The sequence below is a fragment of the Choloepus didactylus genome, chromosome 15 (assembly GCF_015220235.1).
Source record: "Choloepus didactylus isolate mChoDid1 chromosome 15, mChoDid1.pri, whole genome shotgun sequence".
NCBI lineage: Eukaryota > Metazoa > Chordata > Mammalia > Pilosa > Megalonychidae > Choloepus > Choloepus didactylus.
In genome coordinates this window covers 89,075,794-89,147,143 of record NC_051321.1, presented here as the reverse complement: position 1 = coordinate 89,147,143, position 71,350 = coordinate 89,075,794, and the positions used below count along the sequence as shown (strand labels likewise).

At 43.3% G+C, this 71,350-nt stretch overlaps 2 protein-coding genes and 3 long non-coding RNA genes across 9 annotated transcripts; 3 read left to right on the top strand and 2 right to left on the bottom strand.

Annotated features, from left to right (window-relative positions):
• Nucleotides 1-9,870: 9,870 nt before the first annotated feature.
• Nucleotides 9,871-31,393, bottom strand: LOC119510343. Its single transcript, XR_005211882.1, has 3 exons — nt 31,255-31,393; nt 30,352-30,399; nt 9,871-11,494 (listed from the first exon to the last, which is right to left on the bottom strand). It is a non-coding gene; the product is annotated as an uncharacterized LOC119510343 (long non-coding RNA).
• On the top strand, nt 13,570-17,232 carry LOC119510344. Its single transcript, XR_005211883.1, has 3 exons — nt 13,570-13,694; nt 14,250-14,358; nt 16,096-17,232. It is a non-coding gene; the product is annotated as an uncharacterized LOC119510344 (long non-coding RNA).
• A 167-nt stretch (nt 31,394-31,560) lies between the features above and the next one.
• LOC119510739 lies at nt 31,561-36,847 on the top strand. Its single transcript, XR_005212008.1, has 3 exons — nt 31,561-32,373; nt 33,601-33,772; nt 36,794-36,847. It is a non-coding gene; the product is annotated as an uncharacterized LOC119510739 (long non-coding RNA).
• An 8,080-nt stretch (nt 36,848-44,927) lies between these two features.
• Nucleotides 44,928-58,105, top strand: HNRNPF (heterogeneous nuclear ribonucleoprotein F). Of its 4 annotated transcripts, none has more exons than XM_037805007.1 (2): nt 44,928-45,058; nt 56,190-58,105. In XM_037805007.1, exon 2 carries the CDS (start codon nt 56,245-56,247, stop codon nt 57,484-57,486), a length of 1,242 nt encoding a protein of 413 aa, XP_037660935.1. In that variant the 5' UTR covers nt 44,928-45,058; nt 56,190-56,244; the 3' UTR covers nt 57,487-58,105. The 4 variants fall into 4 exon arrangements, with proteins under 4 accessions (XP_037660935.1, XP_037660938.1, XP_037660937.1 ...); XM_037805010.1 differs by lacking the exon at nt 44,928-45,058 and adding an exon at nt 45,104-45,123; XM_037805009.1 differs by lacking the exon at nt 44,928-45,058 and adding an exon at nt 45,201-45,443.
• Nucleotides 58,106-63,919: 5,814 nt separating this feature from the next.
• On the bottom strand, nt 63,920-67,064 carry FXYD4 (FXYD domain containing ion transport regulator 4). 2 transcript variants are annotated; one of them, XM_037805249.1, is made up of 8 exons: nt 67,030-67,064; nt 65,984-66,101; nt 65,360-65,392; nt 65,225-65,248; nt 64,630-64,704; nt 64,506-64,542; nt 64,240-64,277; nt 63,920-64,122 (listed from the first exon to the last, which is right to left on the bottom strand). In XM_037805249.1, exons 2-8 carry the CDS (start codon nt 66,021-66,023, stop codon nt 64,103-64,105), a joined length of 267 nt encoding a protein of 88 aa, XP_037661177.1. In that variant the 5' UTR covers nt 66,024-66,101; nt 67,030-67,064; the 3' UTR covers nt 63,920-64,102. The 2 variants fall into 2 exon arrangements, with proteins under 2 accessions (XP_037661177.1, XP_037661176.1); XM_037805248.1 differs by having other exon boundaries at nt 65,984-66,049; nt 67,030-67,038.
• Between the last annotated feature and the right edge of the window lie 4,286 nt (nt 67,065-71,350).

Below are 71,350 nucleotides of genomic sequence, written 5' to 3'. Positions count from 1 at the left end.
ATGGAAATTAAAGAAACTGTTGACCAAATTAAAAAGATTCTGGACACTCATAGTACAAGACTAGAGGAAGTTGAACAACGAATCAGTGACCTGGAAGATGACAGAATGGAAAATGAAAGCATAAAAGAAAGAATGGGGAAAAAAATTGAAAAACTCGAAATGGACCGCAGGGATATGATAGATAATATGAAACGTCCGAATATAAGACTCATTGGTGTCCCAGAAGGGGAAGAAAAGGGTAAAGGTCTAGGAAGAGTATTCAAAGAAATTGTTGGGGAAAACTTCCCAAATCTTCTAAACAACATAAATACACAAATCATAAATGCTCAGCGAACTCCAAATAGAATAAATCCAAAAAAACCCACTCCGAGACATATACTGATCACACTGTCAAACATAGAAGAGAAGGAGCAAGTTCTGAAAGCAGCAAGAGAAAAGCAATTCACCACATACAAAGGAAACAGCATAAGACTAAGTAGTGACTACTCAGCAGCCACCATGGAGGCGAGAAGGCAATGGCACGATATATTTAAAATTCTGAGTGAGAGGAATTTCCAGCCAAGAATACTTTATCCAGCAAAGCTCTCCTTCAAATTTGAGGGAGAGCTTAAATTTTTCACAGACAAAGAAATGCTGAGAGAATTTGCTAACAAGAGACCTGCCCTACTGGAGATACTAAAGGGAGCCCTACAGACAGAGAAACAAAGACAGGACAGAGAGACTTGGAGAAAGGTTCAGTACTAAAGAGATTCGGTATGGGTACAATAAAGGATATTAATAGAGAGAGGGAAAAATATGGCAAACATAATCCAAAGGATAAGATGGCCGATTCAAGAAATGCCTTCACGGTTTTAACGTTGAATGTAAATGGATTAAACTCCCCAATTAAAAGATATAGATTCGCAGAATGGATCAAAAAAAATGAACCATCAATATGTTGCATACAAGAGACTCATCTCAGACACAGGGACACAAAGAAACTGAAAGTGAAAGGATGGAAAAAAATATTTCATGCAAGCTACAGCCAAAAGAAAGCAGGTGTAGCAATATTAATCTCAGATAAAATAGACTTCAAATGCAGGGATGTTTTGAGAGACAAAGAAGGCCACTACATACTAATAAAAGGGGCAATTCAGCAAGAAGAAATAACAATCGTAAATGTCTATGCACCCAATCAAGGTGCCACAAAATACATGAGAGAAACACTGGGAAAACTAAAGGAAGCAATTGATGTTTCCACAATAATTGTGGGAGACTTCAACACATCACTCTCTCCTATAGATAGATCAACCAGACAGAAGACCAATAAGGAAATTGAAAACCTAAACAATCTGATAAATGAATTAGATTTAACAGACATATACAGGACATTACATCCCAAATCACCAGGATACACATACTTTTCTAGTGCTCACGGAACTTTCTCCAGAATAGATCATATGCTGGGACATAAAACAAGCCTCAATAAATTTAAAAAGATTGAAATTATTCAAAGCACATTCTCTGACCACAATGGAATACAATTAGAAGTCAATAACCATCAGAGACTTAGAAAATTCACAAATACCTGGAGGTTAAACAACACACTCCTAAACAATCAGTGGGTTAAAGAAGAAATAGCAAGAGAAATTGCTAAATATATAGAGACGAATGAAAATGAGAACACAACATACCAAAACCTATGGGATGCAGCAAAAGCAGTGCTAAGGGGGAAATTTATAGCACTAAACGCATATATTAAAAAGGAAGAAAGAGCCAAAATCAAAGAACTAATGGATCAACTGAAGAAGCTAGAAAATGAACAGCAAACCAATCCTAAACCAAGTACAAGAAAAGAAATAACAAGGATTAAAGCAGAAATAAATGACATAGAGAACAAAAAAACAATAGAAAGGATAAATATCACCAAAAGTTGGTTCTTTGAGAAGATCAACAAGATTGACAAGCCCCTAGCTAGACTGACAAAATCAAAAAGAGAGAAGACCCATATAAACAAAATAATGAATGAAAAAGGTGACATAACTGCAGATCCTGAAGAAATTAAAAAAATTATAAGAGGATATTATGAACAACTGTATGGCAACAAACTGGATAATGTAGAAGAAATGGACAATTTCCTGGAAACATATGAACAACCTAGACTGACCAGAGAAGAAATAGAAGACCTCAACCAACCCATCACAAGCAAAGAGATCCAATCAGTCATCAAAAATCTTCCCACAAATAAATGCCCAGGGCCAGATGGCTTCACAGGGGAATTCTACCAAACTTTCCAGAAAGAACTGACACCAATCTTACTCAAACTCTTTCAAAACATTGAAAAAAATGGAACACTACCTAACTCATTTTATGAAGCTAACATCAATCTAATACCAAAACCAGGCAAAGATGCTACAAAAAAGGAAAACTACTGGCCAATCTCCCTAATGAATATAGATGCAAAAATCCTCAACAAAATACTTGCAAATCGAATCCAAAGACACATTAAAAAAATCATACACCATGACCAAGTGGGGTTCATTCCAGGCATGCAAGGATGGTTCAACATAAGAAAAACAATCAATGTATTACAACACATTAAAAACTCGAAGGGGAAAAATCAATTGATCATCTCAATAGATGCTGAAAAAGCATTTGACAAAATCCAACATCCCTTTTTGATAAAAACACTTCAAAAGGTAGGAATTGAAGGAAACTACCTCAACATGATAAAGAGCATATATGAAAAACCCACAGCCAGCATAGTACTCAATGGTGAGAGACTGAAAGCCTTCCCTCTAAGATCAGGAACAAGACAAGGATGCCCGCTGTCACCACTGTTATTCAACATTGTGCTGGAAGTGCTAGCCAGGGCAATCCGGCAAGACAAAGAAATAAAAGGCATCCAAATTGGAAAAGAAGAAGTAAAACTGTCATTGTTTGCAGATGATATGATCTTATATCTAGAAAACCCTGAGAAATCAACGATACACCTACTAGAGCTAATAAACAAATTTAGCAAAGTAGCGGGATACAAGATTAATGCACATAAGTCAGTAATGTTTCTATATGCTAGAAATGAACAAACTGAAGAGACACTCAAGAAAAAGATACCATTTTCAATAGCAACTAAAAAAATCAAGTACCTAGGAATAAACTTAACCAAAGATGTAAAAGACCTATACAAAGAAAACTACATAACTCTACTAAAAGAAATAGAAGGGGACCTTAAAAGATGGAAAAATATTCCATGTTCATGGATAGGAAGGCTAAATGTCATCAAGATGTCAATTCTACCCAAACTCATCTACAGATTCAATGCAATCCCAATCAAAATTCCAACAACCTACTTTGCAGACTTGGAAAAGCTAGTTATCAAATTTATTTGGAAAGGGAAGATGCCTCGAATTGCTAAAGACACTCTAAAAAAGAAAAACGAAGTGGGAGGACTTACACTCCCTGACTTTGAAGCTTATTATAAAGCCACAGTTGCCAAAACAGCATGGTACTGGCACAAAGATAGACATATAGATCAATGGAATCGAATTGAGAATTCAGAGATAGACCCTCAGATCTATGGCCGACTGATCTTTGATAAGGCCCCTAAAGTCACCGAACTGAGCCATAATGGTCTTTTCAACAAATGGGGCTGGGAGAGTTGGATATCCATATCCAAAAGAATGAAAGAGGACCCCTACCTCACCCCCTACACAAAAATTAACTCAAAATGGACCAAAGATCTCAATATAAAAGAAAGTACCATAAAACTCCTAGAAGATAATGTAGGAAAACATCTTCAAGACCTTGTATTAGGAGGCCACTTCCTAGACTTTACACCCAAAGCACAAGCAACAAAAGAGAAAATAGATAAATGGGAACTCCTCAAGCTTAGAAGTTTCTGCACCTCAAAGGAATTTCTCAAAAAGGTAAAGAGGCAGCCAACTCAATGGGAAAAAATTTTTGGAAACCATGTATCTGACAAAAGACTGATATCTTGCATATACAAAGAAATCCTACAACTCAATGACAATAGTACAGACAGCCCAATTATAAAATGGGCAAAAGATATGAAAAGACAGTTCTCTGAAGAGGAAATACAAATGGCCAAGAAACACATGAAAAAATGTTCAGCTTCACTAGCTATTAGAGAGATGCAAATTAAGACCACAATGAGATACCATCTAACACCGGTTAGAATGGCTGCCATTAAACAAACAGGAAACTACAAATGCTGGAGGGGATGTGGAGAAATTGGAACTCTTATTCATTGTTGGTGGGACTGTATAATGGTTCAGCCACTCTGGAAGTCAGTCTGGCAGTTCCTTAGAAAACTAGATATAGAGCTACCATTCGATCCAGCGATTGCACTTCTCGGTATATACCCGGAAGATCGGAAAGCAGTGACACGAACAGATATCTGCACGCCAATGTTCATAGCAGCATTATTCACAATTGCCAAGAGATGGAAGCAACCCAAATGTCCTTCAACAGATGAGTGGATAAATAAAATGTGGTATATACACACGATGGAATACTACGCGGCAGTAAGAAGGAACGATCTGGTGAAACATATGACAACATGGATGAACCTTGAAGACATAATGCTGAGCGAAATAAGCCAGGCACAAAAAAAGAAATATTATATGCTACCACTAATGTGAACTTTGAAAAATGTAAAACAAATGGTTTATAATGTAGAATGTAGGGGAACTAGCAGTAGAGAGCAATTAAGGAAGGGGGAACAATAATCCAAGAAGAACAGATAAGCTATTTAACGTTCTGGGGATGCCCAGAAATGACTATGGTCTGTTAATTTCTGATGGATGTAGTAGGAACAAGTTCACTGAAATGTTGCTATATTATGTAACTTTCTTGGGGTAAAGTAGGAACATGTTGGAAGTTAAGCAGTTATCTTAGGTTAGTTGCCTTTTTCTTACTCCCTTGCTATGGTCTCTTTGAAATGTTTTTTTTATTGTATGTTTGTTTTCTTTTTAACTTTTTTTTTCATACAGTTGATTTGAAAAAAGAAGGGAAAGTTAAAAAAAAAAAAAAAAAGAAAAAAGACAAACAAGGAAAAAAAAAAAAAAAAAAAATTTTTTGCCCCCTTGAGGAGCCTGTGGAGAATGCAGGGGTATTCGCCTACCCCACCTCCATGGTTGCTAACATGACCACAGACATAGGGGACTGGTGGTTTGATGGGTTGAGCCCTCTACCATAAGTTTTACCCTTAGGAAGACGGTTGCTGCAAAGGAGAGGCTAGGCCTCCCTGTATTTGTGCCTAAGAGTCTCCTCCTGAATGCCTCTTTGTTGCTCAGATGTGGCCCTCTCTCTCTGGCTAAGCCAACTTGAAAGGTGAAATCACTGCCCTCCCCCCTACGTGGGATCAGACACCCAGGGAAGTGAATCTCCCTGGCAACGTGGAATATGACTCCCGGGGAGGAATGTAGACTCGGCATCGTGGGATGGAGAACATCTTCTTGACCAAAAGGGGGATGTGAAAGGAAATGAAATAAGCTTCAGTGGCAGAGAGATTCCAAAACGAGCCGAGAGATCACTCTGGTGGGCACTCTTACGCACACTTTAGACAACCTTTTTTAGGTTCTAAAGAATTGGGGTAGCTGGTGGTGGATACCTGAAACTATTAAACTACAACCCAGAACCCATGAATCTCGAAGACAGTTGTATAAAAATGTAGCTTATGAGGGGTGACAGTGGGATTGGGAATGCCATAAGGACCAAACTCCACTTTGTCTAGTTTATGGATGGATGTGTAGAAAAGTAGGGGAAGCAAACAAACAGACAAAGGTACCTAGTGTTCTTTTTTACTTCAATTGCTCTTTTTCACTCTAATTATTATTCTTGTTATTTTTGTGTGTGTGCTAATGAAGGTGTCAGGGATTGATTTAGGTGATGAATGTACAACTATGTAATGGTACTGTAAACAATCGAAAGTACAATTTGTTTTGTATGACTGCGTGGTATGTGAATATATCTCAATAAAATGATGATAAAAAAATAAAAAAAATAAAAAAAATAAAAAAAAAAACCCCATGAGTCTATAGTGATACACATGAAAAAAGAAAATAAAGAATACCTCTTCTTGAAAGAATACAAGCTAGTGTATGCAAAAGGAATGACAAAATGAGAAAACACCACTTTGCAACCTCCAATGTAATAATTGATTGAGGAAAGTATCATTGATAAAAGCTTAAAAAAACGAGATGAAATGTTGTTGGGGAACAAGCTATTCTCAAGGTGCCAAATATCACCCCTAATTTCAAAGGGAAAAAGAAAGTATCTTTACAATGGAAAACACCTTAAAACAATTAATCAAGCATAGTATTATTAACAGATGACCAATATTACAACAGCTATCATTTCTTCTACTCCAAGAAAAGCAAGTATATAAGATCTTATTCACAATAGCATCAAACATATACATTATTTAGCAATAAGATTAAAAAGAAAGAGATGATCTGTGAAGAAAATTATAAGTTTGACTGTGTTACATGGAAAAATAAAAGTCTTGAATGAATAGAAATACATACTTTCCTAAATGAAAAGACTCAGTTTTAATCCAATCAAATGTCAAGGGTTTTTTTGTATTTTTTTTTTTTTTTTTTTGCATCTTGCTTTTCGATTCATTTATTTTGTAGCATTGTTTTTAAATATAATTTATTTCATTGTAAGTTTATATCATTCAAATTTTAACAATGGTTGTCAGCAACCAGCAAAACTCCTGAAATTAATTTCAGGAATCAGTACAAACCAGCCAATACAAGCTAGCTCTAGCACACCAATCTATATGCTCCTCTTTTCCAAGTAGTCTAAATAATATATTTAACTTACCATTCTTAATAATTACAGAGTCACAGGAAGCTACACAGATAGTACAGTTGTTTTGTTTACCACCCTTCACCCCACTGACAACAGAGGGCTTCCTGGCCTCGGGTTATGCGGAAGGCCAAATACACAACACCTGACACTGGACAGATGACCTCAATGGCAGTTTGTTGGTCACATATATTCACAGCCTGGGCAGGAAAATTCCACATTCTATGCACTTGGAGCAGAGTGCACAGGGAGGGACTGTGGGAGGTGCCTCTGGTTCTGGCTGCATGTGTGGTTGTTTCGTTGGAGTATTTCCCAGTGCTGGCAGGGAACTGAGGCCCATCACTTGGGGATAAGCTGGCACTGTGTCTGGTCCTGTGGTAAGGAGGGGGGTTTGCCTAGGAGCTTCTCCACAAGAGCAGAGTGGGAAGGGGAGATGGAGGATAGATCCTTCCAGGCCCTCCTGGCTCCACCAGATGTCAAGGCAGCACTTAATAATGAATCTTAGTTTCAGGCCTTTCCCATTGCCGGTTTCCCCACAGTTCACAATTTACATAACAATAGTACATTATCAAAACCAGGAAACTGACTTTAGTATACAGTGTGTGTATACTTCCATATCATTCTACCACATGTGTAGACACTACCACAATCCAGATACCGAACCCTTCCATCTCCCCAAAGATCTCCCTCGTGCTACCCCTTTGTAGTCACACCCACTCTCCACCATCCCTAACTCCTGGCATCCACTAATCTGTTCTCCAGCTCTAATTTTGTCATTTTGAGAATGTTATACAAATGGAGTCACACATGATGTGACCACTTGAAATCGGCTTTTTTCCCTCAGCAGAATGCCCTTGAAATCCTTCCAAGCTGCTGCGTGTTACCAATCGTGCATTTCCTTTTATTGTTGGACAGGATTCCATGGTATGGAAGGCCAAGTCTGCTTAACCTTTCACCTACTGAGGGGCATTTCGGTTGTCTCCACTTCTGGGCCATAACAGTCAAAGCTGCTAGGGAGAATCATGTTCAGATTTCTGTGAGGACGCAAGTTTTCATTTCTCTGGGATAAATGCACAGGAATACAGTTTCTGGGTCATGTGGTGATTTCATGTTTTGTTTTTTTTAAGAAACTCGTTTTCCAAGTGGCTGTACCATTTTACATTCTCACCAGCAACCTATGAGAGTTCCAGTTTCTCCACATCCTTGCCACCATTTGGTGTTGTCACTGTTATTTTTACTGTTTATCTATTGTAATAGGTGTATAGTGATAACTCTTGCAGTCTAAATTTGCATTTCTCTAATGGCTTAAAGGATGTTGAACATCCTTTCACATGCGTATTTGATATCTTTATATTCTCTTTGGTGAGATGTCTCTGTGTCTTTTGCACATTTTCTAATCAGATTGCTTTTCCTGTTAAATTTTGAGATAAATATATTCTAGCTATGAGTCCTTTGTCAGATACATGGTTTGCAAATATATTTTCCCTTCTGTAGGTTCTCTGTTCATCTTAACAGAGTCCTTCATAGAGCAAAAGTTTTAAATTTTGACAAAGCCAAATTTATCTCGTTTTTCTTTGATGGGTCATGCTTTTGGGGTCATGTCTACCAACTGCTCACTAAACTCTAGGTCCCAGATTTTTTCCTAGATTTCCTTCCAAATTTTTCATATTTTTACAGTTTTCATTTAAATCTTTGATCCATTTTAAGGTATTTTTTTTAATAAGGCATAAGGTTTAGGTTATGGATTTCTGTATTGTTTTGGTTTTGCCTGTGGATAGCCAATTTCTCCAGCACCATTTGACAAAAGCCTATCCTTCCTCCATGCTTCTGCACTTTTGGGGGGGGATGGGGGTTATTTCTGGGTTCTCTATTCTGTTCCACTGATCAGTATCTCTCCCTTTGCCAATATCACAGTCTTGATTACTCTAGTAGCTATAAAATAAGTCTTGAAATTGAGTAGAGTGATATGTCCTACTTTATTCTTATTTTTCAAAATTTTTTGGCTATTCTAGATTATGTTTCATATAAATTTTGGAAAATCATGTTTATTGCTACAAAATCTCTTGCTAGAATTATTATAAGAAGTGTCAAATCTGAGTATCAGTTTTGGGGAAGTTGACATCTTTACTATGTTGACTCTTCCAAACCACAGAAAATTTAGATCCATTTATTTAGATCTTCTTTGGTATCTTTCATCACTGTTTTGTAGTTTTCAGCATAAAAGTCCTAGGTGTGTTTGGTTAGATTTACATTCTAGTGTTTCATCTTGTGTGATTATAAATGGTACTGAATTTTAAATTTCAGTTTCAGAATTTAATGGCACAATTTTTTAAAAGTTCAAGTAAAATTATTAAATAAATAGAACAATTCTAATCTTCATCAAAAGGAAAAAATGTAGAATAACAGTGAGAAAACTCTTGATGTGAATGTATGCTATGGTGATATGTATGTATGTATGATACTACTGTACAATTCAAAACTGTATGGTAGTGGTTCCATAGAAGAAGAGCTCCAGCACCAAGAATACTTTGGAATTTCTTACATGATATATGTGGCATTTCAAAGCTATGGAGAAAGAATGTAAATCTGCAGTAAATCTTGTTAGGACAACAAGTCATCCGGAATAAGGTTGTATCTGTAATCTCATCCATGAAAATAAAGAATTTTATATGAATTCAGTTTTTTAAACTTTTAAGTAAATCACTCACTGTTCTTAAATAATGTCAGTGAATACTTTAATGTAAAACATTTCGGTGGAGTGTGCCTAAAACTTAAGGCAAAAACCATAAAGTTATGGCTTCACAAATTGTATTATTGAAAAGTAAATACAAATGTTAAAAAAAAAGGAAAAATGCCATTTTGACTTATAATATTGGAAAAGATTTTAAAAATAATAATCCTATCTGTGGTTGGTACAGGTTTGGGCAACTACTCCTGGTCATAACCATCTAGACTTCTGGAGGCTACGTATCAAAATGTAAACACCCTTTCATCAGCCAAGTCTGTTTCTAAGATGACAACAAGCATAGTAATTGTCCAAAGATAAATAAACAAGGATGTTTCACAGTTTAATTTTTAATGCCCAAATATAGGAAGAAATCCAAATGCCCAACAAGAGTATATAGATAAAATGTCTTGTTCACAATGCTTTTAAATGCAAGATTGGCAGCTTATACATGAATATGTAAGGCATGCTCCCACTCTTGTAAAAATTACATGCATATTCTAAAGCATAAAACCAGAAATATACAACAAACAACAAAACCTGTGTTACAATATACGGCAGTGAAGTGAAGAATATGTAAGTGAAGACATGGCGAGTCTCAGCATAAATCTACAAATGTTACAAAGACATTTTGTTTCTTTAATTCTGCTTTTCATTTCCCCAGCATTTCACAGATGACTCCTCTATCAATTTAATTGCACAATACTCAAAATCAAATTTTATTAAAAATCAAAATCTATCCCAGAGTTATCAATTTTCACACACATTTTACAGCACAATCATGAACATCACTACTAAACGAATACTTGGGTGAGCTGGTTTAAAAGAAAAGATTCTGAATTATAACAACACTGAGTAGTAAACCAACACAAGTCAGCAGATCAGTCACTAAGGTTTCAAAGCCATACAAAACATGTACAGGAGAATGGCAAGCAAGGAAGTTAAGTTTTGGGTGCTATTTAAGGGGACCATGTATAATAACAACAAACACAGTCCCCCCTTTACTATTTCAGAGTTTTTTGAAATTCTGTTATTCCTGACAATTTTTAAAATACTAAGAGAACTGCCTAAAATTTTCAAATAATTATTCTTATTATTTTAAACATGCATGATTCCTGATTTAAATTGCTATAAAATGTGACAGCATTAGACTACCGAGGCAGTATAGTGCCTAAGCTTTGCCTGTTTTGTTTTGTTTTCTGCAATACTAGGAGAAGTTTATTAAATAAAGAATTGCTTTATTGATACAAAAATATATACACAAACTATAAAGCACTAAAATATTTTAATGTCTAAGTCATAGCCAACAGGTGGCAATTCAACACCCTGGGTCGAAAGAATGCTTAAAGGAGATGGCAACAGAGCACACTCCCAAGTCAGAGAGGGCATAAATAAAATAACACCAGTCTCCCAACAGCATGATTCAAATTTCAGATACTACAGTATATTAATTGTGAGTAAAATCAAATTTCAGCTACTATAGTATATTAACTGGCAATAATTGCATAAAGTACAAGCTTCCGTAATAACAGCCATTCATATTCCTTGGTTAGACTGAAAGTGTTTTCCTATTTAAAAAAAAAAAAGTGTTATCAACTTGAGCTGTCGTGACTAGCACTAACCACATCACTGTACTTCAGCCCCCACTCCATTTTCAGTACACCCGTGGGCCCCAGTTTCTCTGTCCTTTTCCAGGGCCATTTGGTATAATCTTCTGATTAGAGTTCAACAAAAGCCTCTCTACTCGGCCTGCCTTCCCTGGTGCAGACGCAATGCAAGCCTGATGCCCTGCCTTCAATTTTGCAGTCAGAGAAGAAATTCTGCACCTCATCAGTAGAGCAAGACCAAGGCAAGCCATGGAGCTTGAGCACAAATCCTTCACCTCCTTCGGGACCCAGCGTCATGGAGACTTGACAGGGCACGCGTCAGTCCAGCTTGGTGGGCAAGCTCCTGTGGCTGAAAAGAAAGCGAAAAACACCTTACAAACTTTTGCATTCAATATTTACAAGAAAAGTATGCAGTAAACATTGTTTCCTCCGTTTCACAGGTGAAGAAGGTAAGAATGAGTGACATTAAATAAAAGGCCTTCTTAAAGACATTTTGGAACTAAGGTTTAATCCCGGGTCTCTCTGATTTCAAAGCTGTACCATTCCCACCCCATTCCACCCCGAGGACCACCCAACACTTCTCATAGAATGGGCACAAGTAAACGGAAGCAAAATGGCTTCCAGAGCACACACTGCAGTGTCCTCTCTGACAAAAACTCATAGAAATGACAAAAGATAATTTAAAAATATAAATGTGTATCATTGCCAGAAAATGAGTAAGGACATGAAATTCCTCAGTGGACATGAAATTTTGAGGAATTCAAAGAAGCTGGGATGCCCGTAGGGTTGGCCCCATGGTCCACAGCCCTGCAGGAAATGACAGCTCAAGAGCTGCCAGAAGCCCCAAGGGTGGGCTGAGTTCTGGGGCTCCCTCCCCTCAGGCTGAGGGGAGTGAATGGTCAGCGCCATGCCCTACTCCTCCTGGCAGCCAGGAAGCCTCGGGAATCCCGCACTCCCCTGCACACCCCATCCTGTTATCAATAAAGAATACAGGTAAACAGGTGGAGCCCTTACAGTCAGGCCAACAGGATGCTCAAGCAGAGAAATGCACACGTGACACCCCAAGAAAACCTACACCCCAACGAGCATCATCCAACTGAAAGGACAGAAGCTAACCCTGAAAACACCAAGCCAGTATGGAGAAAAGGGTGATTTTGAAAGATGTTTACCTAACACAGAGAAATAAGGGGACAAGACTTCTGTAAAAGGAGAAATGCATTGTGAAAAAGAATAAATTAGGCGTCTGTGATGTTAAAAAGGTGTTAAAATATGAAAAAATGTTCACAGTATTAATGAAATAGCAGAATGGAGGGAAAATGAAAGCGTAAGAGAGTGAGCTGGAAGATCCGGTCAATGTTCTGGAATGCAGTGCCAATGGAAAGAGTACATGTGATTTTTGTTTTAAGGGACTGAGCTAGGATTTCTAATAGCCAACTACTGAATGTTCTAGAAGAAGAGAAAAGAGAATGAATTTGGTGGTGCAGTATCTAAGAAATAATAAAATAATTTCTCCAAACTGGAGAAAAAGATGAGTCCATAGATTATATGTACTATTATATTACCAAAGCAGGAGAATATTGAACCTGCTAGGAATATAAATTTTAGTCAGGTTAAGGTAAGGGAGCTTTCTTGTTAGATTTATAGTTATTCCATGTATTATGAAAAAAAATGATAAATTATTACAAGGAACTCCTCTAATATTCTTAATTATAATAAAACTTTTACACTTGACAATTCTTGTTTACATGTTTATGGAAGGAGGAATATTTTCACAGAATATGATTGCTGATAGAAGTTGAATTTCACCTTGATCCAACGTTCTCAATTTTTACCCATGTCTATGACGTTAATCATTATGTTATAATTAACAGATCCGTTGTGATCGGAAGCAACCCCCCGCTTTGCCCTTGTAACAGATTTTGGTGAAAGTGAAAAGTGAATGACAAACACATCAGGGCTCCTGGCCAGAATCAGGTCGGCCACAGTGTTTGCAAGAATCCGAGAGGGCAGTGATTTCCACATGCTCAGGGAACATACTTTTGAGCCTAAAATTCTCAAGTAGGGAAAAAAAAAAAAAAACCAATCAAATGGAAGGTCTAGACGCAGATTTATTTTGACCCAGGAACACTATTTTCAAGAATTATTACAGGAAGTCGTCTACCAAAAATCAAAAATTGATTCTAAGAGGAAGACGTGAGAAACAATACACAATAGTGACGCCAGAAATGTAAACAGTACATTCAGAAAAAAAAAGTTTTAAAATTCATATTGCAAACAATTGCTCGGAAGCTACCAAGGTGGGGAGAAGCCAGGAGGAAGGAGAGGCAGGAGGGACCCTGCGCGTGCGCGACCCCGCGCGTACGCAGAACCCACGGAGAGAGGTGCGCGCGCACCCTGCGCTCGATGAGCGCGCCTCTCGTTAAGTGGAATACGCAGAGAGCAACGTGGTCGAGAAAAGAACCAGAACTCAGCAGCAGAATGTGAATGGCCACTGCAGATACGTGGTCAGGAAGAATGACACGTTCACAAGCTCACACTCAGATAAAAGGGTATGGCGGGAGCCAGCGTGCGGGCGAGGCACGTGCCTGCGGCAGGCACTTGGAGCCGCTGTGCTAGGTGAACAGACAGGGCCCCAGCTCGGGCGAAAAGACGTCTTCAGCCAGGGTGTCCCCTCCGGCCGGCGGCGCGTGCTGGGTCCACGCGAACTCGCCACGGCCCGCGGGCCTGCTGCATCACAAGACAGCCCACCCAGCAGGAGGGGGCTCGGGGTAATACGTGACATACGTATCTGGGAGATCCAAGGGGACAGAAGGCCCAAGGTTTTGCTAGCCATGCTTTCCCTTTTTGCTCTGCATACACCTCAGTTGGGAAGCTGTGCGCAGTATTTATTTTCTTTGTTATCTAAGAGGCTAGGACATGCTAAACAACAGAGAAGGGAAAAGTCCATTCCGACCGTAGTGACATAAGGAGTTCAGTTCACCAATTCACAGCAGACACCTTACAGCAAGCCTCTCAGTTTAGAAACATCCTAGTACTTAGATCTTTTAATATAAGCCCCAGATCAGCTCTTTTCCTGTTTTTCATTTCTCTCTACTCTTGTTTAGTTGTTTTGTGCTTCTATCAAATGTGCTCGGGTGATGACCTGCCTGTTCTGATCTACAATAGTTTTGTTTGCTGCCCTATCTCTAGTGCCTCCAGTGTGCCTACCACATAGTAAGTACTCAATAAATATTTGATGAAGGAATGAATGGATATCTTTTCTCTTGGCAATCCAAATCCACTACCACTTAAAAAAATTCTACAATAAGATGTGCCTATTCCAGTAAATTTCTGTCAATTATCAATCTAGTCATAAATCACTTCATTTTTCCACATCCCCTTAGCAAATATTTAGTTTGCCCTGCATTAATATACTCTTATTTATGTTGATTTTCACATTTACCAACATCTTTTCTACATAAATATATAGCACATTTTCAATGAAAAGATAATTTATCACGTGAGATAGATATATATGCCACTCAACAGTGCCTTGTGCTGCAGAAAAGCAGACACTCAATAGACAGGTAGGCTTGTATTTTAAGACATTTTCTGGGTCAGTGTGGTCTGCTTTGGAAAGGAAATTTAGATACATAGGTTCTATTTTTTGAAATTTCACTCATATGTTGTGTGACACTGAGTAAACTGTTCCTTCCATTTTTATTTTAACAATTAAGAAAAGGTTTCCTAAAGAAAAACATTTTAAAATTATAGAAGCATTTGTATGTTGGTAACATTTCTCCAGAACTGTTGAAAAGTTCTGGATTGGTCCACTTGAGTCTTGTCTTGGAATTTCCACAGAAATGTCCATGTAGCAGAGATATTGAAATCATCTTGTGTACAACATACAATTATTAATGAACTATAAGAAAAATCCTAATTTCTTCTTCACAGAGAAGAAACAGATATCCTGGCTTTTCCCCATATTTAAGCTACTCCTTACTTGTCTCATGAAGGAATTAGTATAGCAGAACACATTCAAGGAACTGCTGAGGTGTGAAAATAAGACTATAAGGTGTAACAGTATTTTCTATAAGGGATTTTCAAATATTTAAATGATGTATCATTCACTCTCTGGCCTCTTCAGCCATCTACCTCTTCTGGCAGCAATGAAATTAGGCAATCTATACGCAAGAGCAATTTCTAAGGACACCAAATCAATAGCAGTTTCTAAGTTATTGCATTTCCATCCCCTCCTCGATAAAAGTGTACCCTGTCTAGCTTATTCCACAGATTTCCCCCATGCCCCAAAATGTTAGGTTGCCGAAGAAACTAATTAGGTAATATTACTATTTGCCTTCATGCAGTCATTCTAAGTACACATAAAATCAGAATTAACACAAAAATACAGGGGGAGGAAAAACATCAAATCATCAAAACTGAGTTTTCATTTTATTGAATTTGTATAGCATACATGCTTCCTGTCTATGCTTTCAGAAGTGCAACCATGCAGTGCTTCTATTAGAATTCAGTAATTTGAGAACAGTTTGAGGATTACTGTGACAATTTATCCAAAGAAAACACACTAAACACACTATCTTTATTTGTGTAAAAAAATATCTTATCTTCATTGTGTAAAAAGTTGAATATTTTTCAAACATTTACTAATACTGAAATTAGAAGGGAACTTGATACCCTTGTGTCCCTAAAATAAGCAACCAGACATGAGTCTTAATTCTGAATTTGACTAGTTAATGAAATAAGCAAATCAAGCCGAAACTCCTCAAATATATAAAGGTAATTTGGGGGGATTGAATCATGTCCCCACAAAAGGCATGTTCAGGTCCCAATCCCTGGTCCCGTGGGTGTGAACCTATTTGTAAATAGGACCTCTAAAGACATTATTAGTTAAGGTGTGCCCACAATGAATGAGGATGGGCCTTAATCTAATATGGCTGATGTCCTTTTAAGCAAAGGAAATTGAACACGAAAGGAGAAGCCATGAGGAGCAGCCAGAAGCTGGAAATTGGTAGAACCCAGAAGAGAAAGAAGACAGATCACCAGGTGATGGAAAAGCCCCCAAAATCCAAGGAGTGCTAGCAGCCAGCCCCAGAATGTCTTTGAGGATGAACATTGCTTTGCTGCCACCTCGATTTTGGACTTCTCCTAGCCTCTAAACTGTGAGCCAATAAATGCCCTTTTTTTAAGCTAACCCATGTATGGTATTTGTTTTAGCATATGAGAAACTAATACTTTTTCGAGTAATGCTTGCAAAAAAAAAAATATATATATATATATATGCATATATATATATATATGCATAATGCTCATTAGAATTGCTGCCCATGAGCTCATAAATGAATTTTTCAGAGTACTGTTCTTTTAAATGTCTGAACTTTTAAATACTTTGAGAGAAAATTTCCCCAAATGGATCACTTGTTGTGATGTCTTTTTTATGATCAACACCTCTAAAATTTTAAATATTTTTTAACGGCTTTGAGATTAATGAATCAACACTGAAGCTTGTAGGATGCTTTGGCTGTGTACCACAAAGGCCCTTGCCAGCTTTGATTTTTTAATTCTTCTGTCAACTCTCATTTTTCTGTTTATTTTCAGCTACTACTTTTTCCTTATAGCAGTATGCAAAATATCTAAAGTTCCTCCAGTATTTCCTCTTCTGACTTAAGAGTAAGTGGGTAGTGTTTAAATACCAAAAGGGTTCCTGAAAGTAATGGGCTTTGTAACTTTCACACTGGTTTTGGTGAGCATGACCCAGCAAACAGCTATATTAGAGAAAATGAAGACAAATACAGTATTACTGATTTCCATATACTTCAGCCATTCTTGGAAATATACACACACATAAAAGGACTGTTATTCTTGGGGCATGGGTGGGCTTCAGAGCCACTTAAATTGTATATAAAAATTTGAGTAAATGTGAATTCTTCTGGGATGAGGGGTTACAGTTTTCATCACAGTCTCAAAGATATCAAAGACTCAAAAAAATTTAATAAATAAGACACTGTGGTGATGAACGCGTAACTATGTTATCATACTGTGGACAGTGGATTGTATATCATGGATGATTGTATGGTGTGTGAATGTATTTCAATAAAACTGAATTTAATTAAAAAAAAAACAGATTGGGATGATGAATGCACAACTATATGATGCTACTGTGAACAATTGATTGTACACTTTGGATGATTGTACGGTATGTGAATATATCTCAATCAAATTGAATTAAAAAAAGTAAATGAACAAAGAGGGGAGGAGGGAAATGGAATGTTTTGGATGTTTTTTTTTAATTCTAATTTTTATTTTATTTTTTGGAGTAATAAAAATGTTCAAAGATTAAAAAAATAATAATAAATAAATAAGACACATTCCTATGAAGAAATGCCATGCCTAAGTCTCTGCTGAGTAACGACTTCACAATTTCTTAATGCGCACCTTTTAGAATTCATAATACTGCTATGACTATCTATGATTGTTGATGTGATAGATTTTGAAAAATGAAAAAATGAGATCATTTGAAAGCACCATTTTGACAAAGTGTCCTTCTCAAGATGTTAAAAGTTCTACAGAAAAGTCACATAAGGAAACAACAAGCAAAACAAAGTTATAGAGGTTTCTTAGCTCTCACACTTCTGGTCACTTGTGTTTTTCTAAGAGGGGGCTACATTATGCAGCATATTCCATTCTTACAGAATAGCAGGATCTGCTTTTTGCAGAGCATCCTGCAGGACATGTGATCCTTGGAACATGCCTTGAGAAACACTGGTTTAAAGCTGTCAGAAAATTGTAATTAAAAAGCCATACAGGAGGAGGCGGGGCAAGATGGCAGACTGGTGAGCTGTATGTTTTAGTTACTCCTCCAGGAAAGTAGGTAGAAAGCCAGGAACTGCGTGGACTGGACACCACAGAGCAATCTGACTTTGGGCATACTTCATACAACACTCATGAAAACGTGGAACTGCTGAGATCAGCGAAATCTGTAAGTTTTTGTGGCCAGGGGACCCGCGACCCTCCCTGCCAGGCTCAGTCCCGGGGGAGGAGGGGCTGTCAGCTCCGGGAAGGAGAAGGGAGAACTGCAGTGGCTGCCCTTATCGGAAACTCATTCTACTGATTCAAACTCCAACCATAGACAGACTGAGACCAGACACCAGAGAATCTGAGAGCAGCCAGCCCAGCAGACAGGAGACAGGCATAGAAAAAAAAACAACACGAAAAACTCCAAAATAAAAGCAGAGGATTTTTGGAGTTCTGGTGAACGTAGAAAGGGGAAGGGCCCTGAGGCGCATATGCAAATCCCGAAGAAAAGCTGATCTCTCTGCCCTGTGGACCTTTCCTTAATGGCCCTGGTTGCTTTGTCTCTTAGCATTTCAATAACCCATTAGACCTCTGAGGAGGGCCCTTTTTTTTTTCTTTTTTTTTTTTTAATCCTTTTTTCTTTTTCTAAAACAATTACTCTAAGAAGCCCAATACAGAAAGCTTCAAAGACTTGCTATTTGGGCAGGTCAAGTCAAGAGCAGAACTAGGAGAGCTCTGAGACAAACGCAATAATCCAGTGGCTGAGAAAATTCACTAAACACCACAACTTCCCAAGAAAAGGGGGGTGTCCGCTCACAGCCATCATCCTGGTGGACAGGAAACACTCCTGCCCATCGCCAGCCCCATAGCCCAGAACTGCCCCAGACAACCCAGTGTGACGGAAATGCTTCAGATAACAGGCACACACCACAAAACTGGGCGTGGACATTAGCCTTCCCTGCAACCTCAGCTGATTGTCCCAGAGTTGGGAAGGTAGAGCAGTGTGAATTAACAAAGCCCCATTCAGCCATCATTTCAGCAGACTGGGAGCCTCCCTACACAGCCCAGCAGCCCAGAACTGCCCTGGGGGGACGGCACTCACCTGTGACATAGCACAGTCATCCCTCAACAGAGGACCCGGGGTGCACGGCCTGGAAGAGGGGCCCACTTGCAAGTCTCAGGAGCCATACGCTAATACCAAAGACTTGTGGGTCAGTGGCAGAGACAAACTGTGGCAGGACTGAACTGAAGGATTAGACTATTGCAGCAGCTTTAAAACTCTAGGATCACCAGGGAGATTAGATTGTTAGAGCCACCACCCCCCTCCCTGACTGCCCAGAAACACGCCCCATATACAGGGCAGGCAACACCAACTATACACGCAAGCTTGGTACACCAATTGGACCCGACAAGACTCACTCCCCCACTCACCAAAAAGGCTAAGCAGGGGAGAACTGGCTTGTGGAGAACAGGTGGCTCGTGGACGCCACCTGCTGGTTAGTTAGAGAAAGTGTACTCCATGAAGCTGTAGATCTGATAAATTAGAGATAAGGACTTCAATTGGTCTACAAATCCTAAAAGAACCCTATCAAGTTCAGCAAATGCCACGAGGCCAAAAACAACAGAAAATTATAAAGCATATGAAAAAACCAGACGATATGGATAACCCAAGCCCAAGCACCCAAATCAAAAGACCAGAAGAGACACAGCACCTAGAGCAGCTACTCAAAGAACTAAAGATGAACAATGAGACCATAGTAAGGGAGACAAAGGAAATCAAGACCCTAGAAGAGCATAAAGAAGACATTGCAAGACTAAATAAAAAAATGGATGATCTTATGGAAATTAAAGAAACTGTTGACCAAATTAAAAAGATTCTGGACACTCATAGTACAAGACTAGAGGAAGTTCAACAACGAATCAGTGACCTCGAAGATGACAGAATGGAAAATGAAAGCATAAAAGAAAGAATGGGGAAAAAAAATTGAAAAAATCGAAATGAACCTCAGGGATATGATAGATAATATGAAACGTCCAAATATAAGACTCATTGGTGTCCCAGAAGGTGAAGAAAAGGGTAAAGGTCTAGGAAGAGTATTCATAGAAATTGTTGGGGAAAACTTCCCAAATCTTCTAAACAACATAAATACACAAATCATAAATGCTCAGCGAACTCCAAATAGAATAAATCCAAATAAACCCACTCCGAGACATATACTGATCACACTATCAAACACAGAAGAGAAGGAGCAAGTTCTGAAAGCAGCAAGAGAAAAGCAATTCACCACATACAAAGGAAACAGCATAAGACTAAGTAGTGACTACTCAGCAGCCACCATGGAGGCGAGAAGGCAGTGGCACGATATATTTAAAATTCTGAGTGAGAAAAATTTCCAGCCAAGAATACTTTATCCAGCAAAGCTCTCCTTCAAATTTGAGGGAGAGCTTAAATTTTTCACAGACAAACAAATGCTGAGAGAATTTGCTAACAAGAGACCTGCCCTACTGGAGATACTCAAGGGAGCCCTACAGACAGAGAAACAAAGAAAGGACAGAGAGACTTGGAGAAAGGTTCAGTACTAAAGAGATTCGGTATGGGTACAATAAAGGATATTAATAGACAGAGGGGAAAAATATGACAAACATAAACCAAAGGATAAGATGGCTGATTCAAGAAATGCCTTCACGGTTATAACGTTGAATGTAAATGGATTAAACTCCCCAATTAAAAGATATAGATTTGCAGAATGGATCCAAAAAAATGAACCATCTATATGTTGCATACAAGAGACTCATCTTAGACACAGGGACACAAAGAAACTGAAAGTGAAAGGATGGAAAAAAATATTTCATGCAAGCTACAGCCAAAAGAAAGCAGGTGTAGCAATATTAATCTCAGATAAAATAGACTTCAAATGCAGGGATGTTTTGAGAGACAAAGAAGGCCGCTACGTACTAATAAAAGGGGCAATTCAGCAAGAAGAAATAACAATCGTAAATGTCTATGCACCCAATCAAGGTGCCACAAAATACATGAGAGAAACACTGGCAAAACTAAAGGAAGCAATTGATGTTTCCACAATAATTGTGGGAGACTTCAACACATCACTCTCTCCTATAGATAGATCAACCAGACAGAAGACCAATAAGGAAATTGAAAACCTAAACAATCTGATAAATGAATTAGATTTAACAGACATATACAGGACACTACATCCCAAATCACCAGGATACACATACTTTTCTAGTGCTCACGGAACTTTCTCCAGAATAGATCATATGCTGGGACATAAAACAAGCCTCAATAAATTTAAAAAGATTGAAATTATTCAAAGCACATTCTCTGACCACAATGGAATACAATTAGAAGTCAATAACCATCAGAGACTTAGAAAATTCACAAATACCTGGAGGTTAAACAACACACTCCTAAACAATCAGTGGGTTAAAGAAGAAATAGCAAGAGAAATTGCTAAATATATAGAGACGAATGAAAATGAGAACACAACATACCAAAACTTATGGGATGCAGCAAAAGCAGTGCTAAGGGGGAAATTTATGGCACTAAACGCATATATTAAAAAGAAAGAAAGAGCCAAAATCAAAGAACTAATGGATCAACTGAAGAAGCTAGAAAATGAACAGCAAACCAATCCTAAACCAAGCAGAAGAAAAGAAATAACAAGGATTAAAGCAGAAATAAATGACATAGAGAACAAAAAAACAATAGAGAGGATAAATATCACCAAAAGTTGGTTCTTTGAGAAGATCAACAAGATTGACAAGCCCCTAGCTAGACTGACAAAATCAAAAAGAGAGAAGACCCATATAAACAAAATAATGAATGAAAAAGGTGACATAACTGCAGATCCTGAAGAAATTAAAAAAATTATAAGAGGATACTATGAACAACTGTATGGCAACAAACTGGATAAAGTAGAGGAAATGGACAATTTCCTGGAATCATATGAACAACCTAGACTGACCAGAGAAGAAATAGAAGACCTCAGCCAACCCATCACAAGCAAAGAGATCCAATCAGTCATCAAAACTCTTCCCACAAATAAATGCCCAGGGCCAGATGGCTTCACAGGGGAATTCTACCAAACTTTCCAGAAAGAACTGACACCAATCTTACTCAAACTCTTTCAAAACATTGAAGAAAATGGAACACTACCTAACTCATTTTATGAAGCTAACATCAATCTAATACCAAAACCAGGCAAAGATGTTACAAAAAAGGAAAACTACCGGCCAATCTCCCTAATGAATATAGATGCAAAAATCCTCAACAAAATACTTGCAAATCGAATCCAAAGACACATTAAAAAAATCATACACCATGACCAAGTGGGGTTTATTCCAGGCATGCAAGGATGGTTCAACATAAGAAAATCAATCAATGTATTACAACACATTAACAAGTCAAAAGGGAAAAATCAATTGATCATCTCAATAGATGCTGAAAAAGCATTTGACAAAATCCAACATCCCTTTTTGATAAAAACACTTCAAAAGGTAGGAATTGAAGGAAACTTCCTCAACATGATGAAGAGCATATATGAAAAACCCACAGCCAGCATAGTACTCAATGGAGAGAGACTGAAAGCCTTCCCTCTAAGATCAGGAACAAGACAAGGATGCCCGCTATCACCACTGTTATTCAGCATTGTGCTGGAAGTGCTAGCCAGGGCAATCCGGCAAGACAAAGAAATAAAAGGCATCCAAATCGGAAAAGAAGAAGTAAAACTGTCATTGTTTGCAGATGATATGATCTTATATCTAGAAAACCCTGAGAAATCGACGATACAGCTACTAGAGCTAATAAACAAATTTAGCAAAGTAGCGGGATACAAGGTTAATGCACATAAGTCAGTAATGTTTCTATATGCTAGAAATGAACAAACTGAAGAGACACTCAAGAAAAAGATACCATTTTCAATAGCAACTAAAAAAATCAAGTACCTAGGAATAAACTTAACCAAAGATGTAAAAGACCTATACAAAGAAAACTACATAACTCTACTAAAAGAAATAGAAGGGGACCTTAAAAGATGGAAAAATATTCCATGTTCATGGATAGGAAGACTAAATGTCATTAAGATGTCAATTCTACCCAAACTCATCTACAGATTCAATGCAATCCCAATCAAAATTCCAACAACCTACTTTGCAGACTTGGAAAAGCTAGTGATCAAATTTATTTGGAAAGGGAAGATGCCTCGAATTGCTAAAGACACTCTAAAAAAGAAAAACGAAGTGGGAGGACTTACACTCCCTGACTTTGAAGCTTATTATAAAGCCACAGTTACCAAAACAGCATGGTACTGGCACAAAGATAGACATATAGATCAATGGAATCGAATTGAGAATTCGGAGATAGACCCTCAGATCTATGGCCGACTGATCTTTGATAAGGCCCCCAAAGTCACTGAACTGAGTCATAATGGTCTTTTCAACAAATGGGGCTGGGAGAGTTGGATATCCATATCCAAAAGAATGAAAGAGGACCACTACCTCACCCCCTACACAAAAATTAACTCAAAATGGACCAAAGATCTCAATATAAAAGAAAGTACCATAAAACTCCTAGAAGATAATGTAGGAAAACATCTTCAAAATCTTGTATTAGGTGGCCACTTCCTAGACTTTACACCCAAAGCACAAGCAACAAAAGAGAAAATAGATAAATGGGAACTCCTCAAGCTTAGAAGTTTCTGCACCTCAAAGGAATTTCTCAAAAAGGTAAAGAGGCAGCCAACTCAATGGGAAAAAATTTTTGGAAACCATGTATCTGACAAAAGACTGATATCTTGCATATACAAAGAAATCCTACAACTCAATGACAATAGTACAGACAGCCCAATTATAAAATGGGCAAAAGATATGAAAAGACAGTTCTCTGAAGAGGAAATACAAATGGCCAAGAAACACATGAAAAAATGTTCAGCTTCACTAGCTATTAGAGAGATGCAAATTAAGACCACAATGAGATACCATCTAACACCGGTTAGAATGGCTGCCATTAAACAGACAGGAAACTACAAATGCTGGAGGGGATGTGGAGAAATTAGAACTCTTATTCATTGTTGGTGGGACTGTATAATGGTTCAGCCACTCTGGAAGTCAGTCTGGCAGTTCCTTAGAAAACTAGATATAGAGCTACCATTCGATCCAGCGATTGCACTCCTCGGTATATACCCGGAAGATCGGAAAGCAGTGACACGAACAGATATCTGCACGCCAATGTTCATAGCAGCATTATTCACAATTGCCAAGAGATGGAAACAACCCAAATGTCCTTCAACAGATGAGTGGATAAATAAAATGTGGTATATACACACGATGGAATACTACGCGGCAGTAAGAAGGAACGATCTGGTGAAACATATGACAACATGGATGAACCTTGAAGACATAATGCTGAGCGAAATAAGCCAGGCACAAAAAGAGAAATATTATATGCTACCACTAATGTGAACTTTGAAAAATGTAAAACAAATGGTTTATAATGTAGATTGTAGGGGAACTAGCAGTAGAGAGCAATTAAGGAAGGGGGAACAATAATCCAAGAAGAACAGATAAGCTATTTAACGTTCTGGGGATGCCCAGAAATGACTATGGTCTGTTAATTTCTGATGGTTGTAGTAGGAACAAGTTCACTGAAATGTTGCTATATTATGTAACTTTCTTGGGGTAAAGTAGGAACATGTTGGAAGTTAAGCAGTTATCTTAGGTTAGTTGTCTTTTTCTTACTCCCTTGCTATGGTCTCTTTGAAATGCTCTTTTATTGTATGTTTGTTTTCTTTTTAACTTTTTTTTTTCATACAGGTGATTTGAAAAAAGAAGGGAAAGTTAAAAAAAAAAAAAAAAAAAAAAGAAAAAAGACAAACAAGGAAAAAAAAAAAAAAAAAGATGTAGTGCCCCCTTGAGGAGCCTGTGGAGAATGCAGGGGTATTCGCCTACCCCACCTCCATGGTTGCTAACATGACCACAGACATAGGGGACTGGTGGTTTGATGGGTTGAGCCCTCTACCATAAGTTTTACCCTTGGGAAGACGGTTGCTGCAAAGGAGAGGCTAGGCCTCCCTGTATTTGTGCCTAAGAGTCTCCTCCTGAATGCCTCTTTGTTGCTCAGATGTGGCCCTCTCTCTCTGGCTAAGCCAACTTGAAAGGTGAAATCACTGCCCTCCCCCCTACGTGGGATCAGACACCCAGGGAAGTGAATCTCCCTGGCAACGTGGAATATGACTCCCAGGGAGGAATGTAGACCTGGCACCGTGGGACGGAGAACATCTTCTTGACCAAAAGGGGGATGTGAAAGGAAATGAAATAAGCTTCAGTGGCAGAGAGATTCCAAAAGGAGCCGAGAGGTCACTCTGGTGGGCACTCTTATGCACACTTTAGACAACCCTTTTTAGGTTCTAAAGAATTGGGGTAGCTGGTGGTGGATACCTGAAACTATCAAACTACAACCCAGAACCCATGAATCTCGAAGACAGTTGTATAAAAATGTAGCTTATGAGGGGTGACAATGGGATTGGGAAAGCCATAAGGACCAAACACCACTTTGTCTAGTTTATGGATGGATGTGTAGAAAAGTAGGGGAAGGAAACAAACAGACAAAGGTACCCAGTGTTCTTTTTTACTTCAATTGCTCTTTTTCACTCTAATTATTATTCTTGTTATTTTTGTGTGTGTGCTAATGAAGGTGTCAGGGATTGATTTAGGTGATGAATGTACAACTATGTAATGGTACTGTAAACAATCGAAAGTACAATTTGTTTTGTATGACTGCGTGGTATGTGAATATATCTCAATAAAATGATGATAAAAAAAAAAATCAATTACAATAACAAAAAAAAAAATACAGTAAAGTGGAACTTTAAAAAAAAAAAAAAAAAAAGAAAGTACCATAAAACTCCTAGAAGATAATGTAGGAAAACATCTTCAAGACCTTGTATTAGGCGGCCACTTCCTAGACTTTACACCCAAAGCACAAGCAACAAAAGAAAAAATAGATAAATGGGAACTCCTCAAGCTTAGAAGTTTCTGCACCTCAAAGGAATTTCTCAAAAAGGTAAAGAGGCAGCCAACTCAATGGGAAAAAATTTTTGGAAACCATGTATCTGACAAAAGACTGATATCTTGCATATATAAAGAAATCCTACAACTCAATGACAATAGTACAGTCGGCCCAATTATAAAATGGGCAAAAGATATGAAAAGACAGTTCTCTGAAGAGGAAATACAAATGGCCAAGAAACACATGAAAAAATGTTCAGCTGCACTAGCTATTAGAGAGATGCAAATTAAGACCACAATGAGATACCATCTAACACCGGTTAGAATGGCTGCCATTAAACAAACAGGAAACTACAAATGCTGGAGGGGATGTGGAGAAATTGGAACTCTTATTCACTGTTGGTGGGACTGTATAATGGTTCAGCCACTCTGGAAGTCAGTCTGGCAGTTCCTTAGAAAACTAGATATAGAGTTACCATTCGACCCAGCGATTGCACTTCTCGGTATATACCCGGAAGATCGGAAAGCAGTGACACGAACAGATATCTGCACGCCAATGTTCATAGCAGCATTATTCACAATTGCCAAAAGATGGAAACAACCCAAATGTCCTTCAACAGATGAGTGGATAAATAAAATGTGGTATATACCCATGATGGAATACTACGCGGCAGTAAGAAGGAACGATCTCGTGAAACATATGACAACATGGATGAACCTTGAAGACATAATGCTAAGCGAAATAAGCCAGGCACAAAAAGAGAAATATTATATGCTACCACTAATGTGAACTTTGAAAAATGTAAAACAAATGGCTTATAAAGTAGAATGTAGGGGAACTAGCAATAGAGAGCAATTAAGGAAGGGGGAACAATAATCCAAGAAGAACAGATAAGCTATTTAACGTTCTGGGGATGCCCAGGAATGACTATGGTCTGTTAATTTCTGATGGATATAGTAGGAGCAAGTTCACAGAAATGTTGCTATATTAGGTAACTCTCTTGGGGTAAAGTAGGAACATGTTGGAAGTTAAGCAGTTATCTTAGGTTAGTTGTCTTTTTCTTACTCCCTTGTTATGGTCTCTTTAAAATGTTCTTTTATTGTATGTTTGTTTTCTTTTTAACTTTTTTTCATACAGTTGATTTAAAAAAGAAGGGAAAGTTAAAAAAAAAAAAAAAAAACAAGGAAAAAAAAAAAGATGCAGTGCCCCTTTGAGGAGCCTGTGGAGAAGGCAGGGGTATTCGCCTACCCCACCTCCATGGGTTGCTAACATGACCACTGACATAGGGGACTGGTGGTTTGATGGGTTCAGCCCTCTACCACAGGTTTTACCCTTGGGAAGACGGTTGCTGCAAAGGAGAGGCTAGGCCTCCCTATGGTTGTGCCTAAGAGCCTCCTCCCGAATGTCTCTTTGTTGCTCAGATGTGGCCCTGTCTCTCTAGCTAAGCCAACTTGAAAGGTGAAATCACTGCCCTCCCCCCTACGTGGGATCAGACACCCAGGGGAGTGAATCTCCCTGGCAATGTGGAATATGACTCCCGGGGAGGAATGTAGACCTGGCATCGTGGGACGGAGAACATCTTCTTGACCAAAAGGGGGATGTGAAAGGAAATGAAATAAGCTTCAGTGGCAGAGAGAATCCAAAAGGAGCCGAGAGGTCACTCTGGTGGGCACTCTTACGCACACTTTAGACAACCCTTTTTAGGTTCTAAAGAATTGGGGTAGCTGGTGGTGGATACCTGAAACTATCAAACTACAACCCAGAACCCATGAATCTCGAAGACAGTTGTATAAAAATGTAGCTTATGAGGGGTGACAAGGGGATTGGGAAAGCCATAAGGACCACACTCCACTTTGTCTAGTTTATGGATGGATGAATAGAAAAATAGGGGAAGGAAACAAACAGACAAAGGTACCCAGTGTTCTTTTTTACTTCAATTGCTCTTTTTCACTCTAATTATTATTCTTGTTATTCTTGTGTGTGTGCTAATGAAGGTGTCAGGGATTGATTTGGGTGATGAATGTACAACTATGTAATGGTACTGTGAACAATCGAAAGTACGATTTGTTTTGTATGACTGCGAGGTATATGAATATATCTCAATAAAATGAAGATTTAAAAAAAAAAAAAAAAAAAAAAAGACATAATGCTGAGCAAAATAAGCCAGGCACAAAAAGAGAGATATTGTATGTTACCACTAATGTGAATTCTGTGAAAAATGTACAATGTTTTATACTGTAGAATGTAGGGGACCTAGAGATACCAATTAGTGGAGGGGGAATGATAATCTAATAAGAACAGATAAACTATGGAGGGTAATCTCAATGTTATGGGAATGCTCAGGAATGATTATGGTTTGTAAACTTTCTTGGATATAGTAAGATCATGTTGGAAGCAATAGAGTTATTTTAGGTTTTTTTTTCTCTTATTCCTTTGTTTTCTTAGGGGTTGTTAATTTTCTTGGGGTATAGTAGGAACATGTTGGAAGCAATATAGTTATTTTAGATTATTTGTTTTTCTTACTCCTCTGTTTGGACATGGTTTATTAATTTTCTTGGGGTATGGTAGGAACATATTGGAAGCAAAGTAGTTATTTTAGGTTATTTGTTTTCCTTAATCCATTGCTTTGTTTGAAATGTTGTGGGGTTTTTTTGGTTGTTGTTTGCCTGTTTGTTTTTAATTTTTTGATAAACAAAGTTAAAAAATTGAAAAAAAATCAGTAGAAAAATGGGAGTAAAAACTAAATGACAAATAGGGTGGGATGGGGGGATGGTTTGGGTATTCTCTTTTCACTTTTATTTTTTATTCTCATTCTGATTCTTTCTGATGTAAGGAAAATGTTCAGAAATAGATTGTGGTGATGAACGCATAACTATATGATCATACTGTGAACAGTTGATTGTATACCATGGATGACTGTATGGTTTGTGAATATATTTCAATAAAACTGAATTAAAAAAAAAAAAAAAAAGCCATACCAAAAAAAAAAAAATGCAAGTTTTTTTGTAGATATCAACAGGCTTATTCTAAAATTTATATGGAGAGGCAAAGGAACTGGAATAGCCAAAACAATTTTGATAAAGGTGAATAAGTTTAAAGAACTCATACTATCCAGTTTGAGCAATTACTAAAACATTACAGTTATGAAGACAGTAAAGTATTGGCAAAAGAATACACATATAAATCAATGGAACAGCATAGAGTCCACACAAATATAGCGATTTGATTTTTGACAATGGTGCAAAGGCAGTTCAGTGGAGACAGTAGTCTTTTCAACAAATCATGCTAGAACAATTGGTTCTCTACATGTCAAAAAAAAAAAAAAAACTCATTCTAAGCCTCACTCCTTATTTTAAAAAAAGCTCAAAATGGATCTTAGCTTTCCATGTAAAATGTAAAAGTGTAAGACTTTTAGAAGAGAATATATGACACCAAAAGCAAGTTCAATAAAAGAAAAAGTTGATAAAGTTTACTTCATCGAAATTAAAAACTTTTACTCTGTAACAGTTAAGATAAACTACAAATCTGAAAAAAAATATGCACAAATCACATACCTGGACTTGTATCCAGAAAGTATAAAGAAATATCAAAACTCACAAAGAAGAAAACAACCCAACGTTTTTAAATGGGCAAATGCTTTAACAGATACTTCTCAAAGGGATGGCAAATAAATTCGTGAAAAGATAATCAACATTGTTAGTCATTAGCAAAATGCAAAGTAAAGCCATGATGATATATAGCTATATTTAGCCATTTAGAATGGCTAAACTAAAATCTCTAAATTTAAAAAACTGACAACACCAAATGCTGGCGAAGATGTGAAGCAACTGGTGCTCTCATACATTGCTAATGGGAATGCAAAGTGTGAAACAGTACAGACACTGCAGAAGTTTGGCAGTTTCTTATAAAGTTAAACATACACTTACTACATAAGCCAGCAATCCCACCGGGATTTGGAGAGGTAAATTGGTACAGCTTCTTTTGGAGAATATCCTCCTATGATGAGAATTTCCCAGCAGTTCCCCACCCCGCCCCATGGGTTTGGAGCCTGAAGCAACTCTTGCCCATGTGCCCCAGGAGACACACTGTTTGTGAGGTCCCAAACTGGAAGCAACCTAAACATCCTTTAGCAAAACAGTGGAGAAATATGGTGTGTTCCACTAAAACAGTGAAAAATACTACAGCTTCATGCTTGAACTTGGATTAATCCCTTGAAGATAACATTAACAAAATGCATTGAAGAAAGCATACAATATTAAGCCACTTATATGTCAAGTCCAAGGACATGCAAACTCTTTAATACATTTTGTCTGGGCTATAAACAATTTTAGCTAAATTATAGAGGAAAGCAAATAATTAACAAGCATAAAGTTTAAGAAAGTGCTTACCTGGGTGGTGAAGGAGGGAACTCAGGTGATTGGGACGCCAAAAGGTTCCTAAAGATAAAGGTAGGGTTTTAGTTCTTTAAGATGTGTGGTGGATATACATCTTGGATTGAGTAGTATTCTTTATACTTTCCAGATATGGGCTCTTGAGTGTCATATCTCTTATTTTTCAAATGGGAAAAACTAAATACATACAAAAATGTTGGCCATAAAGCCCTGGACGCACTCCCACTACCTGCTAAATTCTGTTTCATCCCAAGATGAGTTGTTAAAAAGGAATCATTACAAAATGTATTCCAGGGTATGACTAGAAAAAGAAAAAAACAAATTGCTGACTACACACATTCCGAGGAAAAGTGTGGCCAGGAGGCCAAGGAAACCAGTGAGGAAATAGCTCAGTCCAAAATATTCACATTTAGAGAAGCTGACAAAGGAAGGGCGCAGGGAAGAGATGCCGCTATAAGAGGAAGAATTAATACCTCCAGAGAAAAACAGTTCCAAGGTTTGAAAATGTTTCCTCAGGGAGCAGAAAACGCGAGATGAAAGAGGACTGTTTTAAGTAACAGAGGTCTTGAGCCTTGTGAAGGCATTTCTTCGATTAGGAAAACAATACCAACAAACACAACAAAAAGAAAAGAAAAAGAAAAGAGCCTCTTTTCCCAGCCCGAGATCATGCCTTTGGCAGTGTCCCTGCAGGCGGGCTCGGCAGTCTCACACTCCCAAGGCCTGGGGTGTTCACCCGTCAAGGACCCCGGAGCTTCCCGGTCCTGGGAAGCGCTTCCTCACTTGGCCCCTTCGAGCTCCCGAGGTGGATCGGCCGCTCCCTTCCTTATAGGTCGCTCTACCACTACACCCCGCTCCCCATCCCATTCCTTCAGCCCCCGCTCGGCCCGGGCCGCCCCTCACCGCGGGCTCCGCGTCTCCACGCTCCGGCTCTCCACGTCCGCACAGAACCGAGGAGGCTGGAACGCGCGGGGCTTGGCGTTGTAGCCAAAGCAGTTGCATGCTTCCGTCTCCATGGAGACCCCCCACACACCTGGCGGCGCGCCCGGGGATGGGACCGGGATTGGTCGGCCGGGCGCGGGGCGGGGCCTAGGGGCTCTCGCCCAATGGCCGGACGACGCTCCTTGGATCCGCCCCTGCCTGCCGGGATTCCGCGCCTCCTCTGCCCGGAGCTCTGCCGCGGGGCCTCCTGGGAGCTGGGCCCGGCGCGGGGACGGCCGCGGCGGGCGGGGGGCTCCTGAGGCCTCCCGTCCTGTCCTGAGCCCCGGGGACACTGCCTCGGGACCGCGGCTAAAAGCCAACGGAGTGAGCCGGACTGGGTCTCTCCTCTGCCGCGTCCCTCCCGCGGGCAGCGCTTAGGCTTCCGGCCTGGTCCTCAGGATAAAGTGCCGGCCAGGGACGTCACCCTGGTGACCTTCGCTGCTGGGGAGACGCGGGTCCGGGTCATACCATTCGGGTTCCTGCCTCGTGCAGGCCGGCTGTGTTTTTACTTCCAAAAACAGCCCATGATGGGGAGTTATTTCCTCCGCACACCTCACAGAATTAGCAGTGTCAGGGATTGGATTCTAGAACCATAAAAGGACTTCAGTCCTTCAAAGGATTTCACCAGAAAACTGGTGAAATAAGATTAAAGTCTGTAGTTTAGTTATTAATATTGTACCAATGTGAATTTCCTAGTTTTAGCAAATGTGCCTTGGTTATGTAAGATGTTAATTATAGGAGAAACCGGGTGAAGGGAATACAGAAGCTGCCTACTATTTTGCACCTTTTCTGTAAAGCTAAAATTATTCCAAAATAAACCTTTTATTTCTGCTTTTGCTTTTGGCCCGGGTGGGGGCGATGGATAATTGCATCGTGCATAATCCTGGTGGGAGCTCCAGCCTCTGGCTCTTCTCTCCCTGCCATCTCAGGATCACCCCCATCTCAGGATCCCCCCATCTCAGGATCCCCCTGGCTCCCCCGTGCCCCTCTGCCACACCTGGGCTCCGTCTGCTCCACCATTGCACTGTCACGCAGACCCAGGTATGTCCAGGATTCCTGGCTGCTTTTAAAGTGGAAATAGCTGGTGGATAAGAACCAAGAAAAGTGTCGAGGCGGCATTGTGAAAAGAAAGAAGGAAGATGCTTCCTGCTCGGGATCTGCGTGGTCGCGCGACCCCCAGCCTTCCACCCCAGGCGCAGGGGCTAATGGACGTTGGAAGGGAGGGTAGGGGGCTCCCGAAAAACAGAAAGCAGGCACTAGACCGTCACCGTGGGCCTGGAAATAACAGCCCAGCCCCGTGCAGTGACGGTAGACATAAGTTTCCCCTAAGGGACTCCTCCTGTGGTAAAAGGAAGATGGATGTGTATGCTAAGGCAGAAGAGAGAATCATGAAGAGGGTGTATCTGGGGTTCTGAGAGAAGGAGTTTGTCTTCGGGAATCTGGTGGCTTTTATTATGTGGTGGAGGTGGATGTTACCTCCATAGCAGTGCTCTCAAACAGAAATATGTGAGCCACATTTAAATATAATTTACAGTTTTCTAGCAGTCACAGTTTTGGAATTTGGAAGAAATAGGTAAGATCAATTAAAATATTTCTTTGATTTGATATATCCAAAATATTATTTCATATGTAATCAATATATCAAGTAATTTAGATATTTTATGTTCTTTTTGGAGTGTTGTCTTCGAAATCCAGTGTATATATTACATCTCAACACAGACACTAAATTTTCCCTGGAAATACTTAACGTGTTTAGATTTCATAAAAACTAGAGTTGAAAAAGTAGATTCACATGCCCAAGTTGTTTCAAACATACTTAAAAGTTTTCCAACAACTGGAGTACCTGTTTTTAAATTGAATTTAAACAAAATAAAGTCAGGTCCTCAGTGGGACCAGATGCATTTCACGTGTTCACCAGTCCTGGTGGCTAACTGGCCCCCATATCACAAAGTGCAGCTTTAGACTAAGAGAAGGAGGCACTGAAATCCTTAATCTGTCCCTCTCGATAAGGGCTGCTCTGGGGCTCAGGCTCTGTTCTCAGCCAATAATTCTTGGCTGCACCTGGAGGCTTAGAATCTGTTTTCTGAACATGCTTGACTATGGTAATCGCACTTCAGTTTGTTTTGGGATGTTTCACTGGTATATATAAAACAAAATGCAGCCTTCCAATATTTTAGCCTTCCATTTTAACTCTGCGCGTTGCTGCTCAGAATGGACTCCTGAGTAACTATACTGGGGACTTGCTCTAATCCATTTGTCACCCCACAGAAGTTTTCCTAAATTGGATTATCGCACACCGGAGCCATTGTGACCGAACTTTGGTGCTTTGCAAGTAACTTGTTATGACAAGCACAGGAACTTGGAATCTCAAGGACAGAAGGGTGAAGGCACCTTAGAGGTGGCATGAAGGATTGATCTGGAGTTTCCCCGTAGGGCTTAAGTATGTTTGACTTTTCTTTACAGTTTTTAGAATGGTATAGCATTCCTAACAGGTGCTCAATATGCATTTATTTTAGAGGATGGATTGGAGTTGTGTTATTTATATATTAATCTTTATGACTATGTGATTTAATCAAGCTTTTTGGGTCTCAAATAAAGTCCCCCCACAAACACACACACTTACATGTAGCTCCTGAGATTTTTTTTCTTTTCTGAAAATGCATAATGTGTGATCTGTTCTTCAGGTGGCATCTCTAAAAGCAAGGACAGAAAAATGACTTCTCTTTCTCTCCATATCATCAAGCACAGGGCTCAGTAAGTTCCAGTAAACATTTGCTGATTGCTAGAAATGTCTTTTCTGTAGGTATTCATGGATATTTTAAATAACAGTATCCAGTTTTATTTAACAAGAGTCGGTTTCTCTGTTGCTTACCTGTAATCAGGGACAGGGATCAAGTTTAGCTTGTTTTTGCTGTATCCAGACCAGCTGTTCCCCTGCCTGAAGGAAGTGCTCAAACAGTGTTGAATTACTAAACAAAATAAATGAATAAGTGAATAAATCAATATTCATGATAAATAAATGAAACTTAACTTTTTAAATTAAATTGTTTTAAAAGGAATAGATAGTTGCACTTATCAATCTTATATAGTAGTCTAAATTTTAAAATAGAGCAATACTCAATATCATTAGCCATTAGGGAAATGCAAATCAAAAACACAATGAGATATCATTTCACACCCACTAGAATGGCTATTAAAAAAGGGGGGGGGCAAATTCTGGCAACAATGCAGAGAAATAGGAACACCCCTATATTGCTGCTGGGAATGTAAAATGGTGCAGTTTGTCTTAGAAAATAGTTGGGATGATTCTTCAAAGAGTTAAACTTAAAATTACCATATGACCCGACAATTCACCTTCTAACTGTATACCCAAAAGAACTGAAAGCAAGTTCTTGAAAAGATATTTGTACACCAATGTTTATAGCAGCATTGTTCCCAATAGCCAAAAAATGGAAGGAACCCAAGTGTCCATCGATGGGTGCATGGGTGGACCAAATGTGGGCCATACATACAATAGAAAACTCTTCAGCCATGAAAAGGAACGAAGGTCTGCTATATGCAACAACATGGATGAACCCCGAAGACATCATGTTGAGTGAAATAAGCCAAAGACAGAAGGTCGAGTGGTGTATGATTTTGTTTACACGAAATAACAAGAATATGCAAATTCATAGACAGACAGTGGAGTATAGTTTACCCAGGACTGAAGGAGGGAAAATGGGGAGTTATTGCTTAATAGAGCAAAAGTGCATTTTCAACACCCTCTCAGATTGCACACAGAGAGTAGCATTTCAGGGACATAACTGGCCCCAGTGCATTTCAGCACCAGGAAGAGGCAGGCCCACAGGAGCTCAGTGTGGATCCAGGGCCTCTAACAGCTGTGGTCAGGAGGAACAAAAATCAACTTTATGATGCTAAGTCTGCCAACGTTCCCATAGGAAATGTGTTTATAGTTCACGTTTTCAGAAAATAGCAAACTGCTTTTTATTGCATTTAAGATTACAATAGATGTATTTATAGATTCAATATTCCTGAGTGCATTGCAGATAGAATTAAGGGGACTTCTTATTTAAAGGACCAAAGGAAGGCCTGACCCGTAGTAACTTGTAGGTTGTCAACTGAAGTCAGAGACTGAGAGGACAGAAGAGTCAGTTCAGACCCCTATTCCACTGTCGACGAGAGGCAGTGCAGGAAAGTTAAGTAACTTTTCCAAAGTTATCCAAACAGCACTACACCAAAATCATGTCCCTGGATCACGTTCTAAGGCTCTTCCTCTTAAGCCAGACTGATTTTTTATCAGTCTGTTCGTGTACGCATGCATGTGTTTGTTTTTTTCATTTTTCTTTAAGATTTATTCACACACCATACAATCATCCAAAATATACAATCATTTGTTCACATTACCATCATATAGTTGTTCATTCATCACCCCGATCTATTTTTTTAACATTTTCCTTGTACCAGAAAAAGTGATAATAAAAAAATAATACTGAAAAAGAAACACCCAAATCGCCCTCCCACCCTATTTTTCCTTTAGTATTTTTTTGCCCCCATTTTTCTTCTCATCGATCCATACACTGGATAAAGGGAGTGCGGTCCACAAGGATTTCAAAATCACACACATTTTTTTTTAGTAGAGACAGTCCTTGCTTTGCCAAGTAGTGTGTGACTGTAAAAATGACCATGCAATATATAGTAAGATCATGTTGGAAGCAATAGAGTTATTTTAGGTTTTTTTTTCTCTTATTCCTTTGTTTTCTTAGGGGTTGTTAATTTTCTTGGGGTATGGAAGGAACATGTTGGAAGCAATGTAGTTATTTTAGATTATTTGTTTTTCTTACTCCTCTGTTTGGACATGGTTTATTAATTTTCTTGGGGTATGGTAGGAACATATTGGAAGCAAAGTAGTTATTTTAGGTTATTTGTTTTCCTTAATCCATTGCTTTGTTTGAAATGTTGTGGGGTTTTTTTGGTTGTTGTTTGCCTGTTTGTTTTTAATTTTTTGATAAACAAAGTTAAAAAATTGAAAAAAAATCAGTAGAAAAATGGGAGTAAAAACTAAATGACAAATAGGGTGGGATGGGGGGATGGTTTGGGTATTCTCTTTTCACTTTTATTTTTTATTCTTATTCTGATTCTTTCTGATGTAAGGAAAATGTTCAGAAATAGATTGTGGTGATGAACGCATAACTATATGATCATACTGTGAACAGTTGATTGTATACCATGGATGACTGTATGGTTTGTGAATATATTTCAATAAAACTGAATTTAAAAAAAAAAAAAAAAAAAATGACCATGCAACAAACATTGGGACTGGTGGTTTGATGTGCCGAGCCCTTAAGAAGCTCATTACTGCAAAGGAGAGGCTAAACTTACATATAATTGTGCCTAACAGTCTCCCCCTGATTACCTCTTTGTTGCTCAGATATGGCCCTTTCTCTCTCTCTCACCTTGGCAGGAGAACTCACTGCCCTCCCCGCTACGTGGGATCAGACTCCCAGGGGTGTAAATCTCCCTGGCAACGCAGGATATGACTCCTGAATGAATCTGGACCCGGCATCGTGGGATTGAGAATATCTCCTTGACCAAAAGGGGAATGCAAAATGAGACGAAATAGTTTCAGTGGCTGAGAGATTTCAAATGGAGTCGAGAGGTCACTCTGGTGGACATTCTTATGCACTGTATAGATAACACCTCTTAGGTTTTAATGTATTGGAATAGCTAGAAGTAAATACCTGAAACTACCAAACTCCAACCCAGCAGTCTGGACTCCTGAAGACAATTATATAATAATGTAGATTATAAGGGGTGACAGTGTGATTGTGAAAACCTTGTGGCTCACACTCCCTTTATCTAGTGTACGGATGGATGAGTAGAAAAATGGGGATAAAAACGAAATGACAAATAGGGTGGGATGGGGGGATGGTATGGGTGTTCTTTTTTTTACTTTTATTTTTTATTCTTATCCTGATTCTTTCTGATATAAGGAAAATGTTCAGAAATAGATTGTGGTGATGAATGCATAACTATATGATCATACTGTGAACAGTTTATTGTATACCATGGATGATTGTATGGTATGTGAATATGTTTCAATAAAACTGAATTTAAAAGAAAAAAAAAAATGACCATGCAAGCTGAAACTGTGCAAAGGGGTCTTAATGATAGATGGGAAAAATTATGATTGTTTTGGGACCTTTAAAATGTTTTTTCAGAACATCTTAGTGTTCATTATAAACATATGGAGAACTGAAAAAATAGCACAACTAATATTTATTTAGAACCTTGTAACTTAAAACATTAGAAACATTGAGAATGAAAGTGTTTATCTGTTATACATAAAAAAATTATCAGAGTACTTTGAACAACGCTTGTGTTTTCTCTGTGTCCTGTAACAAGCGGAGGGGGTTGAGCATTTTTCTATGCCTTGGCAAATTGTCATATTTCTTTCCAACATTCTATCTTTTCTGTTTTCAATGTCATGAAATATCTCCAAGAGTCTTCTACTGAGTTTTTTTGCCAGTGTCACTTCCTCTGGTACATCTTCATCCTTGTTGTCACAACCACTTTCCTCATTTCTGTTAAGTTTCCCTCCAACCAGTTCCTGTGGTTATAGATGAAGAGTGGTGCAGTGTCACCACCACCCTGCTTGTTTCAATAACTCCATTTACGTTTGAATTCAATTTGCACTCCCAGAAATAATGCTTTTCCTTTTTTTTCTGCTGCAATTCCGTCTTTGTTGGTCAATGCTTTGTCTTTTAACTATCTATTTTTTTTAAATGTCACATAAATTGATCGTTGGGAGACAAGTAACACAACAGCATGCTTTTCTGTCCGTGCATGTACGGCATAATAGATGCGCAGAGACCAATAACCTGTGTAGATTTACAAAGAAATGACGTGACTGGTGTCTGGTCAGGATATGCATGTTAATTGCATAGTGACGTGTGGCCTGAAGAGCCAGCGACCAAGTGTGTAACTTGCGCAATACAGTTGATGTACTGCAGTAACTGAAATCTGAACTGAGTTGGTGGGGCATGGGTGTTATTTAACTCAACCATGGTAAGTGAAATGCGTGCATATCGGAACCCTGCAAAGCGAGGGCTGGCTGGGTCCTGGTGCAGCATAGTAGAGAATTTAAGAGGACACATACTTAGGGTTGGACAGACTTTAATATGATGCAGGATCTGCCACTTCCTACCTAGATGCCCCCCACCTCCGCCCTTCGTAAAACTGAGATAAAACGACCAACCCCTCAGGGTTACCTTGAGCAGTTGTGACCAAGGAAATTTCTTGCTCCACACAACAGAAGGCTGCCAGGCATGGGAATAGGAGTGTGAGTGCTTTTGGCAGCAGAAGTACAGGCTAAATTTTCTGCAGAAAACACCAAAATTGCTTTTAGATTCTCATTGATGTAACTAGACAAAGGGAGATAAAAATACTTTATAGAAACATGTCTATTCACTTTGTTGACATCTGAAACCTCTTCAGTCTACTTCAGGTGTCTAGTGTTAAGGGGTTGGGAAGAAAAGTTAGAATGTTTGAAGCAAATATGGAAGACAATTGAGAGTCGAGTTTGCAGACTACAGCATTTTGTTCAGGACACCAAAGCTTTGCTGCAGCAGAGGAGGCCAGAATGGAAGTAGCTGCAGGGTTCTAGGAACGGGAAATGATTTTACAGATACAGTAAGGAAGTTGGCTTGACTCCTATTGATTGGACGAAGGTTTGTCCATCCTGTAGGGTGAGTTTAGGATAGGTGGGCTTTATTTTGTATTGGGTCAAAGGTAATGAACTTAGGGATTGATTTGCTCTCTGGGTCTGTTGCCTTGGTGGGGATTTCAAATTTCAAAAGATAAGAAAGAGACTCAAGAGGGCATGTTTTGTTTTGTTTTGTTTTTGTTCTTGGTTTGCTCTGAAAGGTCCCCAGAACTTTTCCCTATCACGAGGTACCGTGTAACTAACTATCTAAGGGGCAGTGTTCCAAGACAAGAGGGGGTGGGATAGGGAACGGTGAGAAAAGGGATGGCGTTCTGGACAACATTTTGTGTTTTTCTGTGTCAAATTTACATTAAGAGCTTCAATATTTGGTTTGCAATAATGCCTTGAACATTAGCCAGCCTATTCCCAAACCCAAGAAGAAACATATTCCAGTAACAAGTAACAGATTATTTTTTTTGACATCTGCAATTTTAGTTCCCCCCATGTGTGGTAAACACAAGAGCAGTGATGGCACTAAAACCGCATTTATTGAAACATGGACTGTACAATCTGTACAATTCCTTAAAATGTTTAGCAGTCTCCTGTAAATGTCAGGATTCAATCAGAGAATCAGAATCACCAGGACACCTGTGACATGTAATTTGTCACAGAGATTTGACCTTATGCAATTGTGGGAGCTGGTTCGGCATCCTCTGTCCGGAAGGGAAGGTGGATGGAAAGTGGGAGAGGCAAGAAAGAGCTGCGCTCAGAGGCGCCGCATGGAGCCTGGAGCGTGCCCGGAGCGCGCACACACCTGGCTGGGGGTGGGAGAAGCTGCAGGAGGTGAATCAACGGTAAGCACAGCCTGTCCCGCCGAGAGCCACCCTCGCAGCGCCCTCCCCAGCCGGAAACACCTGGGGAAGCGGATTCGGGGCGACGTGGTGCCCCACAAAGCCGCCTCGCCCCTTTCTTGCCAGCCTGCAGGTGGCTTGCCCCTCGGGGTGCCCCGAGAAGGGCAGGGGCTTTAGCAGTCTCAGTGGCTACCGTTTGGAGGCTGTTCGTAGCGCCAAGTCATGTTTTTGGAGGGAAGTTTCGCTTTCTTCTTCATTGTGAGCAGGAGAGGAACAAGCCTTTCCCTTTTGTCTCTTTCTTTCCGTTTCTCTCATCGCCACCTACACTCCAAGCCGCTTTACTCGATTCGTCCTCATTAATTTGCCAACCCTTGGTTGTTAAGTGTCCTGGGTCAGGAAACTTCAAAGCCAACATTGATAAAAATCAGTATTATGAGGATATTATGGTCTCAAATTTGTTCCATTTTTTCCGGGATAAAAATTGGAATTTATTTTTCTTAAATAAAATGGTCAAAATGTAGATGTTAGCAGGGCACATTGCCTTTTTTTTTTTTTTTTTTAATTTTGGAATGTTTGGAAATAATTCCAAACTCACAGGACAGTTGCAAAAACAATACAGTCCCCATACAGAGAAAACCAGCATGTGCCCCATCTCTCCAGATACCCAGATCCACCAACTTTAACATTTTTCCATCTTTGCCATATCATTCCATTATCTATCTACCAACCTCTCTCTCTCTCTTTTCAGAACATCTGAAGGCAGATTGCACATAAACTCTTAGAACACATAACACTTCCATGTACATTTACTGCAAACAAGGATATTCACTTATGTAGTCACCTCAAGTATAGTTATCAAGTTCAAGAAATTTAACATTGCCTCAAAGCCTATATTCTATATTCCATTTTTTTCTATGTCCCAATAACATCCTTTTCAGCCTTTTCTTCTCCATTCTTAGATCCTATCCAGTATCAGGTATTGGATTTGTCATCTCTTTAGTTTCTCTTTCTTTTTTTTAAATTGTGAGACATTTATACAACATAAATCTTCCCATCCCACCCCCTCCCAAGCATAGAATTCTGTGGTATTCACATGTTGCAGTACCCTCACCCACCACCCATTATCACAACTTTCCCTTCACACTGCTTCTTAATGAATCATAAGTGATTAAAAAAAAAAAAAAAAGACAGAACTTCTGGCAGCAGCAGCGATAATATGAAATGCTTAGCATGTAGTCAGCTCTCACAGGGAGGCCTGGAAGCCACATGGCCTGGGTCCCCCTTATGTCCTTGCAGCCCTCTTCCCACAAGAAGGGAGGCCCAAGACCACTGGTCAACTGCCCCTGAGTGGCAGCAAGTCTGCCCTGGAGAACCAGATATGGAACCCGAGCCAGGAAAGGCTGCCTCCAGAGGCTGGGGAATGTGGGGCCCCAGTGCCTGGCTCCTTCCCACCCATCCAACCATAGGGATCTTGAAATAGAAGCTGGAAGGGAAGGAAGCAACATCGTTTAAAGAAATTTGTGTAAATGGACCACATATTTTGTTACTTCCCTGCTTCCAAAACTTCAGCGCTCCCCATTGACTGTATATTGTCTTCAAAACATTTCTGAAATTTTGAAATATTTCATCATGCAAAATTGAAATAAGCCAGACACAAGAGGTCAAATATTGTATGATTTCACTTATTTTAAATACCCAGAATATGCAAATTCACAGAGAGTAGTGTAAGGGATATCAGGAGTGGGAATGGGGGTGGGGAATAGGGAGTTATTGCTTAATGGGTGCAGAGTTTCTGTTTGGGGCAATAAAAAAATTTTTGTAATGGATGGTGGTGATGATAGCACAACATTGCAAAAGAATTTAACACCACTGAATTCTACACTTGAAAGAGGTTAAAAATGGGAAATGTTATGTTGTATATATGTTGCCACAATAAAAAAGTTTTTAAAAATTTATAGTTGTATTACAGCAAATACTTTTTAAAAAGAGTTGAAGAGTAGCTCAGAGCACTGATTTATCTGTAATTTTTTTTCCCAAAACAATGAAATGGGGCAAAATGTCAACATCTTTAAGTTTGTTCCAACATTATTATTAATTTTCCATATGTTTTAAATATTCCATACTTTTAAAAAAAATTTAAAGTTACTGTGAGAGAGAGAGAGACAGAGGCAGAGAAAGAAAGAGAAGCTGCAAGCTGCCCTGTGCCCCTGTGCTCACCCCCTCACCCCCCCTCCAACCCCGGCACCCACTGGCACATCTTGATCTGAATGAAGTTTTCTGTCTTGGGGCTCTGCAGAGGTGAAGGCATTAAACTCTACATAGTTCTTGTGGGAAACTTCAGGTCTCAGCATGGAGGCAGAGCTGGACCTTGGTACACTAAGGTCCTTCCCAGGGCAGCAGTTGCCAGCCCAGCCAGCTGGGGAAATGAGCAGAGGAGGGCAGCCATTACATCCACGGGTCCACCACTGCCCATCCACCTGCAGTCTGCTGCTGGGCAAAGAAACCGCTTCAAGCAAATAACCAACAAGCATAGGAGATGCCATAACCCTGTTTCCACCATTTAACACGTAGTGAAGTCCTGCGTGGCCTTCATGCTGACCCACTGTTTGCATAAGCACGAGTGCTCCTTCAGCAGTCCCTTTTTCTGTAAAGGGACAAGACAACTAGCCAGATGAAGCTGTGACTGCTGAGCCTACCTGCTTCCCAACTGGGAGACAGGAGATGAATTGGGGCAAAGCCCTGGAAAATGTATTGCAACTTCCGGTTCCACAGGTGGCATTTCCCCTCTGGTCTTATCCCTCCTCTCTGCTTCGTGGAGCACCTGGTCTCAAGGGCCTATATTGTGTCTGGACAGTTCAATTTGCTTCCTGACTTCCTACATTCTCTCCTTCTCTCAGATGGGAAAGGGAGGCAGAGAATGGGGTTTGTGAGCCCCCCTTAAAGACCTAGTTCTCCTGGGATGTAGAATGTACCAAACTGCCTCGCCCAATGTCCAGAACTGCTATGTACACACCAAGAGGCCTTTGGCACGTGACCTTAATGACTCCATACCTTGGTTTCCCTCCAGTGAATGGTGATGACCATAATAGCATCTACCACTCAAGTTGTCATAAGATTTAAATGAGATAAAGTATTTATAAGAGTGCAAAACACAGTGAAGGTGCAATACATGTTAGCTATTATCATGATTGCTATTTAACAGATACTGTGATTGTGAGCAGGTGACTTCTCTGAGCCTTGGTGGTCCCTACCTTTTGGCACTGTAATGGGAAAGGGGGTCAAACCTTAATGAGTAAACTGATTTTTTCAAGTGCTTGAAAACTGTAAGACACCAGACTTTCCAAACCTCTGCACCATTTGTTATGGATGAGTGGATTCCAGGCTTGGCCAGTGCATCAGAATGGAGAGGAGCTTATTTTTAAAAACTCAAACAAACACGAAAACAAAAAACATTACTGATAAAGCTATTACTTTTAACATAATCTATTCACAAAAACAACATGAAATAAACATAAACAGGCAGACCGATGTGTTAAGACCGATGTGCTTTGGGATAATCTACATTTGCGGTGAATTGCTTTTAAAACAAAGATCTTAAAGGTGCATTTCTGGGGGGACTCTCAACCAAAAACCTGTCCCTTTTCAGATTTCAGAGCTTAGGTTACACTTTTGAGCACATAGCCCAATAGGACCCAGACATCAAAGAAAGGTTAGCGGCCCCTAAGGTGGTGGTCCGAGTGGACTGGGTGTGGACAAGTATCTACCCACTGGTGACATTTGTGGGAAAGTCCTGGGGTCTACGCAGCAAAGCCAGCCCTCACCATGGAAGGAGAGGGCCTTCGTGGAACCACAGGTGTGCCTGGGCTGGCACTCGGCTCTGAAAAAGCCATTCTAGTGAACACCTGGGATGATTCCCCAGGACCAGGTGGGGGCCCGTGAACAGGCCGAGGCCCTGGCCTTCCATTTAAGAGACCTCAGATTACGGTACCATGGATGAATGACGAACTGTCAGAACTGTCAGAGGGACGGGATCAAAGCCCACTCTGCCCAAGGAAAGACTGCCTGAGCAAATCTCCTTAGGTCTGGTCCCTACATTCTGAAGCATTGCTATTTTTAGGTATAATTTTTAAAACATTTGTCTCAGTTTGGCTACCTGCATTAGCTCTCCATAAACACACCTTTCCGCAGCGCAGGCTGTGATGGAGTCATTGTGGGAATTCTTACTATGAATACCTATCTGATTTTTGGAAGACCCGTTTTCTGTAATTTTGCCTCAGATTACTTAATTCTCTCCTTGCCCGTTTGCTCCTCCTCTGACAGCTCCTTTTTCTCTAGCCGTTCTCTCCTGTAATCAGCCTCTCTGACATGGCTTTTAAATACTCCTGGGCTTAACCTGTCAACAAGTGCCTCGTTATCCTACGAGGGGAGTTCCCGAGAATAAAATGGCAATGAGCATTAGCGCTGAGACGGCAGAAGCGGGGCCGCTAGCCCCTGCATGTGCTCGGGGGGCGCTGGGGCTGGAAGCCCGGCAGGACCTTCTGAGTCACATCCTGAGGCCTTGGCGCCTCGCGGCCCACGTGACGAGGAAGCGGCCGACGTGCGTCGATCTGACTGAACGCTCCCGAAGCCCTGGAGTCCCTGTCTTCCATTTTTTTCCAAACAAAAACGACTCTCTCTTCCTTCTCGCACGTCTGCGGGTTCACCGTGCTGTTTTTCAGCGGGAATCCCGAGTCAGTACCCCCGCAGCTGAGGTGTGGGGTCACGCGGCCCCTTCCCCGCCGCGCCCCTCCCCCTGCCCGACCAAGACGCCCGCGCCCGCGCAACTCCCAGGAGGCCCCGCGGCAGGGCAGCTCCCAAGAGGCTCAGCGGCTGAGCAGCAGGCGGGTCGGCGTCGCGGGCGGCGGGGGCGCCGAGACCAGGTGGAGCCAAGGAGCATCGTCACGCCATTGGACGAGAGCCCCCGGCCCCGCCCCATCCCGCCGGCCTAGGCCCCGCCCCGCGCCCGGTTGGCCAATCCGGGACCCGGCTCCCGGCGCGTCACAATGGCCCTCATGCGGCCCCGCCCCAGGCCCCCGCTATCCAGGCTCCGCCCCGGGACCCGCCCCGTCGCTGTCTTCGGCCTTCCGGCTCCGCGTAAGAAGTAGGATTGCGCTGCGTCTCACAGGAGAAGCAGGTGGGGATCGGGAAGGGGGACCGGCCCGCGGTCACGCCAGTACCCGGCAGCGGGGCAGGGGCGCGGTAGGTCAGGGCTGCTGCTCCCAGGGTCGCGGGGAGGCGCCGGGCCGAGTAGGCCGAGCCGGGGCCCGAAACGCTGAGCCGAGGAGGGCTTTCCGGAAGCGCCAGCTGCCCTCGACGGGCGGGAGTTGGAGACGCGCGCCGCTCGGAGGCCCCGCCCCTCAGGGGCCGCGCCCCGGGCGCGCCGCCGGGTGGGGGGGTCTCCATGGTGATGGTAAACAAGCCTCAACTGCCTCGGCTACAACTGCCAAGCCCCGCACGTTCCAGCCTCCTCTTCTCGGTGCGGACGTGGAGAGCGGGAGCGTGGATACGCAGAGCCCGCGGTGAGGGGCGGCCCGGGCCGAGCGGGGGCTGCGAGGAGTGGGGTGGGGCCTGCGGGGCCAGGGCTGGGGCCCGGTGGGAGGCGGGGCGTGAGGGCGAGGGCCGCCAGCCGGGGGCTGGCCAGGCCTGGGGGATCGGGGGTGGGGCATGGGGGCCGGGCGGGGGAGGAGGCGGGCCCGCAGGCCGCGCTTAGGCCGGGCGGGGCGCGCACCCGGAAGGAAGCGCGCCTGCCTCACTCCTGCCTAGCGTCGCGCCAGCCGGGCTCTTTCGGTCGTGTGCTCCGGCTCGGGAAAGCCGCTCATCCTCAGGCTAGGTGTCGCTGAGTGCTTGGACTTGGTGTGGGGAGAGGGGCTTGTCGCGCCCCGGGCCCGCCCTCCCCTCTGCTCCCTCGAGGTCCGTCTCCCCTGCTTGCTGGGCCCGAGCGCCCCCTTCCCTGCGGCGTCCCCTGCTTAAGAGGTACCGTATCTTGGAGGCTTGGGACGGAAATCGTTGGTTCGCGTGGTCCTGTGCTTCGTGATCACGCTATTGCCGGTCGTACTCCCGGGGCTCTGTCTCCTTTCACTTTCCTTCTTCGTGGATTTGGGAATTTTTTTTCTCGTTCTCTCTCTTGAAAAGTTCTTGGCCGGGCGCGGCATCAGAGCGGCCTAGGGGTTACAGCCCGGGGCAGTGCGGCCGGGCCTGGTTCGGGCCGCGGCTGCCCGGGGCAGTCGCCTCTTCCCGACGGACCGGGTGCGGGCCTAGACTCTCCTCGAAGGGCCCCGGTGGGACTTGACGGAGCCCCCCACCCCCGATTCTGCTGGGGGAGACGATACTGTCCGTTAAATCCGCGCTGTAAATTGAGGGTTTTTAAGGGGCGCGGGTGCCCGCCGCAGAGCCGCGTGCGCCCGCGGTGGGGGTCAGGCCCTGCGGCCTCCCCGCGGGGGCGCCCTAGGGGGAGGGCCTCCTCGGAGCGCGCCTCGCGGGCGCCTGGGGAGGCGGACTCGCCCGGCGCCACGAGGGTGCAGGACGCGCTTCCGGCTGGGGTCGTCAGCCCCGCCATGGCGGGAGGGAGCCGCTGGCGGCCACGTGTCCGGGCGCGATGCGGCGCCTCGTGGGGCCCGGAGGGCTGGGAGGCCGCGGAGCGTCCCTGCTGAACTCGTGTAATCCCTTACTGTTAAGACAGGTTTATGAAAACTCGTTATTTCTGAGTTTCTGGTAAGAATGGAAATAATCTTTAATTTTTCGGTTATACAAAAACAAAAAGTCTGCTTTCATTCCTAGTTTCTACGTACCAAAATTTTTTCATTTTAAAGTAAGGAGTGACTTTTTACTTTTAATATGTGAAGAGATTACTTTATTACTCAAGGGCATTAAGCGAGTCCATCTTTCGCCTTAATGTTCCAGTATGCATTTTTGTAAATTGTTTATCTGCATGTTATGCTCTCCTTTTGATTTTTCATTGGTTTTCTGATTTAATGACATCCCTTTGCGGTTTTTTTTGTTTTTGTTTTTTGTTTGTTTTTTAACTTTTTAAACTGGCGAGTGATTCTCCTTTTCACTTGACGGTAGTGTAACAAGGTTTTCTTTACACATAAAATATACAGGTAAAAATGAGAGTTGATTTAAGGGGAGTAAAGAGGAGAGTCAGTCCTCGGATATGGAAAGCCTGCATTGGGTGGAGGGGCTGTAGGATTGGTAGGGGAGACGTCAGTGGCTTGCAGCGGCCTCGCTCCAACCTCCCCCCTCCCATCGTGGGCAGGGGGAGATGGGACCTCAGCCAAGACCAGCCTAGCTTATGTTTCTGCAAAATCCCGGACATAAGATTTTTATCCAGTAAATATTTCAGCTTGTATTTCTAAAGACTCATAACCACAATACCACTATCACACCTTAAGAATAACTGATTACTTGATATCAAATACCAGTATTCAGATGTCCGTGATTGTACAGTATAATAAATATTTTTAGAGTCAGGATCCAGACAGGGTCACATTTTCCTTGTATATGGGAGATAAATGTCAAGTTATTTTTTAACCCAGAACAGCACTGTCCAAGCTACTTTGGTAGTTTTACGTTTCCTAATTGTAAGAAGTAAAATGAAACAGATGTAGTTTACTTTAATAATTATGTACTTTAACTGTATGTATATATTTTTCATCCTAAGTCTTCAAAACCCAGTGTGTATTTTACACTAATTAACACATCTCGGTTTGTACCAGCCGCATTTCAAGCAAGTGTGGCGACTAGCTACTGTTTCAGATAGAGGGAAATAGATGTTCCCTTCCTTAAAAGATTTTTTCTCTCAATTTGTCTAACAATCAGATTGCTGGGTAGAGTTCCCCACACTCTGGGTTCTTCGATTGGTTCTCCTGATGGTGTTTGAGTCTCTTGTCCTTGTAACTTTCTGTTAAAAAAACCACTTTCTCCTTTGATACTTGAGGCTGTTCTGATTCCGATGAAACTGGAAGAATGCCTCGTTGGGGGGCTCTGTGCTCCTGTTTGAGGCACATACTGATTGGTGTTCTCTCTTTTGCCTTGTTAGCCATTGGACAATTGCCTAGAGCCATCATTTTGTTAATGGTTTGCAAATTAGTGATACCTTCATTCTATACTCAGTTATTAGGAGAAATACTCTTAGAGACAGGAAATTAACTCTAATGCTCAAAGAATCAGATTTCCATTAAGTGATGGATCAAAATTTTTTCACCTGGACTCCTAGAGATGGGTGGCCGGGTTGTTTCCAGTTTTGTCCTATTGCGAATAGTGCTGGAATCATTACAGATACTGCCTGTGCATGTGCCTTTTTTCCTTTTTCGGCCATAGGGGTTGAACCATTTTATATTCTCTCAAATGGTGTTTAAGAAGATTTAGTTACAACCTTGCCATGGGGGTGTGTTGTCAAACTTCTGTATTTTTGCTAATACAAGTATTACCTCATTTTCAAAAATTTTCATTTATCTTCTGAGGTCGAGCATCTTTTAGTGTGTACTTAGCATTTCTCATAAAACATGAAAAAACTTACGTTAGTTAACTCATACTTTGTCTCCATTAATCTGTTAATTTGACAAATTGCAGCGATTGACTTTCAGATGATCAGCTACACTTGCATTCTTGTTATAAACCCAGGTTGGTGATGATATATTACTGCTTTGTGTATTATAGGATTTGGTTTGCTAATATTTTTTAGAAATTTTTGCATCTGGATTCATGAGTGAAATTTCAGTTAACTCAGTACATCGAAAACAATGTCATTTCAACATTAAATCAATATGAAAACAATACTTATACTATGAAAACAAGATTGTTAAATCTTTCGTATCTTTGCAGTTCGGTGTGCATTTTATTCTTAGAGCACTCTCAATTTGGTCTAGCCACATTTCAGGCGCTCGGTAACCACCTGCAGTTAGCAGCAATCACAGTGGATGACACAGGGTTAGAATATTCTGGTGATGTATATGTAGGATACCTTAGTGGAATCCCTATGTGTTTGTGAATGCGTCTTCTTGGAAGGTGATTTCTTCTATCTGGACTGGGTGTAAGTTTCTTCAACTTTGAAATGTTTCTGTCAGTAGGCTGTACATGGTATTTCTGTATCTTCCAATATTTCAAAGAAGCTGGCCAATGCCATTTAAAAATTTTTATCCTTTGCACATAACTTGTTCTTTTTCCAAAAATATTTTTCTCTATCCTTTATATTTAGGATGTTAACATATGCCTAGGGTTGTGTCTTTAAAATAACCCAATGGAACAAGAGTGGAATTTATCTTAAAGCTAGGGAAATTATATCCTTTTTTTATCTGTTCTCTTTCCTCCATCTGTGTCATTTTCTTTCTGGAATTCTATTTGCCTGTTATTTCTCCTGTCTCTGGGTCGTGTCCTTCAAATCTCATGTATCTTTTCCCTTTATAGTTTGTTTTTCTCTGTTTAGATATGTCTCTTCCACTTGGTTTTCTAGGTCACTACCCTTTCAATTCATTATTGACTTAATAAAGCAAAAGTTCAGTAATATCTAATATAGAAAGTTTTTTAGTCTACGATTGAATGAACTCTTGTGTCAGCAGCACCCGTCCCCACCCCATCCCACCCCTGTTAAACTATTTATGGCTTTGTCCAGCAGTTCTTGTTCCCTGAAAAGTGCCTGCTGTTCTAAGCATGATGTGTAAGTGGTATTCTCTAGATGCTGGGGCTCCCCTTCATGTGCGTTTGTGAGATTCCTGTCCTCCACTTGGGGTCAAGATGCTGTGGTCCCCGAGGTGAACACTGAGCACGAGTTGCTACAGCAGTCTCAGCTCCAGTCATCAGCTACATGAGCCCTGACAAGGTGCTGGCCCTCAGGGGAGGTGCCAGGAGGAAGCCCCAGGGTTCTCTTTGTGAATTTAGTAAGCACTGAATATAAACAACAAATATAAACAACAAATAGAAGTATCAGTACACCACTAGAATGTATGCTGACAAAAGGCTACATTTCAAAAAATAAAAAATTAGAACAAGCATCCGGGTGAAATAGATGTACAAAGGAGAAAAAGAGAATACCACACCTAACTTCTACTTAACTGTTTACAAGAAACAAGAGTCCTTGCTATCATGCTCAGTTTCCACCCCATCTAACTCCCCTACACACATTCCCACCCCTTATTGAGCTTCCCATCTGTGTAAATGTCACTTCAGAAGAGACATTCTGGAAATGGGGACTTCTAAGTCCCTATTTTTTTGTCTGGTCCACTGGATGTGCCAGTCCCCCAACCAAACAAGTTCCTGCATCTTGTAAGTGCACAGTGCCACTTGGTGAAGGAATGAACCTCTAGTTTCGATACGTTTTATCTACTGCCCATCATTCCAAGCGTTTCCATTCTCTAGCTCCCACCACACTCTTCCTCTTGTAGGGAGGGATTCTGTATCCATTCCTCCTAAATGCAGCAATCCTTCCATCTTGTCTCCTTGCTTCTCTTACCACCTTTCATTTTCCAGAGAGCAGCTAAACTGTTCTGTTAAAAACCAACATTCAGATTATATCACATTCCATTTTGAAACAGTTAAGTGACTTCCCATTGGCATTAGAACAAAGTCCAAAATCCCGAACCAGGCCTTCAAGGCCATGGAGGCACTGCCTCTGTCTCCCCTCCCTCTTGGATTGCTCTCAGGCCTGCAGTTGTTTTCCATTTCATCCAGACTTGGTCCTGGAGCACAGCACACTCCCCTGGCTCAGGGCTTCTGCACAGCCCGTCCCTGTCCCTCAACAGGCAGGAGTTTTCATGACACCCAATATTAAAACACCCCTGGACAGTACAAATCAGCCAGGCCAAGAAGGTAAACCTAAACCTACTCAAGTGAAACAAATGCATTCACATAAAATGCATGCCAATCATGTACCAGGGATGTATTTCTGAAGAGGAAACATACATAAATGTTTCAGAATGTATCTAAAAATTAATGTTTTAAAATAATAATTTATATTTACATTATAATTTAAAATAATTTAAACATAACCACAGTTTGACCATCATATCTACAAGAAATAAATGTAATACTTTAATATCAAATTCCTACTCAATGTTCATATATTCCCTCTTCTCTCAAGTGTTTTAACAATTTGAATCAGAATCCAAATATGTCTATTGGGCTAGGCACCTTTGAGGTTATTTATCACCAGGTAGGGGCAGAGGAAACCTTGTGTTGGGGAGCCTCAGCTGTGCACCCACCAGAATACACAGGCCTCTGGTAAGGGGAGCAAGTTGAGACTACATCTTTAAGTCTTATACAAAACATTTTTTCATAGCCAGCTGGTGTTCCATTTCAGGTTCGTTAACAAAAAGATGCAGTCAGTCCTGCTCCCCTCGGTAGTGAGGCTCAAAAAAGCCACCGCATATTTCCAAGTCAGTGTGTCCTTGGACTTTGACTGTGGCTTTCTGAGCAGTAGAGCCACCTGCACAACCTGGCTTATCCGGCTCCCAGTCCTGTTCCCTAGGACTGGTGCAGAGGGTGAAGTAAAGTCCTTGTGGAGGACCAGGTCCCCATCTGGGTTGGCTCTTTGTCCCTGGACCAAGATGGGCTGAGTTTGTTTTGCTAATCAGATAAGCCTAATCAGAGTTAACACTCCAGGGCAAACCCTGATTATCTTGATTGGATCTACCTGAGGCCTCGGGTGAGTCCTGTCTTGCCTGTAGGGCGGGGTGGCGGAGGACACGTTCTGGAGAGCCTTCCTGACTGGAGTGCTGGGCAGCTTCTTGGAAACACAGAATTTCAGTCCTGGCCCAGATCTGCATTTTATCCAGACCCCTAGGTGGTTTGAGAATCATCTCTCCAGTCACCTAGGGATTTTTTTAAAAATCCTCCTGGGCTGCACCCCATGCCTGTTAAAGTCAGAATCTTTGAGTGCTGGACACAGAATTGATATTTTCCTGCACTCTCTCCTGGTGCCTCAGCTGGACTGGGCCTGCACCTCCCGATACCCCTGGCCTCTGGGGTCTGGGGTGGTGATGGCCATGGGGCCGAAGTGGCTCTACCCTTCACAATTTCCACTTCTTTTTTTTTCCTGGGGCAGGGAGGAAGGATGGATGATTGAATCTTCTTGAAAAACTGGTTCCAGGGTATTTGTGACATTGTCTCTTAGTAGGTTTTCTAATAACTGTAATGCTTTTTATTTGTATGGATTTTTTTTTCTCCAAAATGTGTCTTATGTAATAATCCTGGAAAACATTTAAGACAAGGCAGATATAATTATCTCTTTGAAGACAAAAGAGCCCAGCAAAATTAACTGACTTTCTGATTTCTTTGTTTTCAAAACTAAGAAGATTTCAGTGAATTTAAACATCCTTCCTAGTCATTTAGGGACAGCTTTATCATATTGGGATTGGTGGTGATTGTTTTTTTTTCCCTGTTGAAAAACATTTTATTTATTTCCTCCCCTTATTTTCCCTCAGCTATTTACAAGATCAGTTCAGTGTCACATCAAATACAGATGACACTGATGCAAGAAATGAAATGATTTAAGTTCAACTAGAAAAGTCTTATGTGTATCTGCACTGCTCCCAGAGGGCCCCTGTAAATGGTAAATCAGGTTGAACAATATCCTAGCAAAACCAGCCGGCGCTAGCACCCCTCCCCGTGAAGGTTCAGTCCCACCCTTTCTCCATTCCTTGCACACTTCCCAGCACATTCTCCCGTGTCCCCATCTCTCCCCTGCTCCCCTCCCCCCAATATTTAAATTTCTTTGGGGAATTATCCTTAGGAATTCAGGAATTGAGTATGGGCGTTTCCCTCCTGTTGTCCTGGCATTACCCTATGAAAAGCCCTAGTGCCTCCCTTTAGGGCGGGCAGGGTGGTGGTTCCACCCCAGAGACTAGAAAGGGCCTGCCAGTCTCGCTAGGTTTCTTTAGGACAATTCAGAACCCCTGGAGAGTCTCAAAGTGGGCATCTGCCGTGATTCTGGAAGGTGAGCTCTTTTAACTCGGCTGTTTATACTTGATTTGTTACTTTGGGGCTGAAATCCTCTTTGGAGCCCAAAGAAGAAGTTTTTTTGGTCACTAGCTTTAAGTCCCACGTTGAGCGGGACTCCACACCTCTGTCCAACTGTGTTCTAAGTTCCCAGAAGGAATCCAAGTAGAGAAAACCCCTGGGTGAAACGAGGAAGTTGCTTTGTGTTGGCACCAAGTTAGGTTTGAGTACTATTAAAAGTTTAGAAGAGTATGAAATTTAAAATGTTAGGATTTCCAAGTCATGGAAGAGAATTGATTCTTGGGTAAAATTTGTAAGCAATAAGTGTTGAGGTGCAGGCATTTTTTCAGGATGGAAAGCCCTCTTTGGCCTCCAGGGAAGAAGTCTGTTTCTTAAACATTATCTGAAACAAAGCATTTCTACTCAGCACTGTTAACCATTCACAGGCAGCGTAAGTGATTGTTAGGTGAGGGTGTGGGTCTCTCTTCTACTCTGGCCCCTCCTTTCCCACCCCCCCACCCCCAGGGAGGCTCAGCTGATCACTGGCCAGCCTGGGGGTGTGGGGCACAGAACTGTGACGGCCTGTCCCTGTGCTGTCCCTGTGCGCAGAATTAGGTTTGAAAGAAACCTTTTAAAACCGCTCACAGCAAAGGTGGGGTGGGAGCCAGAAGCAGAAGCCTTCATTTGTGGAGTGAGAAGTCCTGCCTTGAAGGTGGTGTATTTGAGCCGCGACCTTAAGAGTGAGGATTTAGCGGGGGTGAATAGGGTGGGGGTACATTTGGAAGGAGGGTTACCAGCTGACAGAACTACATGTGCCAGATCCCTGAGGGAGCAGAGAGCCTGGCACATTCCGGGCACTGGGGGTGGGGGTGGGGGGGTGAGTAGGAACTTTTAAAAAGGGTGAGAAGTGATGTGAGCCAGATAAGGGTTTCACCAGGCCCAAGGACCATGGGAGTCCTGTGGGTCAGGTCCAGAGGCCACTGGAAGCTGGGAGAACTGCAAGCAGGAGTGCAGCCAGAGCATGGCAGCTGCAGGTGCTGGGAAAGTTTAAGGAGATGAGGTTGTTGGTATTAGAACTCGAAAGAAGTGGAGAGATTTGATTTATTATTGAGCTTGTGCCAGGGCTGTGTGTTAGGATCTGCCTGAGGAGACTTTATTCTTTGCTGGGGGTTTAGAGGTGTGAGGAGGGTCAGAACTGGTGGGTCCCCAGAGAGAGGCTGATGGACTGACTGGATTGGAGAGCTTGGGGGAAGTTGCTCAAGACTTTCCAGGTTCTCTGGAGAACCTGGAAGGGCTTGAGGTTTCAGAGAACTAGTTCTTGACGTACCTGAGGCAGCTGGGAGGAACTGTATGTTCTCCTCTGGGACTGGGGGAGATCTTCGTAGAGAAGGAGTGGCGGAGACTGAGAAGAAGAGAACCAGGAGAGCATTGTATCTATCCCAGAAGCCAGGCTTTCAGGAAGAGAGTGGTTATTTGATGCTGAGTGAACAGGCAAGGGAAGAAAACATTGGGGCACGAGAGGTGAGCAGAATGGAGAGAGGCCCCTTGAAGAAGTGTTACTGAGGGGAGAAGACAAATAGGGAATAGCTGGAGGCAGAGCTGGCATCAGGGAAGGTGTAGTTTACATGATTGGATAGGGCTGAGCATAATTGCTGAGGAGGCTGTTGAGAAGGAATACAGGATTTCTTGAGGGTGGGTGGGATTGGGCCCGAGCAGAGCTGTCGATGGCGGGCTTGTTACAAGGAGAGGCAGCTCCTTGTTCGTAAGTTCTTGGACTTTGTGGCGCTTTCCTTCACGGGGTCTGTATTTCTCTTTGAAGTGGAAGACACGTCAGCTGTAAGCCAGAGAGGGAGCAGTGCTGAGGATGCTGGTGGTGTGCGGGGCCTGAATCCCTACATTGGTTCCCAGCAGCAGGGGCCCTTTCTGCCCACCAGGGGAAACTTGGCAGTGTCTGAAGGCGTTTTGGTGGTCACAGCTGGGGGCTGCACATCCTGGAGACCAGGGATGCTCAACACCTCCTGCAGTGAATAGGAAAATCCAAGTCGAGTGAAGAGTTTAGGAGGATGCTGGTCAAGTTGAGCATCTCATGTATTACCAATTTGTTTTTCCTTAAATTACCTACCATGCTTTCTGTCGATTTTTAAGATAGTGCTTTGTGCTGTTTTTAAAGTATTTTAGGAGCCCAATGTATATATTTGTATTTTTCTCAGATACTGTAAATTTTATTCTATCTGGGGTATTTTTGTGATTGATCTGAGGTTCTAGTTTATCTTTTTCTATTTAATAGCCTGTGTGCCAACATTTCTTGAAAGGCCGTCCGCCTTGCCACCGATTTTAATTGCTGTGTCTGTAATGCCTGATAATACATTAAATTTCTGGGTTCCCCATGGGCCCATGTTTGAAGTTTGGAGGGCAGGTGCGGTGTCACCTCATGGCACACTGTCAGGAAGGCCTTCTTTTGCCCCTCCTGATTCATTTAGGTCTTGATTCCCTTTCTTGGTTCTCTCTTCATTCCCTGAACCTCAGATCATCATTCTAGCATGTTCTGTGTTGATCCTTTTGTTCCTGTGCGAATCTGTAAAGAATGTAGTTTGGTTTCTGTCCCTTTGTTTGCATTGCACATAACTGATCTGGTAAATTTGACCTCACACTCGTACTGAGCTGACAGTCTAGGGACCACATGATAATCCTTAGATTCTGGAAGCCATTGCTCTTGTATCCTTGCAGCACTGTTCGGATAACACTGATTCTGGTTCAGTCCTGGTGTCAAGGAAGATGTTGTTCTTCGGTATTGTTTTTGAAAATTGGTTAGCTGTGGTCACTTATTTTTACTTAAACATGCAATTTTGGTTAAATGTAATGGTCATAGTTAAGAAGAATCTCAACTCTGGCAAATGAACTGCTAAATTTCATCATGGCAAATACCTGGAGTAAGTAAGTAAAATTTAACAAGAAAATGCCCAGGCTCTGGCTTGACTGGTACCTCGGTTCCTCCATGTTTGAGGCACCAAGTTCACACCTGTCCTCTGAGAAACCCCCTTAATGTTTCTGAATATGTCTTTTTATTTTCTTTTTTCCTTCCCTCTAGAACCTATAATAATTGGCTGTTAGAAGTTATAGGTTTTCTGTTTGTGTCTCTGAGGCATATTATGTAATGCTTGTGGAGACCTGGGATTGTGTCTCAGCTCTCAGGTGTATTTGGTATGTTTTTAATGTCTTTTAATTCCGCTCATCCTTACCTTCACCTGTAAAATGGAGGAACTAATGTTTACTACATATTTTGCTTGTAATATTAAATGAAAAAGTTTGTAAAGTGGTTTTCACTTTCTTTTCAGCCACAGGAACCTACCCACCGAGCCGATCTGACACCTGCCCTGTCAAGTCTCCAAGATGCTGGGTCCCGAGGGAGGCGAAGGATTTGTGGTCAAGCTCCGTGGCTTGCCCTGGTCTTGCTCTATTGATGATGTGCAGAATTTCCTCTCTGAATGCAAAATCCGTGATGGGGTCGCGGGTGTTCACTTCATCTACACCAGGGAAGGCAGGCAGAGTGGTGAGGCTTTTGTGGAACTTGAGTCAGAAGAGGATGTAAAAATGGCCCTGAAAAAAGACAGAGAGAGCATGGGCCACAGGTATATTGAGGTCTTCAAGTCCCACCGAACGGAAATGGATTGGGTGCTGAAGCACAGCGGTCCAAACAGCGCCGACACCGCTAACGATGGCTTTGTGCGGCTGCGGGGACTCCCCTTTGGCTGTACCAAGGAAGAGATCGTGCAGTTCTTCTCGGGGTTGGAAATCATGCCCAATGGGATCACACTACCCGTGGACCCTGAGGGCAAGATCACCGGGGAGGCCTTCGTGCAGTTTGCCTCGCAGGAGTTGGCTGAGAAGGCCCTTGGGAAGCACAAGGAGAGAATAGGGCACCGGTACATCGAGGTGTTCAAGAGCAGCCAGGAGGAGGTGAGGTCCTACTCGGATCTCCCTCTGAAGTTCATGTCCGCACAGCGGCCCGGGCCCTATGACCGGCCCGGCACCGCCAGGAGGTACATGGGCATCGTCAAGCAAGCAGGCCTGGATAGGATGCGGCCTGGCACCTACAGCACAGGCTATGGGGGCTACGAGGAGTACAGTGGCCTCAGCGACAGCTACGGCTTCACCACCGACCTCTTTGGGCGTGACCTCACCTACTGCCTGTCGGGAATGTATGACCACAGGTATGGGGATGGTGAGTTCGCCGTCCAGAGCACCACCGGGCACTGCGTCCACATGAGGGGGCTGCCCTACAAAGCCACCGAGAACGACATTTACAACTTCTTCTCTCCACTCACCCCCGTGAGAGTGCACATCGAAATCGGCCCTGATGGCAGAGTGACCGGCGAAGCTGATGTCGAGTTTGCCACCCACGAAGAGGCTGTGGCGGCGATGGCAAAAGACAGAGCCAACATGCAGCACAGATACATAGAACTGTTCTTGAATTCGACCACTGGGGCCAGCAACGGAGCGTACGGCAGCCAGATGATGCAGGGCGTGGGGCTGTCCACCCAGTCCACCTACAGCGGCCTCGAGAGCCCATCGGTGAGCGGCTGCTACGGGAGCGGCTACGGCGGCCAGAACAGCATGGGCGGGTACGACTAGTTTTCTAGGAATGTTTTGAGTTATTGCAATCAAATGTTCACAGGCAGCCAACAAGCAGTGAAGAGCAGTTATTACTCTAGAGGAAGCTGTGGGACCCATTTTGCACCAATGAGTTTGTGAAATCTGGATTAAAAAATTACCTCTTCAGTGTTTTCTCATGCAAACTTTCTTCTAGCATGTCCTGTTGAGTAAACAATACCTTTAAACGATTTTCAGCTTTTCTCAATTAACATTTTGGTAGTGTACTTCAGAGCGATGTTATCTGAGTTTAAACGTAGTTTCAAATTCGTTAACTGTGGGTCTTTTACACCACGTTACAGAGAACACATTCGGGAGACATGCTTTTTTGGAAAACTCAAAGGTGCTAGATCCCTAATTCAAAGAAAAACATTTCTCATGTTTGTTCGTTATAGTTTATTTTCATTTAAAATCTTTTAGGTTAAGTTTAAGCTTTTAAAAAAAAAGTTAATTTTTGGAAATTGAGACACAATACTAATACTGTAGGAATTGGTGAGGCCTTAGACCTTTCTTTGTACTGTGATTTCCTTTTGGGTGTATTTTGCTAAATGAAACTTGTTAACTCAATTTTTTTCTTAAAATAAAGACTTTTTCACAACAACTGGCACAGACTATCTACTCACAAAAGGTAGCAGAATGGGTGGTTGAAGATAACTCATTTCAGTACTGATATATTTTAGTATAAACTTAAAGATAATGTAGCACATCATATCTGTGATTTCTCTTAGAATTCTTACAGTCAAGCTAAAATAAAAACTAAAACATTAAATACATGAAAGCTAGAAATGGTGGCAAGAAAGACACATCGCAGCGAGTCTGAAAATAGACAGAACAGCCCACCCTCCTGAGGGCGATACCTTTTATTCCTTTTTATGTTGCCACATTCATCACATTAGACTGTCTTAAGTACTGCATATGTGGTGAGGACTAGACAGAGTTTGTTTTCAGGTTTTGTTTTTTTATAAAATGTGCTGTTTTTAACCTTTTCTTCACATTTAGGATTATTTCTATAGGATGCATTCCTGAGTTAGCAGTTACAGGGTATCACAGGCTATGCATATTCACAGGCTTGATACCCTGTTTGCAAATTGCTATTAAAATTCTGCACACAGCCTATTACAACCACTAATTGTTTTTATATATTACCACAAGATTGACAGTACATTGAACAGTGTGGATGGAATTCTCACACGCGCACACACACAAACACACAAAGCATCCTGTGCCAAAAAGGAAAACTTTCTCTTTGGTATCTACTCTGTAATTTCCCCACTGGTCTCCTTAATAATAACCACGATGTAATTTAGATTTCTTGATTTCACCAGGCTAAGGATTCATCTTTATCCAGTGTGGGTGGGAAAAGCTTTTTTTTTTTTTGCCCTGTGCTTTTGCATAGGAAATAGTCTTATTGGTTCAGCCCCTTAGGACCACATTGAAGTGACAGCAGCTGAGATATGCCTAAGAAAGCCTCCCTTATAGGGAGTATTACCACCATCACGATTTCACAAATGAGGAAACCTAGGCACGGGGAAGTTGAGTGGCTTAGGTGCACAGTCTGCAGATGGTACCAGTGTGGTTAGGACCTGGAAATCTTGCCTGTCCCAAGGTGAGGGGTCTCAAAGGCAGAGCTTGAGGGGCTCGGGTACCGGGTGTCTTGAGTGTCGGTTTTTTCAGCTCTGAGATGTTGGGTAAATCTAGCAGTCTCTTATCATGTGGTAGACGATCAAATTTAGAACATTGATTAAAAATTAGTTTATGTAGGTAGACCAGAGTCTTATTCCAGCCTTTTCTGGCCTCGTTGGGCTTCCCCACAGCAGTCTCCAGTTTCAAATAGCCTGCAATCAGGCGAGCAGCATCCCCCAGAATTCTGGGAGTTGCAGGACCCAGGAGAGCTAGGGAAGGCTGGGTCACAGGAGAATTCTCAGGATGTCTGGGAGGCAGGCTCCATTCCCCTGTATTTGGCTGTGTTCCCAGGGTCTTGGCCCATCCGGTGGGCCCACTGTGCTCCCAGGCCCAGGCAGCACCACCCTAGGGGCCCACACGCAAGACCACCCAGAGAGACCCAGGTGGATTGCCTGAGACTCTGTGGGACCTATAATGCAATGGAAGTCAGACCTAAGTCTCCAGTTCAGGGGACAGATAGAAGGAGCAGGCCCCAGAAACCTGGGATAGGGGCAGAAGTGCTCCCTCCCTCTTGCAGAAGGGTCCTCATTTAGGCCAATGATTGATGGAGGACATGTTCCCCCTCAAGGTCCCTCCCACATCTTGCTGCTGCCAGAAGAGGTTGGCAAACCAATGGCCTGTATGACAAAGCTAGCCTGTCCCTTTTTTGGTCTGCCCCATGAGATAATGTATTTCCAGATGAGTCAGTTGATTGACATGAACCCCAATTAAGCAAAATAAAATCTCCCCAAGAATCTGTTTTTTATCAGTATACCCATGTTAAAAATTGTACTCAGTCATGCTGGGTTTGTCAAAAAAATTTACCTGTTGCAAAACCTAAAGTGCGTATCTGGCACCTTAAAAGTCTGCTGAGCCCTGTTCACAGAAGACTAGTATCAGGACTGAGCATAGCACTTCTGCAGAAAGAAACAGACTGCTGTATGTAGCTGGGACCCAAAGCACCTGCTAGAGTGGACCCTGGGGGTGCTGCATTGGAGGATTGAGTATAAAACTGGATTTACATGAGGCATCTCAACTCAAAATGTGAATTCTGAACAAAATGCAAAGTCGTCCTAATGATCCGGGAGATGACAACAGCCTCTGGTAAATGAGGTAGATGGGCATGCTAAACAAATTTTAGTATATAAGTACAAAGCTGAAAATATTCCTTGGCAAGTCCCGAGGACATTTCACTAAATTAATGAGGAACGTGCTGTCGAGGGGCACCAGCATTTCAAGAAGCTTCATGGGAATTCCGTTTTTCAGCCAGGGTTGACAGGAGAAAATAGCGATAAGAGCATTCCAGAAGAGACCCAGGTAGGGTCAGATCAAGGTGAGCATCACAACGTGAAGGCAGCAAGGGGCTTTGACAGGCCCACCTGGGCTAAAGCTAACAGACCTGTTGCTGGCAAGGGTATTGCTTGGCTGCTTATACAGCCAAGGGAAAGCAAGAGCTAGGAAGCAGAAAGCCGATGGTGCCATTTTCATAAAAAATCGGCACCTCATCCTGTTTCCCAAAGAGCCAGCCAGGCCTCAGTCCCAGAGACCTTCAGCGGAAGTGCAGGAAGACCTGGAAGCATTGCAACAGTTCCTTCCCCCACGGGGCCAGGCGAATGGGAATGACCCAAGCCCCTGGAGGGCTGTTGGATATGGGGTCCAGGTTGCCTTGGATCCTCTTTTTCCCTTAAAACTTTTTATTTTGAAATAAATTCAAATTTATAGGACCGTTAGAAAAATAATGCAAAACCCATAGAGAATTCCTAAACATACCTGTCCCCCAGCTCAGCTACCTAGATCACCAATTTTAACATTTTGCCATATTTGCTGTATCTCTGTCTACCTTCTAAACATTTGATAATAGGTTGTATCCATCATGCTCCTTGCACACTTAACATTCCCCTCTCCCAAGTGGGGAAAGGGAAGGAGAGCCACGTTTTCCTTGGGGACCTGCAGCCCATCTCCAGGACCCCAGTCGCGTCCATCGTGGGCTAACCTGACTCCATCCCGTGGTCAGCCCAGGCCGCTGGATGTTATCCATGGGAGCTACCGGCCCCTGTCCTAGCGTTCGGTAACTAGAATGTGCCTTGGCTTCATCAGCCTGAAACCACCAGCATGCAACGGGAAGCCTGTCGTTCAAAGAAGTCAGGTTTATTGACTGATTGCAGTGAGGGAAACTGCCCATCAGGGAACTGGAAGGCTGCTGGCAAAAAAGAAAGGATGGCTCTTAGGGGATTTGGGGTAACTGGAGTTCCCGGTGTGAATTTTAAGTGAAGCAGTGTTTCTGCAGGCTCAAAGAATATAGGAACTGTGTGTAAAGGTCTTTACTACAAGGGAAGATCTGGTAGAGGTGCAATGTGTCCAGAAACCCCTTTTCGGAAGCCTTGTCACCCGGGTTAGAACAGGCATAATATCTAAGTGACTCAGAGCCTCCAGGCAAGACAGATGCTTCGCTCCTCCTGGGAGGATTTCAAACAGCAGTTTCATGGTCTGTGATCTTTAAAGAACCAGGTTTTTCAGTAAGAAAGCAGTTGTCACCTAGAGAAGGGGCTTGTGGTGGCACTTAATGGCCACAGCGTGTCCTCATCACTTGAATATTAAATATTTCATACTGCTTCCTCTTAACCGTAGCTGACTGCATCCATGCCTGCTATGTTAGCCTGATGAACAGTCACACAGATTTTTTATTTCCTAAGGCATAACTAACTTATTCTCAGACGCAGTCCACTCACACCGGAGGCCTCCCGTGTTTGAAGAGGGGAGGGCCTGGCCGCTCTACCCAAAGAAGGGAAAGCCCTCGAAGCCCTTCTCTCGGTCTGTCTGCCAGGGAGGCTGCACACCACCCACCCCTGTAGGTAGTAAGCTTCCTTCCAGGGCAGCCTAGGCAAGCTCTGATCAGATGGAGGAAGAGGTTTCCCCTCCGCAGGGCCTGCATCCTCCCTCTCTGGTCTCATCTGTGTTGCGCAGGGCCTGCATCCTCCCTCTCTGGTCTCATCTGTGTTGTGGTCAGGCTGACTCCTCTGGTGGCCTCAGGCCATTTGCACATGCTGGGCCCCCGGGGAGAGCTCTTTGCAGGCTGGGCCAGCTCTCACCATTTTATCCGGTTCTGCCCGTGTGACCCAGTCACTCCAGGACACTCATTTTATTTTCTTCATAGCATGTATCACGTTCAGCCCTAAACAGAGCCAGTCTGTCCAGGTGGTGCTGAGCCCCTCACGGGCGCCTGCAGCCTCCGTCACCCGGGATCGTGTGGCCACTGTGTGCCATGGCTTACTCCGGCCGGGGGCTTCTGGGCTCCAGGAGTTCCTGCCGCTGCTCAGTGCCAGCCTGAGCGTGCCCCCCCCCCCCCCCCATTTCCTGCCCTGCTGCAAGGCCCTAGGCGGTTGGATCAACCTCATTTCAGGCCTGTGCAGCCATGGTCAGGGATCCAAGGCTAGGACCCAGGCAGACCTCGGTGCAGAGGGCCTGGCCCCACCCAGAAGGGCAGGGTGGCAGTGGGGGTGGGAGGGGGGCACCGGGAGAAGAGCCAGACAGGGTTGCTGCCCCAAGGAAGGCAGCCAGATGGAAAAGGGGCCTGGTGGCCCTGGCCAGGTGCCGTGTCAGGACAGGGTCTGCTGGGCCGTGCCCTGCAGCAGGAAGCAGGGTCCCGGGTGAGTCTGGCTCAGCCCCTCCCACCCTGGGCTGCCCAGGAGGTTGATGAGAGGTTGGAGATCGCTGGAACCAGGGGCAGACCCAAGGGACCACCCTCCCCACTCCCGTACCCCCCACCCCGTGGGACGCATGGGTCTGCAGAGATCATTTGGGGTTCTAAATGCACCATGCAAGGTTTCCTGGTGATAAAATTATACGAGAAAGCACTAGGGATCTCTCAGAGACACCCAGAAACCCCACCCTACTTCCTCTTTGAACTCCCTCTTGAGAAGGAGGAATCTTTATCTTTCAAAAGTTGAAATCCCCACCAAGGTGGCTGACCCAGCAGCCAATCAAGCCCCCAGTTCATTACCTTTGACCCCAATATGAAATAAAGCCCACCTGCCCTGAACCTGCCCCTCTAGAATAGACAAATCTTGTCCAATCAGTAAGTCCAGCTTACTTCCTTTTTATGCCTATAAAATCATTTGCCATCCCTAGAAGCTACTTGCATTCTTGCAAGTGATCTGGCTTTCTTTGCTGCTGCAACACTTTGATGTCCGGAATAAAATGCTGTAGGCTGCAAATTTGCAAATTCGCCTGATTGTCTACAACCCAGGGGTGTGGTTCATAGTGGGGCCTCACAGGATACTTACTACCGGCGACAAAGGCCCATCGGGGTTCCTCAAAGAAAATGCATCACCGGAGGGTGTCCCACTGTGGGGCCAGTGCAGCAATTATGGCGTTTCCTGGACTGTGCAGGCGATGCGGACACTCGCTGAGGAGCATGGGGGGCACACGGGTTGGGGGCAAGCCACTGGGGACTGTTCCAGATAATGGGACATGGTGTGCACCTGGGTCGTTGGAACATCTAGGGTCTCCAGGCAGTCTCACAGGGTGCCTGGATGACTGATCAGGAGCCCCTCAAAGTGGAGAGCACGCTGGGAGTGGGCCCAGGGACAGACGGGGGAGAGTGTAAGCATCTCCCCAGAGACACACGGCCCCAGGAAGCCCGAGGCAACCCATGACCCCCACCAGTTGCCAGGGACCTGGGCATCCCTGGCCAGCCTGCCCTGCCCCCACCAGACCCACAGACAGTCACAAGGCCACTGGAGGTAGAGGGGAGATCCTTTTAACTTATAAAATGAATTTGTAGAGGCCCTCCACCCATCAGAAGGGAGCCTGAGGGTCCACCCCTAGAAGGAAGACCATCCTGGAGGTTAAGGGCCCGAAGCAGGAGGGAACAGCAGCAGAGAGGGTCAATGTCTGGAGAGAGACGTGTGTGGGATCCGGGAAGCTGGTCCTGTGCTCAGCAGGCATTGGCAGAGCCTGGGGAGAGGTGGGGTCACGGATCAGCTCACGCAGAGCCCATTCTGGGCTGGCCCAGGTCAGTCCCCACTGACTCACTCTGAGTCCCTGCCCGCCTTTCCCAGAAGCCCGCCTTACCTGGAGTGATGAGCTGAGTGGCTTTCTCAGGTAAGGGGCTAGAGAGAGGGTCAGGGTCAGATTAGCCTCAGGGGCTTAGGCCCACCCTCCCTCCACCCCCTATCTCTGCACACAATTCCAAGGGTTGATTATCTGTGAGTAACACATCTCACTGCAAACTCAGGAAGCAAGCAGCCCAGAGGCTGTCCCCTCTCTCCAAGGTTTAGGATTTTGCCCCCAAAAGAGGTCCGCTCATCCTGGAGGACAGGGTAGGGGTCCAGTCTTACCTGTGCGTCTTACTAGAATTGCATTTGCACTTCCCGCCTGTCCGAGGGAGAGGTAAGCACTCAGCCAACAGCCTTCTGGCAGCTTCCTCCCTCCAGCTCCCCACCCCCCAGCCCCTGCACTCACTCACTGCGAAGAAGATCCCAGCCAGGCAAAGGAGCCCTGCGCAGATCATCCCGCCCAGCTGGAGGCCTTCCCAGTCTAGGGGCATGGAGAGTTTCATGTACGTGCGGTCAGACAATATATCTGCTCTTCTGTCTGGCTCATTTCACTCAACAATATGTCCTCAGTCGCAGGTCTCAGAACTTCATTCCTTTTTACGGCTGAATAATATTCCATTGGGTGTAGACACCATATTTTGTTTATCCAACCATCTGTTGATGGACCTGTGGGTTGCTTCCACCTTTTGGCAATTGTGAATAATGCTATGACACTGGTTACAAGTATATCCCCAAGTCCCTGCTTTCAGTCCTTCAGAATATAGACCCAGAAGCAGGATTGCTGGGTCTTAGGGTAGCTCTATACTTAACCGTCTGAGAACAACCAAACTGCTGGCCTCAGGCTCTTTCCATCTACAGCGTGGACTCTTTAACCCCTGCACTTAGCCCAGCGACCAGCAGCCCCGTTTCCCCCACACTGGGCTCCACACCCCCTCACCACAAGAGGCCCAAGATGGCAGGAGTGGGGGTGGGGTGGGGGCGGATGGAGTATCGACTCTTACCGTAGTAGAAGGGACTGTCTTGATCTGCAGGAAAGAAGAAAAGAGTAAGGTCTGGAACCAGGAGGCAGGAGGTGGGGGTTCTTAGAGGGGAAATGAGGGCGTGGAGCGGACAGGGCAATTTGGGGCCTCACTCACCAACCAGGTCATTGGCTTCCAAGGCAGGCAGGCCTGGGGGGAGAGAAGCAGAAAAAGGGGGGTGTTGATTTATAAGTCCGCCAGCAGGAGGCCCCCGCACCAGAGAAACAAGGACTACCAGGCTCATTTGGGGGGTCACACTGGAGTTACGGGTTCCCTCCCTCGTGCCCTCCTCAGCCCCAAATGGCCCTGGAATTCAGTCTCCCACACCTTTGGACTTCCCACTTTCCTGCTGCTTGCTTGGGCTTCCTGCAATGCTTTCTTGGGCTCTGATGGGGATGGCTTGTTGGTATCTTTTCACCTTCCTGGGACGTTTCCTAGAGCCTGGCTAGTTCTCTGCCTCCTGAAGATTGTGGGGTGATTTTCATATCATGCCATCAGATACTTACAGCCTTCCAAACTTCAGTGATTCAGGAATCACTGCTACACTTTGTGCAATATCCACATCCTACCTGCATTATTATTCCCTTAATATTTCTCTTTTAAGTTGACAGTCTCAAATGAGAAGACACTCATTGGACACCATCCCTGCTTTGGGAGATGCGGTTCTGGGTCCCTGATGCCTTGATGGGCACGTGTAGGTTGCTGAGAGGCTTTGAGGAGTGACCTGGGCCAGGGACTCACCTGCCAGCAGGAGGAGAAGTCCCCAGGTTACTTCCTCCATTGTCCCAGGCAGGGGCAGGGCCAGGTCTGCAGGAGGAGGAGGGGGCAGGGTCAGCTCCGGGCCACCCCTCAGTGAGTTCTGTGGATCCAGTTTATACTAGTTCAGTTGCCTGAGCCAGAGCCTGCCCATCATAATCACCGTGAAGTTCTTGCCACAGCCTTTACGACAAACATGAGGCGGATACAATCCTCACCTCCATTTTATGGAAGAAAAAATTGGAGTGCTGGTAGTGTCACCACAGGGGCCAGGGAGGGCCATAGTCCGGGCGCCTGGCCTGCTGGGCCCCCCAGGAAGGATCACGTTGTGGCAGGCTGGACGGACTCCCAGAGCCCGGCATCCAGCCCTTCCACCCCTGCCCCACCCATGGACCCTGCTTGAAGCAGCCCCAAATTCCACCTTCAGAGTGCAGATCCCCATCGCCACCCCCCAGATCAGGAAAGTCCTTTTTCTTCTCTTTCTTTGGGGTGACTTGTCCCAACTTGTTACAATCCATGCCTGCACGCATAGTCCAATCCCAGGACTCCTCTTGTGCTCATGATGACAGGAGGAGGGGCGGGTGGAAGAGACCCTGGTTCTAACTGGGGTGCTCTGGCGGCCCTGGCAGCTGGCTGTCCTTTGTCCGCTCTCTCTAACCCTTTGTCACCCTGGAGTTCCTGGGTGGCAACTCCAGTCCACAGGTCCCGGAGCCGGAGCCTGCCCCGCCTCCTCCAGCTCCCACCCCGCTGGCCGGGGGATGGAAGGGCTCAGGTGCGTCCCAGGGCAGCCACAGCCACTTCTCTGACCCTGGAACCTCACACCTCCACTCCCAGAACCCCTGGGCACCCGCCAGCCCTTCCTCTGGGTGGTCCCTGGAGCAGACCCCCAGCCTCAGAGCACACGCAGTGCTCACCCCACCCTCGTCCTTCTCCCAGCGGTCCCGGAGGGGTGGTCAGAGCTGCAGAGGGGGAGAAACCCGACCCACCTGTGAGCCCCTCACCTGTGAGCCGCCCACCTGAGAGCCACCCACCTGAGAGAGCAGGGCGCAGAGAGCAGGTCTGCGGAGGCTGCTGGTCTGTGTCGGCCCAGGTCGGTCGGCTCTTTAAACCCAGCAGCCCCGCCCAGGGCAGCAACCCCGCAGGCAGGGAACTGGTCCGACTCCTTGAGCGCCTCCACCCTACGGTGCTCCGAGGAGACTGCCAGCCCCTGCCCCACCCAGGGCAGAGTCGAGCTCCCACAGGCCCCAGGCCTGCCCAGGGGGCCTGGGGGCAGGCTCAGAGCCCCCTCTTCAAGACAGGGTGGACTTTCAGCTTCTTTGGCTTCCCTAGATCCTAAAAGAGGCACCTAGAAGGCGAACTGAAATGGAACAAGTGTTTCTGGGTCCTTCTATCAGCAGTGGAGATTCCAGAATTTCTACTTAGGAGTGTCCTGGGGACAATCGAGTGGATGGGGAGTCAGGGGGCTTGTCTTGAGCTTCGATTTGCTTTGTGGTCCCTTTGCTTTTACTCAGACAGGGTGTTTATCATGTGGGAGGGCACTGTGCCCTCCTGAAGCGCTCCTGGAAATTGCTCTCCCCTTTTCCTGGCCCTGATCCCCACTTTAGCCCAGAGGAGGCTGATGGCTGGAATCTGAAGCCACCTAGATCCTAGGGGGTCCTGGAAAGTTGCACAGCAGGGGTTAGGGGTACTAGGGTCACCTGCAATAGGATGTGTGTTGCTGTCCAAATTTTCCTGCCCCTCACCCCACTACATGCCTTGGAGCTGGGTCCTTGGCCCTGGATGACCCAGGTGTGATGGTTAGGTTCATGTGTCAACTTGGCCAGGTGATAGTACCCAGGTGTCTGGTCAAGCAAGCACTGGCCTGTTACTGCAAGGACATTTGTGGCTGGTTAATAAACCAGAAGGCTGGTTTATTAAACCATCAGTCAACTGGCTGCAGCTGTGACTGATTACATCAACAAAGGGCGTGTCTTCTACAATGAGAGAATGCAATCAGCTGGATTTAATCCAATCAGTTGAAGACTTTTAAGCAAGACAGACAGAGGACCTTCACCTCTTCTTCAGCTAACCAGCGAAGCATTTCCTGAGGAGTTCACCAAAGCTGCCAGTCGTTTCCTGAGGAGTTCATAGAACATCTTCATGGGAGTTGCCAGTTTGGTGCCTGCTCTACGGAATTTGGACTTGTGCATACCCACAGTTATGTGAGACACGTTTATAAAATCTTATATTTATAGATATCTCTTGTTGATTCTGTTTCCTTAGAGAACCCTAACTAAAACAACTTGGTACCAGGAGCGGTTCTTGAGAAACAGAATCTTAAAATGGGCTTTTACAATTTGTTTTCTACTCTGATTAGATTCAAAGGCACTAATGACTCCATTTCCAATTATCAAGATGGCACTGACAGTCCATGGCATGAGTTGGCAAAGGAGATACGCACAATATCAGTTTGATTCTAATCATACTCTTGCATGAAGCAAGGCTCTGGATGACAGTGTTTTTGACACCTTCACAGAGTTTTGCAGAGTTAAGAGGTATAATGATGTTGGCTGATTGCCTTTAGATGTGCTGGATAAAGTTATAAGAGAAACGGACGAGCTAAAGGTTTCAAATTTGAAACCTAAGCAACGTGTAACAGATGTAAGGTTTCTATGTGTGCCCTGAAAGAAAATCTTATTTCCTGTGGCCGCAGACTTGAGATTTCTGAAAACCAGACCCAGAGTCTCATTGTGTGAGTAGCAGATTTACAACATAAACAAAAATCTCAACCTCATAGGGTGTCTGCTGATAAAGTAAAGGCATCACACTGGTCCATTATATTGATGATATCATATTGATTGGACCTAGTAAGCAAGAAGTAGCAACTACTATAGATTTGTTGGTAAGGTATATGTGTGGCAGAGGATGGGAGATAAATCTAACAAAAATACAGGTGTCCAGTGGTGTGTGGCCTGTTGAGAGAACCTTCTAAAGTGAAGGGTAAGCTATTGCATCTGGCCCCTCCTATGACCGAAAAAGAGGCACGATGCTAGTTGGCCTCTGGATTTTGGAGACAACATATTCCTCATTTGGGTGTGCTACTCCAGCCCATTTACCGAGTGACCAGAAAAGCTTCTAGTTTTGAGTGGGGACTGGAACAAGATGAGGCTCTGTGACAGGTCCAGGCTGCTGTGCAAGCTGCTCTGCCGCTTGGACCATGTGATCCAGTTGACCCAATGGTGCTGGAAGTGTCAATGGAAAATAGAAATGCTGTTTGGAGCCTTCGGCAAGCTCCTATAGGAGAATCACAATGCAGGCCCTTAGGATTTTGGAGTAAAGCCTTACCATCCTCTGCAGATAACTACTATCCATGTGAGAAACAGCTGTTGGCCTGGTATTGGGCCTTAGTAGAGACAGAATGCTTAACCATGGGCCACCAAGTTACCATGAGACCTGAGTTGCCTATCATGAGTTGGGTGTTGTCCAATCAGCAAGCCATAAAGTTGGGCGTGCACAGCAGTGGTCCATCATAAAATTAAAATGGTATATATGACATAGGGCTCAAGCAGGTCTTGAAGGCACAAGTAAGTTACATGAGGAAGAGGCCCAACTGCCCATGGTCCCCACTCCTGCCACATTACCTTCTCTTTCCCAGCCCAGAGCCATGGCATTTGGGGAGTTCCTTACAATCAGCTGACAAAACTTGGGCCTGGTTTATGATATGCAGGCACCACCCAAAAGTGGAAAGCTGCCCCACTGTACTCTCTTTCTGGGATGTCCCTGAAATCCTCCCAGTGGGTGGAACTTTGAGCAGTGCACCTGGTTGTTCGTTTTGCTTGGAAGGAGAACTGGCCAGAGGTGCGTCTGTATACTGATTCATGGGCTGTTGCTAATGGTTTGGTTTCATGGTCAGGGACTTGGAAGGAACATGATTAGAAAATTGGTGACATAGGAGTCTGGGAAAGAGGTATATGGCTGGACCTTTCTGAGTGGGCAAACACATGAAGATCTTTGTGTCCCACGTGAATGCTCACCAGAGGGTGATTTCAGCTGAGGAAGATTTTAATAATCAAGTGGATAAGATGACCCATTCTGTGGATACCAGTCAACCACTTTCCCCAGCCACTCCTGTCATTGCCCAACGGGCTCACGAACAAAGTGGTCATGGCATTAGGGTTGGAGGTTATGCATGGGCTCAGCAACATGGACTTCCACTAACCAAGGCCAACCTGGGCCACAGCCACTGCAGAGTGCCAAATCTGCCAGCAGCAGAGACCCACGCTCAGTCCTCGATTTGGCACCATTCCCGAGCTGATCAGCCTGCTACCTGGTGGCAGGTTGATTACATAGGACGCAATGCTTCTGCCAAAACTACCACTAATGGACTTACAGAATGCTGTATCCACCATCATGGTATTCCACACAGCATTGCTTCTGACCAAGGAACCCACTTCACAGCAAACGAAGTAAGGGAATGGGCACGTGCTCATGGAATTCTCTGGTCTTACCATGTTCCCCATCATCCAGAGGCAGCTGGGTTGATAGAACGGTGGAATGGCCTTTTGAAGACTTAATTACAGCACTAACTAGGTGGCAATACCTTGCAGGGCTGGGGCAGTGTTCTCCAGGAGGCTGTGTATGCTCTGAATCAGTGTCCACTCTATGGGGCTGTATCTCCCATAGCCAGGATTCTCGGGTGCAGGAATCAAGGGGTAGAAACAGGAGTGGCACCACTCACTATTACTCCTAGTGATCCACTAGGAAAAATTTTTGCTTCCCGTCCCTGCAACCTTAAGCTCTGCTAGTCTACGCATCTTAGTTCCAAAAGAGGAGTGTTTCCATCAGGAGACACAACCATAATCCCATTGAACTGGAAGTCAAGACTGCCACCTGGCCACTTTGGGCTTCTTATGCCTCTGAATCAACAGGCAAGGAAGGGGATTACTGTACTGGCTGGGGTGATTGATCCTATCAAGGAGAAATAGCACTGCAACTACACAATGGAGGTAAGGAAGAGTTTCCCTGGAATACAGGAGATCCCCTAGGGCATCTTAGTACTGCCATGCCCTGTGATTAAAATCATTGGAAAATTCCAAGAATCCAATCCAGGCAGGACTACCAACGGCCAGGAAACTTCAGGAAAGAAGGTTTGCGTCATCCCACCAGGGAAAGAACCACAACCAGCTGAAGTGCTTGCTGAGGGTAAAGGGAACGTGGAATGGGTAATGAAAGAAAGTAGTGATAAATATGAACTACGACCATGTGACCAGTTACAGAAACAAGGACTATGGTGGCATGAATATTTCTTCCTTGTTTTGTTATGAATATTATTTAAGTTAAAGAGAATCAAATTTGAGAGTTAATGTCACCCAA

Bases quoted from the DNA above. Each gene is read 5' to 3' on its own strand.
- HNRNPF (XM_037805007.1), top strand. From the start codon at position 56,245: ATGCTGGGTCCCGAGGGAGGCGAAGGATTTGTGGTCAAGCTCCGTGGC.
- FXYD4 (XM_037805249.1), bottom strand. From the start codon at position 66,023: ATGGAGGAAGTAACCTGGGGACTTCTCCTCCTGCTGGCAG. The intron at 64,705-65,224 runs GTAAGAGTCGAT...CCATGCCCCTAG, and splicing joins AGACAGTCCCTTCTACTACG to ACTGGGAAGGCCTCCAGCTG. The intron at 64,123-64,239 runs GTAAGGCGGGCT...ACCTCTCCCCAG, and splicing joins CACTCAGCTCATCACTCCAG to GCTCTGCCAATGCCTGCTGA.